We start from the raw sequence: 71,113 nt of genomic DNA, 5'->3' as shown, positions 1-71,113 counted from the left end.
TTCAGACCTCATGGTTGAATGTAACACTAGGATATCAGAAACATGTCTCAAACATTAGATGTTTAGATGAAGAGGAAAAAACCCCTCATGGACAGGGTGTGATGATAAGAAGACATGAAGTAAATGGGACCAGTTAAGCCTAGTTTCTCTCTATTTAAGTAGCATTTAAGTGGCAACAATTATAAACCAGTTATCATGCCAGGTTTATCACTGAGCAAAGGAAAAGTAAAAAAGAAATGGTAGAATCTTGGAGTGGCAAGAAACATTAGCAATCAAGCAGCCTCATGATACAGATGTGGAGACTCTCAGACAGGAGGCCTGACTCACAGGAAGTAACTTCATCGAGTTTTATATCAATATGTGTCCTAAATTCTAATGCAACCTTTCCACCACAAGAGAATTCATATATAGATTTCTTTCTATGAGTTCATTCTTTCCCCTTCCTCCACCAGGAAGTCAACACCCTGCGGAGCCAGCTGGGAGACCGCCTCAACGTGGAGGTGGACGCCGCCCCCACTGTGGACCTCAACCGTGTGCTCAACGAGACCAGGGCTCAGTACGAGGCCCTGGTGGAGACCAACCGCAGGGACGTGGAGGAATGGTACATCAGGCAGGTGAGCATCTCGGCACGTGGTCTCTCAGGACCCTCAGCCCCTTGGGGCCCTTCAGGTGGGGTCTGATTGTCTCTTCTGCCCTTTGGTGTTTCAGACTGAGGAGCTGAACAAGCAGGTGGTGTCCAGCTCAGAGCAGCTGCAGTCCTACCAGGCAGAGATCATCGAGCTGAGACGCACGGTCAACGCCCTGGAGGTGGAGCTTCAGGCCCAGCACAACCTGGTGGGTACTGATGAGACTCCTGGTGAGGAGGTGAGGTTGGGGAGTCAGGGGCACTGGGATGCCCTCCGGACCACCCTCTCCTGAACTCTTGGAGCTGGTGACTTGTTTGGAAGCGATGGAGAAGCCCCTGAAGGAGCAGCTCTGTGACCTTCCTCCCCTTCCCTCTGACAGAGAGACTCCCTGGAGAACACCCTGACGGAGACGGAGGCCCGCTACAGCTGCCAGCTGGCCCAGGTGCAGGGCCTGATCGGCAACGTGGAGTCACAGCTGGCGGAGATCAGGAGTGACCTGGAGCGGCAGAACCAGGAGTACCAGGTGCTGCTGGACGTGCGGGCCCGGCTGGAGTGTGAGATCAACACCTACCGTGGGCTGCTGGACAGCGAGGACTGCAAGTGAGTACTGAGCAGGTGGTACCCCTGGCATGGTACATGCACAGTCCTACCAAAAGACAAAACGGGGGCTTCCTGGGTCAAGTTTCTGATGCCAATATATCTGCAAAGACTAGAGTTTAATACTGCAGCAGTGGGAAGTGAAGGGTGTTTGCTGCTGTCAAGACCAGGCCTAAAGGTATTGTCTGCTCCAAAAGATACTCCTGAGCCTGACTGTTTCCTCTACTGGTGAGCTTTTGGAGGCTGATGGGTAAATAAAGCTTTGTACCTTCAGCAAAAGGGAAAACAAACCTGTAACCACCATCACATGTACTTGAATAATGCTTTTGGATTTAATCCCCAGTTTCACACCTATTGTTTCATGGACCCTGGCTGGGATTCCCCTGAGACAGGCAGAGTGGGGATCTGAGGATCTGGGGATCAGGGCAACCACGTTATGGATGAGCATTTGAGTATCAAAAAGGGGAGGTTACTCAAACACTTCTAGGGTCCAGCACTTTTTGACTGAGTATTTTCATGAACATGATCTGTGCGGTAGATAATATCAATCTATCTCACAGGTGAGGAGGGATGAAGGGCTTTCCCCACAACTTCAGGCTTATCGATCTGGTTCCATCTCAAGGCTTATTTAGGAGTGATCCGAATAAGACTTGGCTTCCTAAGAAGTCAGAAAATGGCTTCTATTTGTCCCCTGTCTCCTTGGGTTGAACTCGCTCCTTTATTTTTGTTATTATCCATCTTATGCTGATGAGCTAATGGTTCTGTGTCCCAGGCTGCCCTGCAACCCCTGCGCCACGACCAACGCATCATCAGTCGGGTCCTGTGTCACCAATCCCTGCACCCCCTGCGGCCCACGCTCCCGCTTTGGGCCTTGCAACACCTTTGGGTGCTAGACAGCCAGGGCCAGCAGGAGGACTGTGAAGACAGAGGACCATTGATGGACCAGCCCTGCTCTCTGACAGCCATCAGCCATTGGATAGTACCCCAGTCACCACCATAATTCACAGTTTGGAAAGAGAATGTCCAGGCCCACCTGATCCTCTTAATTCAAGGCCAGTTTCTTGTGACCTGATGGTCTGACAGGTTTGGGCTGGGGAGTTGTCACATGAGGAGTTTTGTGGTTCTCTCTGCTGCTTTGATTTGTCTTGCAGTTCCCCAAATCCCCTTGTTAACCTCCTAATAAACTTTCCTCTTGCAAAGCAGTGATGATTCTCATTTGTATTCATTCCTTTTAAAGTGTTCACTCTATGTGTTCATGCTTCATATAAAAGCCACTTGAAAGTGAAGGAGGACTTGTCGTTTAATCCTCTCCTTAAAGGTCTTTATTACCATTTGTTAACATTCACTAAACACAATGTGTCCCAGTAGAGACTCAGGCCAGCAGGGAACCAGTGGGACCACTAAGGCAAGAAGTCTCATCTGAATATGATAAACATGTTAGTTATGGGATCTTACTCAGTAAAGTCCAATGGCTAACATTTCTCAAACATTCCACCTTTCCTTTTCCAAAGGCCTACAAAAGGACAGGCACTAACATTTATTAAATGCCAACCAAGCACTAGAAACTGCATGACTAATTTTTTTCTCTTATGGTTATAGTAAGTAGCAATGTTAGGATCGAACCCAGAGCTTATTCTCTGAATGTCAGTTACATGTGAGGTGTGACTATGAGAGGGTAAAACTGATTTTGAATAAACATCCTTCATGATTTTTACCTGGGAAGGGAGGTTGCTATTAGTACCCCAAACACATCTGCAGAAGCTCTCCTTCAGCAAATACTGAAGAACTCATAACAGTAAAAAAGGGTGATCTCTGTTTCTCTTCTCTCTTGAAATCCACTGGATGGATGAATGGATAAAGATAAATATACATAATGGAAGGAAAACAAAGAAGAAAATCCTGACATTGAGACAACATGGATGAACTTGGAGGGCATTATGTCAGGTGAAATAAGCCAGACATAGAAAGACAAATACTCATGATCCTGCATATATGTGAAATCTGAGTCACATTCATAAAAGCGGAGTAGAATGGTGATTTCCAGGGGCTGAAGGATGGGAGAAATGGGAAGATATTGGCTAAAGGGTACAAAATTTCAGTTATGTAGGAGGAATAAGTTCTGGTGATCTAATGTACAACATTATGATGATAGTTAATAATACTGTGTTGTGTAGCTGAAATTGACTTCTGTTTGTTTCTAAGACAAGCCATTCAAATTCACAGTAATCCAAGTCTATGCCCCAACCACTAATGTCAAAGAAGCTGAAGTTGAACGGTTCTATGATGACCTATAAGACCTTTTAGAACTAACACCAAAAAAAAAAAAAAGATGTCCTTTCATCATAGGGGGCTGGAATGCAAAAGTACGAATTCAAGAGATACCTGGAGTAACAGGCAAGTTTGGCTTTGGAGTACAAAATGAAGCAGGGCAAAGGCTAACGAAGTTTCACCAAGAGAATATACTGGTCAGAGCAAACACATTCTTCCAACAACACAAGAGAAGATTCCACATGTGGACATCACCAGATGGTCAATAACAAAGTCAGATTGACTACATTCTTTGCAGCCAAAGATAGAGCAGCTCTGTACAGTCAGCAAAAAAATGACCAGGAGCTGACTGTGGTTCAAATTATGAACTCCTTATTGCTAAATTCACACTTAAATTGAGGAAAGTAGGGAAAACCACTAGACCATTCAGGTATGACCTAAATCAAATCCCTTATGATTATACAATTGAAGTGACAAATAGATTCAAGGGATAGATCTGATAGACAGAGTGCTTGAAGAACTAGGCACAGAGGTTCATGACATTGTACAGGAAGCAGAGATCAAGACTATCCCCAAGAAAAAGAAATGCAAAAGGCAAAATGGTTGTCTGGGGAGGCCTTACAAATAGCTGAGAAAAGAAGAGAAACTAAAGGCAAAAGAGAAAAGGAAAAATATATCCATCTCTACCTAAATGCAGAGTTCCAAAGGATAGCAAGGAGAGATAAGAAAGCCTTCCTCAGTGATCAATGCAAAGAAATAGAGGAAAACAACAGAGTGGGAAAGACTAGAGATCTCTTCAAGAAAATTAGAGATATCAAGGGAACATTTCATGCAAAGATGGGCACAATAAAGGACAGAAATGGTATGGACTTAACAGAAGCAGAAGATATTAAAAAGGGGTGGCAAGAATACACAGAAGAACTATACAAAAAAGATAGGAATGACCTAGATGTGTGTGATCACTCACCTAGAGTCAGACATTCTGGAATGCCAAGCCAAGTGGGCCTTATGAAGCATCACTATGAACAAAGCTAGTGGAGGTGATGGAATTCCAGTTGAGCTATTTCAAATCCTAAAAGATGATTCTGTAAGGTGCTGCACTCAGTATGCCAGCAAATTTGGAAAACTCAGCAGTGGCCACAGAACTGGACAAGGTCAGTTTTCATACCAATCCCAAAGAAAGGCCATGCCAAAAGAATGCTCAAATTACCACACAATTGCACTCATCTCACATGCTAGCAAAGTAATGCTCAAAATACTCCAAGCCAGGCTTCAATAGTACATAATCCAAGAACTTCTAGACATTCAAGCTGGCTTTAGAAAAGGCAGAGGAACCAGAGATCAAATTGCCAACATCTGTTGAATCATAGAAAAAGCAAGAGAATTCCAGAAAAACATCTACTTCTGCTATATTGACTATGCTAAAGCCTTTGACTGCGTGGATCACAACAAACTGGAAAATTCCTTAAGAGATGGGAATACGAGACCACCTGACCTGCCTCTTGAGAAACCTTTATTCAGGTCAAGAAGCAACATTTAGGACTGGACATGGAACAACAGACTGGTTCCAAATTGGGAAAGGAGTACGTCAAGGTTGGATATTGTCAACATGCTTATTTAACTTATATGCAGAGTATATCATGTGAAATGCTGGGCTGGATGAAGCACAAGCTGGAATCAAGATTGCTGGGAGAAATATCAATAGCTTCAGATATGCAGATGACACCACCCTTATGGCAGACAGAGAGGAAGGAACTAAAGAGCCTCCTGATGAAAGTGAAAGAGGAGAGTAAAAAAGCTGTCTTAAAACTCAGCATTCAAAAAACAAAGATCATGGCATCTGGTCCCATCACTTCATGTCAAATAGATGGTGAAACAATGGAAACAGTGACAGACTTTGTTTTTGGGGGCTCCAAAATCACTGCAGATGGTGACTGCAGCCATGAAATTGAAAGACATTTGCTCCTTGGAAGAAAAGCTGTGAGAAACCTATACAGTGTATTAAAAAGCAGAAACATTGCTTTGTGACAAAAGTCTGTCTAGTCAAAGTTATGGTTTTTCCAGTAGTCATGTATGCATGTGAGAGTTGGACCATAAAGAAGGCTGAGCACTGAAGAATTGATGTTTTTGAACTGTGGTGTTGGAGAAGACTCTTGAGAGTCCCTTGGACAGCAAGAAGATGAAACCACTCAATCCTAAAGGAAATCAGTTCTGAATACTCATTGGAAGGACTGACACTGAAGCTGAAGCTCCAATACTTTGGCCACCTGATGCAAGGAGCCAACTCACTGGAAAAGACCCTGATGCTGGGAAAGATTGAAGGCAGGAGGAGAAGAGGACAACAGAGGATGAGATGGTTGGATGGCATCACCAACTCAATGAAGATGAGTTTGAACAAACTCCTGGAGTTAGTGAAGGACGGGGAAGGCTGGCATGCTGCAGTCCATGGGGTCGCAGAGTCAGATCCAACTGAGCAACTGAACTGAACTTATACTTGAAGTTCTCTAAGAGGATATATCTTAAATATTCTTAAAACAGACACAGTCACATATAAAAGGGAACCATGTAGAGGTTGATAGATAAGTTATTTAGCCTGATCGTAATATTCTTTTCACAATCTATGCACAAAAGTAACAGCATTTAGTTATATATCCAGCAATACCTTAACAGCCCTCTGGGTGATTCTATTACATTCAAATTTCAAGAATGTTAACAGATTTAGCAAATATTGGCAATACATACGAGTATCATGGTATCCTGTTATTTTAAAATCCTGTTTTCTTATTCATAGAGAAAATAAGCATTTGAAATATTTTTTATTAGTCATTTGAGTTTCTTATCTGTAGGTTCAATTTAATTCCACTTGAAGTAATAGCACTTAAAATGTACCTACAACAGTGCCTGGAACTGTCTGAGGTGTCAGGACAAAAGTGAATGAAACTAAGACCAGATCTCAAGGCGGGGAGAGTTCCTTTCAACTGAGGGGAGATGGGCAGTAAAGAATCAAATAAACCTCATCAAGAAAAAAGGGGGTAAGAATCAAATCAACAAAATTAGAAATGAAAATGGAGAAATCACAACAGACAACACAGAAATACAAAAGATCATAAGAGACTACTATCAGCAACTATATGCCAATAAAATGGGCAACTTGGAAGAAATGGACAAATTCTTAGAAAAATATAACTTTCCAAAACTGAACCAGGAAATAGAAAATCTGAACAGACCCATAACAAGCACGGAAATAGAAAATGTAATAGGAAATCTTCCAGCAAACAAAAGCCCAGGACCAGACAGCTTCACAGCTGAATTCTACCAAAAATTTAGAGAAGAACTAACACATATCCTACTCAAACTCATCCAGAAAATTGCATAGGAAGGTAAACTTCCAAACTCATTCTATGAGGTCACCATCACTCTAATATCAGAGTGATATTTGATGCCACAAAAAAGGAAAACTACAGGCCAATATCACTGATGAACATAGATGCAAAAATCCTTAACAAAATTCTAGCAAACAGAATACAACAACATATTAAAAAGATCATACATCATGACCAAGTGGGCTTTATCCCAGGGATGCAAGGATTCTTTAATATCTGCAAATCAATCAATGTGATACACCACATTAACAAATTGAAAGATAAAAACCATATGATTATCTCAATAGATGCAGAGAAAGCCTTTGACAAAATTCAACATCCATTTATGATAAAACCCTCCAGAAAGCAGGCATAGAAGGAACATATACCAACATAATAAAAGCCATATATGATAAACCCACAGCAAACATTATCCTCAGTGGTGAAAAATTGAAAGCATTTCCCTTAAAGTCAGGAACAAGACAAGGGTGCCCATTCTCACCACTACTATTCAACATAGTTTTGGAAGTTTTAGCCACAGCAACCAGAGAAGAAAAAGAAATAAAAGTAATCCAGATTGGAAAAGAAGAAGTATTTTTTCAAACAGTCATCTCACCGTTTGCAGATGACATGATCCTCTACATAGAAAACCCTAAAGACTCCACCAGAAAATTACTAGAGCTAATCAATGAATATAGTAAAGTTGCAGGATATAAAATTAACACACAGAAATCCCCTGCATTCCTATACACTAACAATGTGAAAACAGAAAGTAGGGAAACAATTCCATTCACCATTGCAATGAAAAGAATAAAATACTTAGGAATAAATCTACCTAAAGAAACAAAAGACCTATATATAGAAAACTATAAAACCCTGATGAAAGAAATCAAAGATGACACAAATAGATGGAGAAATATACCATGTTCATAGATCAGAAGAATCAATATAGTGAAAATGAGTATACTACCCAAAGCAATCTATAGATTCAATGCAATCCCTATCAAGCTACCAAGAGTATTTTTCAGAGACCTAGAACAAATAATTTCACAATTTGTGTGGAAATACAAAAAACCTCGAATAGCCAAAGCAATCTTGAGAAAGAAGAATGGAACTGGAGGAATCAACCTGCCTGACTTCAGACTATACTACAAAGCTACAGTCATCAAGACAGTATTGTACTGGCACAAAGACAGAAATATAGATCAATGGAACAAAATAGAAAGCCCAGAGATAAATCCACGCACCTACGGACACCTTATCTTTGACAAAGGAGGCAAGAATATACAATAGAGAAAAGACAATCTCTTTAACAAGTGGTGCCAGGAAAACTGGTCAACCACTTGTAAAAGAATAAAACTAGAACACTTTCTAATACCATACACAAAAATAAACTCAAAATGGATTAAAGATCTAAATGTAAGACCAGAAACTACAAAACTCCCAGAGGAAAACATAGGCAAAACACTCTCTGACATAAATCACAGCAGGATCCTCTGTAAATAAAAGCAAAAATAAACAAATGCGACCTAATTAAACTTAAAAGCTTTTGCACAATGAAGGAAACTATAAGCAAGGTGAAAAGACAGCCTTCAGAATGGGAGAAAATAATAGCAAATGAAGCAACTGACAAAGAATTGACCTCAAAAATATACAAGCAACTCCTGCAGCTCAATTCCAGAAAAATAAACGAAAAAAAATTTAAAAATGGGCCAAAGAACTAAACAGACATTTCTCCAAAGAAGACACACTGATGGCTAAAAAACACATGAAAAGATGCTCAACGTCACTCATTATCAGAGAAATGCAAATCAAAACCACAATGAGGTACCATCTCATGCTGGTCAGAATGGCTGCTATCAAAAAGTCTACAAACAATAAATGCTGGAGAGGTTGTGAAAAAAAGGGAACCGTCTTACACTGTTGGTGGGAATGCAAACTAGTACAGCCACTATGGAGAACAGTGTGGAGATTCCTTAAAAAACTGGAAATAGAACTGCCATACGACCCAGCAATCCCACTGCTGGGCACACACACTGAGGAAACCAGAATTGAAAGAGACACGTGTACCCCAATATTCATTGCATCACTGTTTACAATAGCCAGGACATCGAAGCAACCTAGGTGTCCATCAGCAGATGAATGGATAAGGAAGTTATGGTATATATACACAATGGAATATTACTCAGCCATTAAAAAGAATACATTTGAATCAGTTCTAATGAGGTGGATGAAACTGGAGTCTATTATACAGAGTGAAGTAAGTCAGAAAGAAAAACACCAATACAGTATACTAACACATATATATGGAATTTAGAAAGATGGTAACGATGACCTTATATGCGAGACAGCAAAAGAAACACAAATGTAAATAACAGTTTTTTGGACTCTGTGGGAGAAGGTGAGGGTGGGATGATTTGAGAGAATAGCATTGAAACATGTATATTATCATATGTGAAACAGATCGCCAGTCCAGGTTCAATGCATGATACAGGGTGCTCAGGGCTGGTGCACTGGGATGACCCTGAGGGATGGGATGGGGAGGGAGGTGGGAGAGGGATTCTGGATGGGGAACACATGTACATCCATGGCTGATTTATGTCAGTGTATGGCAAAAACCACTACAATATTGTAAAGTAATTAGCCTCCAATTAAAATAAATTAATTAAAAAAGAGAATCAAATAAGCATAACTGTTTCAAGTGGTAAGTGCTATGAAGAACAATAAAACTAGTGCTATGGACCAAATGTTTTTGTGCCCCAAACTCATATGTTGAGATCCTAATCTCCAATGTGATAGTATCAGGAGGTGGAGCCTTAGGCAGCTGATCAGATACAGGGGTGACGCCTCATGAAAGTTAACCAGGAAGGCTTAATGTTGAATTCACATTTGATCTGCTCTGTGACTTTAACCCTTATCTTGTCACTTTTGTTATTATGTGCTCAGTCTCTTCAGTTGTGTCAGACCCTTTGTGACTCCATGGACTATAGCCCTCCAGGCTCCTCTGTCCATGGGATTTCCCAGGCAAGAATACTGGAGTGGGTTGCCATTTCCTCCTTCAGGGGATCTTCTCAACCCAGGGATCAAACCTGTGTCTCCTGTACTGTAGGTGGATTCTTTACCGCTGAGCCACCAGGGAGGCCCACTGCAGCATTTACTGTTGAATAAAATTCACATATAAGTGGATCCATGAAGTTCAAAGCCCTGTTTTTCAAGGGTCCACTGTATATATATAATTATTATACTATAAAGTTCACCTATATAAAGTATCTAATTCAATAATTTTTATATTTTATAACATTTCATCACCCATTAGTAGCTCTTCCCCATTTTCCCTACCCCCAGGCCTAGGCAATCATCGTTTCTATGGATTTGCCTATTCTAGATATTTGTTGTGAGTGGAATCACACAGTACGTGGTGTTTTGTGACTGACTGCCTTTATGTAGCATCACGTTTAAATTTAGAGCCCAGGAAGAGATAGCCCAGTTTTTTCTTTTTCTTTCTTTTTTTAAAAAAGTCTTCCTGTGGTAATGAACATCTCTTAAAGATTTCTAGGTCACCTTCTCACTAAGGGTGCAGTCTTTTGAGAGATGTTTCTTCATTGGTTTGAGTTCTGACTCTCTCATAAAGACCAAAGGACTTGACCCTGGTCTCTCATTTCTCGAATTTGATTTACTCTTTTTCAATCTAGGCTCTTTCACAGATTCTCTGTGTAAGCTTGAGCAAGTCATTTCCCTCTTTGGGTCAATGTTTTCCCATTTGTAAAACAATGAGTTGAATGAGATGACCACTTGGGCTGTTGGTAGCTCCAACATTCTAAGATTCTAAGCTTCCTCTGACTTAGACATTGTTTCCATAAAAGAATTTCCATCACCATCTATACGTGTGGGGGAAATCTGTTCTAAGAAAGTGGTTCATTTTCTTAGAATGGGCTTGCAGTACTTGGCAGTACATTTCCCTAAGGGTGATGCCTCTTTGCATTCTCTTGACATGAAGCTCAGATCTTGACATGACTTCCCTTGATGAAGCTCACATCAGTCAGTTCATGAGCTACAGGTTGTATGATCCCATAGCAAGCTTGTTTTCCCTTCATCACTTTTTAATAACTCACCTTTGGAATTGGCAAAGTCAGCAGTAATCACAAAGGTGTGAATGCCAATCATGACAGAGACTTTATTTCCAGAATAACAAGCTTGAGTGCGATTTACTGATCGTTTTGGACTAGGATCTTTACTTGTGTCCTTTAAGAACTTTTTATTTCTTTAGAGGACTTGTAAGAATTTCCTTTTGGGGTTTTTAATGTAAATTTTATTTCTTTTTCTTGTGAGGAAGTAATTAATATATACATTTTCAGAAAAATTTGGAGAGGACAAAAGTATAGAGAAGGAAAAGAAAAGCATTCATAATCTTACCATTTAAAAGCATCCAGTGTCATCACTGTAGTGTGGTTCTATTTATCTCTCAATTATCATTGTTAAAGTCATATTTTAAAGTTTGTTATGATGATATTTATTTGTGGTAAGTGTAAAGCTCTTGAGTAGGGTCACCATCATTTGAACAGTTGTGATTCTGAGTTCTTCCAAGTGACAGGATATACTTGTAGCTGAATTGCTCCAAACTGTTAGGATATAATAGTGTCATTGATGTAGAAATAATAGTTGGAATCAGGGAGACAACAAGGAACTTCAGTATTGCTGAATTCTACTTACTTCCACACTCATCCTTCATTCTTCTTCAACAGAGTCTATCTATGGATAACAAGATTTTGTTCGTTTTTATTTTTTCTCACTGACTTTGATTTCTGCCCTGAGGTAATGGCAGATCAGATTGTTGTGAAATTATTCAACATTTCTGCAGCATGGTTATTGGGGCTGGAAATACAGTGAGGATCAGCAGATTTGAGTTCTAACTATATTACCCTAAACAAGCCATTTCTCCATTCTGAACCTCAGTTTCTCCGTTTGTAAAATGAGAGGATTGGGTGAAATGAACATTAAGGTCCCTGACATTACTTGCTCCAAGTTTCCCCCTCTTTTCACTATTTTGGCATTTGGGATCTACCTTAGGAAGTGGAAGGGAAGAAGGGAAGAGCCAAGTGCAAAGCAGTCTTTGATCAGCAGCTGTAGCAGAGATGCTTGGACTCTGCTGCAAACATCCTTCTCCAAGTTCTGTTCTGTCCCTGGCTTGGATGACAATAAGGAGCCTCTTCTCTTCCTGGGCAATGTATATAGGCACACAACTGAATTCTTTCCTCATTGCCTCCCTTTAGGATATCAAATAAGTCTCATTTTATGCTTAGTGGCAAAATAGAAGTAGATGAAATAGAAGTAAAGTTATACACATGGGCAGTTCCAAGTGCTTATGCTTCCTGGGTAATTAGTCCCAAATCACTATTATGAATCATCAAATCCAAACAAGCTTGACATCTTTAAACTGCTTAACACACATTCTAATTATTGTAAAAACTCTATATTGGTAAGACTAAAGCTTTATAATCAGGCATACAAAGTGATTGTGGCAGCACTTTTCTAAATAATGAACATCTCAACTCTGGGTATTTAAGTGTCAGTTTACCAAGGCTCATTTTGGGTGTTAAACAACTTGGGTGCCATATTAGAGATGTCCTGGGGACATAATCAAGTCTCTGTCCATGGTTTCATCTTAGGAGGTCTCTTTACTGCCCTTGACAATTTTGACCTTCACCTTCATGTTGAAGCTCTCTCCTCCCTGACCTTCTGTGAGCCGGTCTGCTCTCCCAGCCTGATCTCTGGTTGGGAAATTCCCCCAAATTTGGTCCTCAGCCCCTTGTTGCTTTTTTCTTCATATACTCTCCTTTGGCTCTCTCTCCAACTGTCACATCTGTACTAGGTTCGTATCTGCCCTTTTCATCCCCAACTCATCTCATGAATTCTAGTCTAGCAACTCCAAGGACTTGTTGAAGATTTCCTGTATGAAAATATACAATGCTAATCAAAATTGCATACAATGCTTATCAGAAATAAACTACATCACTCCTCTCCTTAGAACCTTCAATGGCTCCCCATTTCCTTCCTTTGTCCTTTCCCCTTCATTTCTTCCTCCTTCCCTTCTTCCTTCCCTCCCTCCCCTTCCTTCTTTCTGTCATTGAAGTTAGTTTACCCAAAATATTGTGTTAGTTTCAGGTGTACAATATAGTGATCTGACAATCAAATACATTTCAAAATGATCTCCACAGGTCCGGTGACCATCATACAAAATCACTGCAGTATTCTTGACTCTATTCCACCATTACATCCTGTAACTTATTCAGTTTATAACTGGAAATATGTATCTCTTAATTACCTTCACCCATTTTACCCAACCTCCAAACCCCTCCCCTCTAGCAACCACCAGTTTGCTCTTTGTATCTGTGACTCTGTTTCTGTTGTTGGTTCATTATTTTGTTTGTTTCTTGTTTTTTTAGATTCCGATTATAAGTGGGATGGTAAAGTATTTGTCGTATTCTTTCTGACTTATTTCACTGAGCATGATAGCCTCTAGGTCTACCCAGTTGTTGCAAATGGAACATTTTCCTTTTTTTTTTTTTTATGGCTGAATAGTATCTTTCACACCTTCTTATCCACTCATCTATTGATGGGACATTTAAGTTTCTTCTGTATCTTGGATATTGTAATCAATGCTGCAGTGAACATAGGGGTGCATCTATCTTTTTGAATTAGTGTTTTTGTTTTCTTTGGGTAAATACCTAGCAGTGGAATTTCTGGATATTTTGGTAGTTCTATTTTAAATTTTGAGTGATTGCTATTCTGTTTTCAACAGTGGCTGCACCAATTTACATTCCCAACAACAGCATATGAGTATTCCCTTTTATCCACATTCTCACTGATACTTATTTGTTGTCTTTCTGATGGTAGTCATCCTGAGAGTGGTGAGGTGATATCTCATGGTAGTTTCTAAAAAAATTAATTTATTTGTTTATTTTAGTTTTGGCTCTGCTGGGTCTTTATTGCTGCACAGGCTTTTCTCTAGTTGCAGCGAGAGAGGGCTACTCTCTAGATGTGGTGTTTGGGCTTCTCATTGAGGTGGGTTCTCTTGTTTCAGAATACAGGTTCTAGGGCTTTACACTGTGGTGCACCGGCTTAGTTGCTCCAAGGCATGTGGGATCTTCCCAGATCAGGGATCAAACCCGTGTCTCCTGCATTGGCAGGCAGATTCTTTACCACTGAGGCACCAGGGAAGCCCTCTCGTTATAGTTTTGATTTACATTTCTCTAATAATTATCAATGGAAAGCATTTTTTCATATGCCTGTTGGCCATCTGTATGTCTTTGGAGAAACTTGTATTTAGGTCTTATGCCCATTTTTTGATTGGGTTGTTTGTTTTCTCATATTGGGTTGTATGAGCAGTTTATATATTTTAGAAATTAAGCCCTCATCAGTTGCATCATTTGAAAATACTTTCTTCCTGTCCATAGGTTGTCTTTTCATTTTGTTTATGGTTTCTTTTTCTGTGTAGATATTACATTTAATTATTGATTACATTTTGAGTTTATTTTTGGATATGGTGTAATAAAATGTTCCAGTTTCATTCTTTTGCATGTAGCTCCCTAGTTTTTCCAGCACCATGTATTAAAGAGGCTCTCTTTTCCTCACTGAAAATTTTTGCCTCATTTGTCAAAGATTGATGATATAAGTGTGAGCTTATTTCTGGGATTTCTCTTCTGTCCCATTGATCTATATTTCTGTTTGTGTGTGAGTACAATACTGTTTTAATTTCTCTAACTATGTAGTAAATTTTGAAGTCAAAAGGCATGATACTTTAGACTTTTTCTTTCTCAAGACGTCTTTGATTCTCAGGGTCTTTTGTAGCTCTATACAAATGTTAAGGTTATTTGTTCTAGTTCTGTGAAAAATTCTGTTGGTATTTTGATAGGGATTGCATTGAATCTGCATATCTTTGGGTAATACGAACATCTTTATAAAATTAATTCTCCTGGTCCATGAACACAGTATATCTTTCTCTTTATTTGTATATCTTCAATTTCTTTCATCAAAGTCTTACACAGGTCTTTCACCTCTCTGATAGATTTATTCCTAGATATTTTATTATTTTTGATACAATTATAAATGGAGTTGTTTTCTTAATTTCTCTTTCTGATAGATCATTTTTCATGTATAGAAACACTACAGATTTATATGTGTTAATTTGTATTTTGCAACTTCACTGTATTCGTTTATTCTATTTTTTGGTGGCATCTATAGGGTTTTCTGTGTGCTGTGTACTAAGTCGCTTCAGTTGTGTACAACTCTTTGCGACCCCATGGACTGTAGCCCACCAGGCTCCTCTGTCCATGGGATTCTCCAGGCAAGAATATTGGAGTGGGTTGCCATTTCTTCCTCCAGGGGAATCCTCCCAATCCAGGGATTGAACTCCCTTTCTTATGTCTCCTGTATTGGCAGGCAGGTTCATTACCACAACACCACCCGGGAAGCCCGTACAGTTTTCTATATATAGTATAAAGTCATATACAAGTTATGAAAGCTTTCTTTGTTCCTTTCCCATTTAGATTTCTTTTCTTTTTGTCTTATCTAATTGCTATGACTAAGACTTCCAATAATATGCTGAATAAAAGTGGCACAAAAGGCATCCTTGTCTTATTTCTGATCTTAGAAGAAATGTTCTTAGCTTTTCACCACTGAGTATGAGGTTAACAGTGGGTTTATCATATATGGGCTTTATTAAGTAGAAGTATATTCCCCTCTATGCCCACTTTGTTGAGATTTTGTATCATGAATAGATGTTGAATTTTGTCAAAAGCCATTTCTGCATCTATTGAGATGATACATGCTTTTTATTTTTCCTTTAGTTAATGTGGTATAACATATTGATTGATCTGGAGATACTGAACCATCTCTGAATCCCTGGGATAAACCCCACTTAATAATGGTGTGGATCCTTTTAATATATTGTTAAATTTAGTCTGCTAATATTTTGTTAAGAATTTTTACATCTGTGATCATCAACGATATTTACCTGTAACTTAATTTTTTGTAGTGCCTTTGTCTGATTTTGGGATCAGGGTAATTCTGGCCTAGTAGAAAGAATTGAGAAGCATTCCTTCCTCTTCAATATTTCATAATATTTTGAGAAGCAAGTACCAAATTTCTTTAAATGTTTGGTAGGATTGACCTATGAAGCCAACTGGCCCTGGACTTTTGTTTGTTGGGAGGGGTTTTTTTTTTTTTTTTTTTTTTTTGCTTTTTTCTGATTCAACTTTGTTACTTGTAATTGGTCTGTTCAGATTTTCCATTTCTTCAATCTGAGAAGTTTTATGTTTCTAGAAATTTATCCATTTCTTCTTGGCCATTTAATTTGTTGGTGTTTAATTTTAGTAAACTCATGATAATTTGTATTTCTGTGGTGTTAGTTGTAACTTCTCTTTCATTTCTGGGTTTTTGGGGCCTTCTCCTTTTCCTTGATGTGTTTAGTTAAAGTTTTATAGATTTTTAAAAAATATTAAAAAAACCTGCTTTTAATTTCATTAATCTTTTCAATTTTTTTTTTTTTTAGTTTCTATACCACTTATTTTCATTCTGATCTTTATTATTTTCTTCCTTCTAGTAACTCTGGACTTTATTCTTTTTCTAGTCCCTTTATGTAGAAGGTTATGTTGTTTATTTGAGATTTTTCCTATTTCCTGAGGTAGGGCTATATTGCAATACACTTCCCTCTTGGAACTGTTTGCTGTGTCCCATAAATTTTGGATTGTTGTGTTTCATTTTCACTTGTCATAGAGTACTTTTGGATTTCCTCTTTTACTTCTTCAGTAATACTTTGATTGTTGAGTAGCATGTTGTTTAGACTCCACATATCTATTTTTTTCAGTGTTCTTATAACTGATTTGTAGTCTCATATCATTATGGTCAGAAAAGATGCTTGACGTGATTTCCATTTTCTTTAATTTATTGAGACTGGTTTTGTGGCCTAACATATAATCTATTTTGGAAAATGCTCCATGTTGATGTGAAAAGAATATGAATCTGATGTTTTGGGGTGGCCTGTATACATCTATCAAGTCTATATAATCTAATATATCATTCAATGCCAATATTTCCTTATTAATATTTTGTTTAGGTGATCTATCTATTATATAAGTGGGGTAGTGAAGTGTCCTACTATTATTGTATTGTCGTCTATTTCTCTGTTTATGTCTGTTAGTATTTGCTTTATGTATTTAGGTGTTGCTAAGTTGGGAGCAGGTATTATATCTTCTTGCTGGATTCATCTCATTATTATTATATAATGTCCTTTGTCTCTTGTTACAGTCTTCATTTTAAAGTCTATTTTGTCTGATGTAAGTATTGCTACCCCAGCTTTCTTTTTATTTCCATTTGTGCAGAATACCTTTTCCCATCCCCTCTGTGTGTGTCTTTATATCAGAAGTGGATCTCTTGTAGACAGCAAGATTGTTTTTTTAAAAAAACCCATTCAGCTACATGTAAAATAATTGCTTGATTATTGGTTGTCCTGGATCTTTGTTGCTGCAGGCAGGCTTTCTTTAGATGCAGTGAACTGGTACTACTCTCTAGTCGTGGTGCTCAGGTGCTCAGGCTTCTCATTGCAGTGGATTCTCTTGCGGAGCATAGGCTCTAGAGTACAGGCTCGTTAGTTGTTGTGCATGGGCTTAATTGCTGTGTGGCATGTAGGGTCTTTCCAGATCAGGGATTGAACACTTGTCCCTTGCATTGGCAGGCAGATTTTTAACCACTGGACCATTAGAGAAGTCCCCCATTGAGCCAAGGAGTGATCAGTTCCTTTAGCATTGATCAGCTAGTCAACCCTAAAGGAAATCAGTCCTGAATTTTCATTGGAAGGACTGATGCTGAAGTTGAAGCTCAAATACTTTGGCCACCTGATGTGAAGAGCTAACTCATTGGAAAAGACTCTGATGCCAGGGAAGATTGAAGTCAACAGGAGAAGGGGGTGGCAGAGGATGAGATGGTTGAATAGCATCATCAACTCAATGGACATTAATTTGAGCAAAATTTGGGAGATAGTAGAGGATAGAAGAGCCTGGCATGCTGCATTCCATGAGATTGCAGAGTTGGCTACAACTTCACAACTGAATGACAACTGCTTTTGTGGACTGAAATACATGGAGAGATAAGCATATAAGTCATGCAGTGTTATGCTCAAAGTGAAATGAAAGCTAAGAGAAGAGGCAGAGATAACTTAGGGAAAGAGGTAGTTCATTTATTTAAGCAGCATGGTATGATGGAAAGAATAGAGATTTGTGTTGGAATCCTGGCTTCACAATATATTAATCCCTGTCCTGTATGTCTCCATTTGCCCATCTGTACAATGGGGATATAATCAGGTACCTTGAAGGGTCATGGTGAGATGTGAATAACAGCATGATTGTGAAGAGTGTCTAGTACCACTTTGGGCTAGTACAGGTATTCAACAAGTATGAGCTCCTTCTGACCACAGCCCTGGTCCTGTCTTCTGTTTCTCATAGTGCCCTGTATGAACTTTGACCCTGGTGACCATCTGCTATTTTATTGATTGACATGATTATGGATATGGTTCCTGATACGCCTATCATATCAGGAAACAAAACCACTAGGAACTATTTTAATGGTCTGAGAGGATCTTCCTTGGTGGCTCAGATGGTAAAGAATCCAACTGCAATGCAGGAGACCTGGATTCGATCCCTAGGTTGGGAAGATCCCCTGGAGGAGGGCATGGCAACCCACTCCAGTATTCTTGCTTGGAGAATCCCCATGGCCAGGGGAGCCTGGTGGGCTACAGTCCATGGGGTCACAAAGTCGGACACAACTGAGTGACTAAGCAAAGCACAGCACAGCACAGAAAGAATCTATTCCTCTTTCTAAAACCATGAATTTGGAATTTGACTTAGCGAATGATAAATGGGTAAGGGTTGTTTGTCCATCTCAGCAAGAAGAGCCAGAGACTTGCCACAGAGTCAGGGCTGTCAAGCCAGAAAGAGCAGAAGCAATAGTGTCCCTGGACAGACCACACCCCAGTAATGAAGGTCAGGGCTTTCATGAGTCCAGCCCTTTGAAGCCACACCATGAAGCTCTTATTTCACTGATGCCCAGCATGGAAGAGGAGTTCTGACTTAGCAAGAAGCCCAAGTAAAGTCTTTTATGAGTTGAGGGACTCTTCTGAGGAAACATAGCAAACCAAGGGGAGGGGCTTTTGACAACCAAATGAGTAAGAAAAGAAGGGTTGTCTTCCACATCCACACCCTCTGCAGAGGGGGTATAAATGCTCCCAAGAGGAAGGAGACTCACAACTCTGGCTTGGTGAACTTGGACTCTTGTGTTCAGTCGGGCACCTTGCTCCCTCCAGCACCATGTCTTACAGCTGCTGCCTGCCCAACCTGAGCTTCCGCTCCAGCTGCTCCTCCAGGCCCTGCGTGCCCTCCAGCTGCTGTGGCACCACCCTGCCCGGGGCCTGCAACATCCCCGCCAATGTGGGCAGCTGCAACTGGTTCTGCGAGGGCTCCTTCAATGGCAGCGAGAAGGAGACCATGCAGTTCCTGAACGACCGTCTGGCCAGCTACCTGGAGAAGGTGCGGCAGCTGGAGCGGGACAATGCAGAGCTGGAGAGCCGCATCCTGGAGCGGAGCCAGCAGCAGGAGCCCCTCGTGTGCCCCAACTACCAGTCCTACTTCCGGACCATCGAGGAGCTCCAGCAGAAGGTGAGGGGCTGGGCACTCCATTGCCTCCAGCAGGAAGTTGTAGGGAGGGAATCCGAGATGTGGTTAAGGAACAATATAAGCTATTCGATTGCCATTTTGCTTTTTCATTTTGTTTTCCTGAGGGTCCATTTTAGGACCAGGACTGTTAGATCTGAGTATTTGCATAGTGTTAGCCTTTGTGGAGGTAGCAGCACTTTGCATAAATAAGCTGTAATTAAAAGCTGCCTCTGAATGCTTCCATGTATTTGCCGACTCTGGAATTATTACCCTGAGGTGTGAGAAAAGACAGCCCAAGAAGGAAGCTGAGAAAGCGAGACTTTTTGTAAGAACTGGGCCAATTTCTTTCTCCCTTATCTGGGCTTTTGGCTGCTCTAACCACTTGTTGATGTCCTCTTCTGGGTACTTAATTATCCTGACTCCATCATCTTGATCTAGAAGCCTCTGGGCTTCTCCTGGTGCCCAGTGCCCAGTGAGGGCATAGAATAGTTGATTAGAACTTGAAAAAGTGTAAGCTCCCTAGGAGGACCCAGCTATCCAGGATGGCTGGGCGCACATGGCTCTGTCTCTGACTCAAGCCCCTCCAATTGCTAGCCGACATATTTATCTTCTCCATTGAATTGAAAGTTTCTGAGGGCAGGATTTAGTGCTTACTCACTTTTGTATCTTTAGCTCCTGCAACCATGCCAGACATAGAGTAGGTTTTTAAAGAGAAACAATGTTAGTTATTATTATTATCAGCTTCTCAATATTTCTTATTAGGAAAGAAAAGGAAAAACTGTGTATGTACTGATACTTTCCTGGCATATGTCTGCATTCTTCCTCCCTCAAGTTTGAGCTCTCTAATATTGAGCAAGTATTGCACATGGGCAGTAATCTTAATATAAGATCCACTGTGATTTCTCATTCTATTTCTTCCATGTAAGTGAATTAGTAGGGATGCTGTTAACTAAAGATAACCAAGCTCATTCTAGAATGTTTTGGGTCTTCTAGATCCTGTGCAGCAAGTCTGAGAATGCCAGGTTGGTGGTACAGATTGACAATGCCAAGCTGGCCTCAGATGACTTCAGGACCAAGTGAGTGGGAAAGGGGGCTGTTGTCTTGCCTCTTTGCTCTCCTTCCTCTTAACCTGTCTTCTATAACAACAAACATTGACAAAGTTTTGCTAACCAGAACTCGGAAACCCTTCTCCAGAGTCAGACTCCTTGCCTGCTTTTCTTTTCAGAGGACATCTTTGAATCCCATCCAGTGTAGAAGTCATGGTCCCCTGATGCTCCACTAAACACAGAATCCAATTAGGAGACTGGAGGAAGTATATTAATTTTGGAAATCTCATGGTTTATGGGTTTTTATCACATTAAATCCACTGTCTCTTCATTTATTAGAAAATACTTGTTGGTGTTCAGTCACTCAGTCATGTCCAGCTTTTTGTGACCCCAGGGACTGTAGCACGCCAGGCCTCCCTGTCCATCACCATCTCCTGGAGTTTGCCCAAGTTCATGTCCATTGCATTGGTGATGCCATCCAGCCATCAGTCCTTCCAATGAATCAGGTGATCAGAATACTGGAGCTTCAGCTTCAGCATCAGTCCTTTCAATGAGTCAGTTCAGTTGCTCAGTTATGTCTGACTCTTTGTGATCTCATGGACTGCAGCACACCATGCTTCCCTTTCTATCACTAACTCCCAGAGCTTGTTCAAACTCATGTCTGTTGAGGTGGTGATGCCATCCAGTCATCTCATCCTCTGACACCCTCTTCTCCTTCTGCCCTCAATCTTTCCTAGCATTAGGGACTTTTCCAATGAGTTGGCTGTTTGCATCAGGTGACCTAAATACTGGAGCTTCAGCTTCAGCATCAGTTCTTCCAATGAGTATTCAGGGTTGATTTCCTTTGGGATTGACTGGTTTGATCTCCTTGCTGTCCAAGGGACTCTCAAGAGTCTTCTCCAGCACCACAGTTCAAAGGCATCGATTCTTACCAGTGCCTTTTCCTCCAGGCACTTTGGCTCCATGTTGAAAACTTGAGTCAACGAGATGGCTGTAAAAACCACAAGCCCCAACTCCCAGATGTCTGACAAATCAAACCAAACTAGAGTCAAGGCCAGGCCTGACCCTGATTCTCTGCATCACAGGTACGAGACAGAGGTGTCCTTGAGGCAGCTGGTGGAGGCAGACCTGAATGGCCTGCGTAGGATCCTGGATGAGCTGACCCTGTGCAAGTCTGACCTGGAGGCCCGGGTGGAGTCCCTGAAGGAGGAGCTGATCTGCCTCAAGCAGAACCATGAGCAGGTGAAGCTCCCTAACAGGACCAAACTTGCTGAGGCCTGTTTCCAACCACAGTGGGGTGCGGGAGAGGCTCAACTAGCTGAGGAATCTGTTTTCCAAACAAAAAGGGATTTGTAGAGAATGAGTCATCTGATAGGAAGCAAGGGTTTTTCTGCTGGTGGCGAGAATGAGGGTGAAGGAAGTTGGCAAGCTCAGTAATAAGGAAAGGTCAACAGCCAGGCAGCACCCACAGCCTCTTCCATTCCCACGGTGGAGCACATGGGGCCACAGAAATCTTTTACCCCAATTCTTCAATTAGTCACTGGGGACACCAGCAAGACCACCCTGTAGAGAGGGCTGAGCTGGAAAAACAACCCCACTCTACTCATTCAGAGCTCCTTCTGTTATTCGAGGAAAAGCACTCACATCATTGCTTCATTAGTTGCATGATAAAGAAGACAGATATTTTGTGCAAATTTTAAAATCCAGAACAATGTAAATGGTGATAGTTAATATTAATTGAGTGCTTGTTGTGTGCCAAACACTGTGCTAAGTGCTTTAGAACTCCAGAGATAGTTCTCATCTTACAGATGAAGCACTTGAGGTTTCTAAAAGCTTCTAGTCTAGAAAGTGGTAGGCATGAGATCCAATTCATTAGCCTTGAAATGAGCAGATAACTATTTCCTTTATCAAAAGCTAAACTGGTGAAATCAAGAAATGACCAGTTAGGTCTATTCTCTGCCAGGATGGCAGATTATGAAGTACGCATTCTTTGCTTCCTCTTTAGCTGGGTTGTATCCTTTATTTTTTTTTAACTCACAGCTAAGATTCAAACCATAGGCTATATGGTATACTGGCAAGAACACTAGACTGGGTGTTTGGGCTTTTAAAATTATGGTCTAGTGCATCTCAACTCAGTCCAAACCACTGCACCTCCAAGTAAGAAGTGGTATACTGAGTACAAGGGTGGAAAGAGGCCATGGACTTGAAAGCACTCTGTAAAGTAGAAGACACAGGTTACTCACTGAATATAGAACCCAGTTAATGAGAGGATCAGAGGGAATGGGGCTTCTGAAAGCTTAAGAATAATCACCAATGGAATTGCACTCTCCCAGAAGAGAGCATCAGGATCTTCTGAGATACTTTGAATTGTCCCCTTCCTCCACCAGGAAGTCAACACCCTGCGGAGCCAGCTGGGAGACCGCCTCAACGTGGAGGTGGACGCCGCCCCCACTGTGGACCTCAACCGTGTGCTCAACGAGACCAGGGCTCAGTACGAGGCCTTGGTGGAGACCAACCGCAGGGACGTGGAGGAATGGTACATCAGGCAGGTGAGCATCTCGGCACGTGGTCTCTCAGGACCCTCAGCCCCTTGGGGCCCTTCAGGTGGGGTCTGATTGTCTCTTCTGCCCTTTGGTGTTTCAGACTGAGGAGCTGAACAAGCAGGTGGTGTCCAGCTCAGAGCAGCTGCAGTCCTACCAGGCAGAGATCATCGAGCTGAGACGCACGGTCAACGCCCTGGAGGTGGAGCTTCAGGCCCAGCACAACCTGGTGGGTATTGATGAGACTCCTGGTGAGGAGGTGAGGTTGGGGAGTCAGGGGTACTGGGTTGCCCTCCAGACCACCCTCTCCTGAACCCTTGGAGCTGGTGACTTGTTTGGAAGCGATGGAGAAGCCCCTGAAGGAGCAGCTCTGTGACTTTCCTCCCCTTCCCTCTGACAGAGAGACTCCCTGGAGAACACCCTGACGGAGACGGAGGCCCGCTACAGCTGCCAGCTGGCCCAGGTGCAGGGCCTGATCGGCAACGTGGAGTCACAGCTGGCGGAGATCAGGAGTGACCTGGAGCGGCAGAACCAGGAGTACCAGGTGCTGCTGGACGTGCGGGCCCGGCTGGAGTGTGAGATCAACACGTACCGGGGGCTGCTGGACAGTGAGGACTGCAAGTGAGTAGGAGGCTAGTAATGGTCTCCTTGGGGGCTCGTGAGGTGGCTATGAGGATGAAAGATCTTCTTGATGGAAATTAACTTATAGTTTCAAGCTTTTGACTGGAGGCACTCAGGACGTAGCAATACAATACTCTTATACAAAGTGTGTTTCATATCTTTCTAACTCTTCATTTCACTTTCCTGTAACATGCTGTAATGGTGTTCTGCCTTCAGGCTCCCCTGCAACCCATGTGCCACAACCAACGCTTGTGAAAGGCCCTGCATCTCCAATCCTTGTGTCTCACGTGCTCGGTGTGGACCTTGCAACACCTTTGTGCACTAGAGGCCTCAGTGCCAGCAGGAGGTCAAGGGCTCCAAAGTCACATCTCAGTTCCACTTCTGGGAGCAGCCTTCAACCAGCATCAGCTTCCACTGAATTCCCAGCTAGATCCTTTAACACAAGAGGCTGCAAAGTCCACCAATGGCTCAGTCTGTCTTCTGAGTCCCACGAAGAAATCTACAGCTGAATCAAGTAATGTCTATGCTTACAATGATATATTTGCTTAATGTGTTATGCTCTAGCAAATACTTATCTGTGATTTTAAATAATTACATTAAGTATGATTGAGCTGGTAGGCAAGCTGTGAAACTGAACATAATTGGAATAAATCTTCCTTGTCACTCTTTTGGTCTTTGGAGAAGTGATAAATATCCCTTGTTAATCTCTTAATAAATTCTTATTCTGGCACAAAAATAGTAATTGTCCTTTTCATTCATTCATTTCAAAATTGGGTGTCTTCTGTAGATAAAACAGAATCAGTGTTCTTCCCATCAGATGAAGGAGTCATCACCCCAATAGATGGTCTGTTGTTCAGTCACTAAGTTGTGTCTGACTCTTTGTGACCCCATGGACTGCAGAATGCCAGGCTTCCCTGTCCTTCACTATCTCTTGGAGTTTGTTCAAACTCATGCCCATTGAGTCCGTGATGCCATCCAACCATCCCATCCTTTGTCATCCCCTTCTCCTGCCTTCAATTTTTCCCAGCATCAAGGTCTTTTCCAATGAGTCAGCTCTTCACATCAGGTGACCAAAGTACTGGGGCTTCAGCTTCAGCATAAGTCCTTCCAATGAATATTCAGGGTTAGTTTCCTTTAGGATTGACTGGTTTAATCTCCTTACTGTCCAAACTACCCTCAAAGATATCTCCCTCTGCCATGGATTTTGTGTTTTGGAGGAAGATGATAGGAAAGGGATGACAAATCCACCAGAGAGTATCTGCAAGCATTTTCTGTCAAGTTCTTTAAAGGGAATCTGAGAGAACCACAGGAAGGGAACATCAGCATCAGGTACCACTCTGCCCTCAAGGAGCAGAGTCCTGTAGGACGGAGAACAGATGTTTCTAATCTACTCCAAGATTTGAGAATCAGCTCTTTTCAGCAGAGAGGATCACTGTCTGAAATATCGGCAGAGGACCACATGCACAAAACAATTCTTTAGAGTTTGGTAGAGAAGAATCAGTAGAAAATATTTAAAAAAATCAACTTCCAAAATGATTAACATGGATACAAGATAGGTCTCAAATCCACATAGAAAGTCACATCATCATTATTAATAAATGTTGCTTGTTTAGAATAAGAAGAGAAATAAATGGGTCTGAAACTCTCTAGTTCTAGTTAAAAAACTCTCTAGTTTTTTAAATTGTCTTTCAGCAGCAACAAAGAGGCAGGAAGAGAAAAAGAGAGCTCTCTCACAGGTAAGGTCCTTCCATTCAACTCTGGGCACTCCAGGCTTAAGATCAATTTCTTTCTTCCATGGGGGCCTCAGCCCACCATCACCAAGGTCGTCAGTTCCTAGACACAGTGCTGTCATAGCCCAGAAGCAAGAGTACTAGAACCTGGGAACTGCCTCCCAACCCCTCTCTTCCCTCCACGTGAAACATGCAACACAAGGCTGGGACGAGTCTTACTCACCAGATGACAGCGTCAGATGTTGTTTACTTCCTTAAATTTCAGCCTGTTCCTTTGAGAGAGCACCTGGGGCTGGTGTCTCATGCTATGATGATCCCTGTACTTGGAGGCGTGGCATACATACACATAATAAAAGAAAAAAAAGTCACCAGAGAAGCCCCGTACATGTAACAAGCCTTAGTATTATTGCCATTGACCCTTTTAACCTTGAATACTAATTCTTGGGCTCTGAGTCTAATTTTAAGATTGTATATTCCCAGCTTCCTCTTAGGTCCTCTTTCCCTCCCTTTAACTGGTGTAACCTGGACTCCTGTTTTTCAATGTGGAGCTGGGGGTCATACAAGACTAACCTCCCCTTCTGTAGAGATGACAAATCTCTCCCGTTATTCCTGGTGTCCCTCTTCCCTGCTTGCTCATGGAATTCTAGGACCCAGAGTAGCATGAGTTTGACATGAGAGGAGGAATCATAGAGACTGTAATGTGATGGGGAGCCTTGTGGTGAGCAATGAAAAGAATATTGTCTGTGGGGAAATGTGGGAAGATGTGGGGTGAGGAATGTGGGATGGTCTGCCACATCTCTCCTGGATGCCTGTTTTAACCTCTTGTCCCTTACAGGCACCTGCATTAGTTCCCTTTTGAGGGTAGCTATATATGGGTGGCTCTGAGAAGGAGTCACTCACAGGATGGATTATTAAGAGGCTCAAGGGAGGACCTTGAGCAGAAGCAACCTGGAAACACCTAGGACCTCCATTTGGCCAAGAAGATGTGGAATATCCACCTGTGGGGATTGCCGTTTGCTCTGGAAAATCCTATAGCTGCTAAGGTCCAGAAGTCTTGTTCCATTGTTCTGTTGAAGAAATTAACAGAATTGTTCTCAGTCAGTTCAGTCACTCAGTCATGTTCAACTTTTTGTGACCCCATGGACAGCAGCACACCAGGCTTCCCTGTCCATCACCAACTCCTGGAACCTGCTCAAACTCATGTCCATTGAGTCGGTGATGCCATCCAACCATCCCATCCTCTGTCATCCCCTTCTCTTGCCTTCAATCTTTCCCAATATCAGGGTCTTTCCCAACGAGTTAGGTCTTCGCACCAGGTGGCAAAAGTATTGGAGCTTCAGCTTCAGCATCAGTCCTTCCAAGGAATATTCAGGACTGATTTCCTTTAGGATGGACTGGTTGAATCTCCTTGCAGTCCAAGGGACTCTCCAGAGTCTTCTTCAACACCACAGTTCAAAAGCATCAATTCTTCGGTGCTCAGCTTTCTTTATGATCCAACTCTCACATCCATACATGACTACTGGAAAATCCATAGCTTTAACTAGACAGACTTTTGTTGTCAAAGTAATGTCTCTGCTTTTTAATATGCTGTCTAGGTTTGTCATAGCTTTTCTTCCAAGGAGCAAGTGTCTTTTAATTTCATGGCTACAGTTACCATCTGCAGTGATTTTGAAGCCCAGAAAATAAAGTCTGTCAGGAGCCTTCATTTCCTCTCAGGAGCCTTCATTTTTCATCCAAGTCCTTGACTTTTTCTAGAATAGTCAAATCATTTTCAAGAAGCCAATTTTGCATGGTTTTGGGTGCACCTTGGTGATGGACAGGGAGGCCTGGCGTGCTGCGATTCATGGGGTCACAAAGAGTCGGACACGACTGAGCGGCTGATCTGATCTGAAGGTGGGATCTACTCCATGAAGTCCTAGAATACAAAATACTGTTGATGTTGAAAAAGACTCAATCCCAACCCCTGCCTCAGGCCACTGTTTGTTACTCATCTGCCCATTTTGAGGATTTACCCCATGTCCATGCCTGGTGGGTGGGACAACCTTGATTATCCAACTTGCAGAAGAGGAACTTGCTCACGGGTGGGGTGGTCTGGTTCCAGAACACCTGCTCCCAGCTGCACTCCCAGCCTGTGGGTCTTGTGCTGGTGAGGGCCCAGAATAGCAGAACTGCTGTGGGTATTGGTACTTCCTTCTCAAATGTCCTCTTATCCACAGCCACATCTGGGCTTGTTCTATGTGCCAGCCCGGGATACATAGGCATCACTATCTCCATTAAAATAAAGCTTCATTGATGGATAACTGACATACAATAAACCTCACATATGTAAAGCATGGAGAAGGCAATGGCACCCCACTCCAGTACTCTTGCCTGGAAAATCCCATGGGTGGAGGAGCCTGGTGGACTGCAGTCCATGGGGTCGCTGAGAGTCGGACACGACTGAGTGACTTCACTTTCACTCTTCACTTTCATGCATTGGAGAAGGAAATGGCAACCCACTCCAGTGTTCTTGCCTGGAGAATCCCAGGGATGCGGGAGCCTGGTGGGCTGCTGTCTATGGGGTCGCACAGAGTCAGACAGGACTGAAGCGACTTAGCAGCAGCAGCAGTAGCATGTAAAGCATGCAGTTTGGTAAGTTTTGACAACTGTACACACCAGAGAAGCATCGCCACACATATCCACCATCCCCCAAAGTTTCCTTGTGCTGCTTTACAATCCTCCCACTCCCACTCCTTCACCAGCCCCTTCTCCATTCTACAAATAGGCAAATTGAGTTTTCTGAACATCTGGAGCAAGAACACAGACCGCCTGGCTCTTCCCTTCTTCCTGCATATGTGGCTCATAAGGTCAGCAAGGTGGCCAGTAGCAGCAGTATAGGGCTTCCAATGCTTGATAAGAGAGGAGCTTATATCTATTTACTGCCTACTTTTTGCTTTAAACCAGGGAGAACGGGGAATTATGGTCACTCCGTAGATGGAAAGCTGAGAGTAGATTAAGGAAACTTGGCCAAAACCTGCAGGTCAGCGGTGGAACCAGGTTCTCATCTTCCTATCCGTGAATCTGGCTTTTTCTCCCCATTCCAGCTTGGATCTGGTATGGTTGCCTTCACTTCCATGCATTCAATGGAGCTGTTTTTAAAAAATTGTTTATTTATTTGACTGTGTTGGGTCTTAGTGGCAGCACACAGGATCTTCACTGCATCATGAGGATATTTTGTTGCAGTCCATGGACTCTCTAGTTGTGGTGCCTGAGCTCCGCAGTTGTAGAGAGTGGGCTTAGTTGCTCCACAGCATGAGGGATCTTAGTTCCCTGACCAGGGATTGAACCCGCATCTCCAGCATTGCAAGGCAGATTCTTAACTACTGGACCACTAGGGAAGTCCCTCCAATGGTGCTTTGATTTCTCCCTCCATTCACAGGGGAGCTGAAATCATGATTTTTCCTAGACTGACACCTGTCCCACTGTGCCAGGCCTCTCAGGTATATGCATTTAAAGTACCCCTGCAACCTGAGTCTTCCTTCCTTTGAAACAGAATGCCAGATGACACTTTGGAGATGGTTGAGAGATTCTGGAACTTAGAGATGAATGAAATGGGAAATGGACTTCTTCTAGGCCAGGTTCATAGAAGAGACATATCTACATTACTTGGGCTTCCCTGGTGCCTTAACTGTAAGGAATCTGCTTGCTAATGCAGGAGATGTGGGTTTGATCTCTCTATCCACTCCAGTATTCTTGCCTGGGAAATCCCCATGGACAAAGGAGCCTAGTGGGCTACAATCCTGCTGCTGCTGCTGCTAAGTTGCATCAGTCGTGTCCAACTCTATGAGACCCCACAGATGGCAGCCCACAAGGCTCCCCTGTCCCTGGGATTCTCCAGGAAAGAACACTGGAGTGGGTTGCCATTTCCTTCTCCAATGCATGAAAGTGAAAAGTGAAAGTGAAGTCGCTCAGTCGTGTCCGATTCTTCACGACCCCATGGACTGCAGCCTTCCAGTCTCCTCCGTCCATGGGATTTTCCAGGCAAGAGTACTGGAATGGGGTGCCATTGCCTTCTCCAGGGCTACAGTCCATGGGGTTGCAAAAGGGTCAGACACAACTTAGAGACCAAACAACATCAACAACATTACTTAGAAGTTCAATCAGTGGGAGCACTGAGGAAGTTTGGATTCATTTGTTTGTTCAGTGAATGCTTATTAAGCACTTACCCTGGGCCTGTTGTTGTTCTCAGCACCAGAGTGTCTCAGTGGAGAAGATAGGAAGGATCATGCTCACTGAGAGTTCACAGAACAGTGGAGGACACAGGCAGTAAATAAGATGCACTGAGTAAACCAGTCCAGCAGGAAGAGGATTTTCTTTTCTTTATTTATTTAAGAAGAGGCTTTTAAACAATGGAAAGCACCAAGAAGAAAGGAAACCAAGGTGATGGATGGGGTCTGGGCAATAGTAGTTACCATGGTCAGGGCTGGGCTTTCCAAGAGGTGGTATCTGAGCTAACCCTGGAAAGTGAGAAGCTGGAGACCAGAGGAAAAGGGCATTCCAGACAGAAGGACATCAAGGGAGGAATGAGGCTGGTGCCTTTGAAGGAGGAAGGAGGGCCAGTGATGGAGTGACAAGCCAGGGAGGAGCCATAGGACCTGGGGCTAGCAGTAGCCTCCCCAGCTCTGGGAACATCTGATTGCATTTTTAAGTAAAGAGGAAAGCCTTAGAAAGGCTAAAATGGTGCTCCTAGCACCAGAGACTTGGCAATATAATGCTATTTTAAAATACTCATTTAGGTAAGAAGATTCTGCCTAAATCAAACATAGAGAAGATTCTTGGCTGAATTGAGAACTGTATTACCATTTAGAGATTGATTCCCAGTATTTACCTTCAATTGGCATCTTGGGGGCATTTATCTAGTTTGGACTTTCTTCTCATTTCAGCTCTTTATAAAGTGTTTACCTTCTCTGAAAAGAGTTTGGAGCCCAAATAATAATTTTTCACAGAGATATCCAGGAACTCTTGTAGTGGCTAAAGGAGTATCTGATCAAATGGAAAAGAAATAAAATGGTAAAATTATAACACTGAAAAATGTTTATTTTGGGGTTGTCTCAAGGAGGCTTCTGGGGGCTAATCACTAAGTCATCAGCCAGGGAAATGATCTAAGCTGAAGATACTCACTATTTTAATCCCCTGAGATCCACTGATGCTTAGAAACATTGATAAAAAGAATTACATATCTCTGATTTTTCACACAGAGCACAGGATAGGAATTGACTAAATAATGATCAAATTTTCACCCCCTTCCCTTGTAAAAATAAGACAATAATCTTTCAAATACAGTCCCATGTTTGGCAAGTGATTTCACAAGAAAACTTGGAAATCTGGGGGAAAAAACAGGCTAAAATGACGGATTTGATTGACATTGATGTTAAAAGGAGCAATTAGTGGCTGAGTGGGAAATAGATCAGCTGACACTAACATTTAAAACTAGAGGGTAGTGGATGACTTCCCAGGTGGCGCTGGTGGTTAAGAATCCACCTGCCAATGCAGGAGACTCAAGAAACATGGGTTCAATCCCTGGCTCAGGAAGATCTCCTGGAGTAGGAAATGGCAACCCACTCCAGTATTCTTGCCTGGAAAATTTCATGGACAGAGGAGCCTGGCAGGCTACATTTCCTGGGGCTGCAGAGAGTTGGACATGACTGAGCACAGAGCACAGCAGATGATGTGTGTGTGTGTGTGTGTGTGTGTGTGTAAGTTGCTTCAGTCATGTCCGACTCTTTGTGACCCTACAGACCGTAGACCACCAGGCTCCTCTATGGGATTCTCCAGGCAAGAATACTGGAGTGGGTTGCCAGGCCCTTCTCCAGGAGATCTTCCTCACCTAGGGATCAAAGCCACGTCTCATGTCTCCTGCCTTGGCAGGTGGATTCTTTACCGCCAGCACAGAGGATGGCAGTTCTAGTCAAATGCTTTGTTCTGTTTTGTTTTGTTTTGTTTCAAAGAGTGTCACTGCGCTTACAACATCTCACAGTCCTCATCCAAAACAGGAAAGTCAGATAAGAAGTGCCCAAAGTTAAAAGAACTGATAAAAAGAAGATGTGATCGTGATGAGACCTGTCCCTTGTTACTGTGAAACTCACAGACACCTTGATGAGGGTGTGTCCCAGGTAGAGAGATGGGCTCTTACCGGAGCCCATGGCAGGTGTGCTGGATGGTATTGGTCTCTTACTCTCACTTTTTGACGTGCAGGGACAAGCACGGGTCTGAAATTTAAGGGAAGTCAGGACAGATTTGCTGCTCTCTTGGTCAAAGACAGATTTATAAGACATTAAACCATGTGCTCAGCAGCGGCAAGAAATGTTGGCGTCTACATGAGATGATTTCATGTAGCAGCAGAAATGAAATTTGTGGTGGCCCTGATGAACTAAAGCTTGGAACATGACACGCTGGAGGGTGCATGTATTTAAAGTTTTTAAAATGGTTCAAAGACCAAAAGAGAGAGAATATGAAGCAAGTCCCAGAAAAATCTTGGCTTTGAAAAAGTTTACTTCTGTTTACCATCACACATTGAGGACTGAGATTCAGATAGAGGCTGCTGGATGAATCCCAATCTGGAATCAGGATTGCTGGGAGAAGTATCAACAACCTCAGATATGCAGATGATACTACTCTAATGGCAGAAAGTGAAGAGGAACTAAAGAGCCTCTTGATGAGGGTGAAAGAGGAGAGTGAAAAAGCTCACTTAAAATTCAACATTCAAAAAATTAAGATCATGGCATCCAGTCCTATCACTTCATGGAAAATAGATGGGGAAAAGTGGAAACAGTGACAGATTTTAGTTTCTTGGGCTCCAAAGTCACTGTGGATGATGACTACAGCCATAAAATTTAAAAGATGCTTGGTCCTTGGAAGGAAAGCTATGACAAACTTAGCATATTAAAGAGCAGAGACATCACTTTGCTAACAAAAGTCCATGTAATCAAAGCTCTGATTTTTCCAGTAGTCATATACAGATGAGACACAACTTAGTGACTGAACGACAACAGCAGCAGTTTTCTATCTGAATGGCAGCCTCTATCTGAACCTCAGCCCTCAGTGTGTGGCTTGACCTGTCTGAGCTTCAGACTCTTAATCTTTAAAGTGGGGAGAATAAGACCCACCTCAGAGCTTTTTAAATAAGGATGAGATGATGCTGGTAAAGGTGCTTAACCCAATGCCTGATACACAGTATGTGCTCAGTCGCTTCAGTCATTCCAACTCTTTGCAACCCTTTGGACTGTAGCCCATCAGGCTTCTTTGTCCACAGGATTCTCCAGGCAAGAATACTGGAGTGGATTGCCATGCCCTCCAACAGGGGATCTTCCTGACCCAGGGATAGAAATTCTCTTGTGTCTCCTGCATGGGCAGGCAGGTCTTTTACCACTAGTGCCACTTAGGAAGCCCCTGAAAGGGAGTAAATTCCTAGTAAACATTCATGTCCTTAGGGTCCTATCCCTGTGCTGTGATCCCCAGTTCTATTGACCAGGCCCAAGGCACAGCCTTGAAATTCAAAGGTTTTGCTGACTCAGATCCTTTGATGCCCAGGTTAGGAAGCTTGCTTTAAGTTCGCTCAAGTTCAGGGCTGTAGGAAACTGACAAGATGAGGGTAACAGGCTGAGGAATCTGAGCTGGAGAGCAGAGACTGAGAAATAAGTGAATTCAGGTGTGTGTGTGTGTGTGTGTGTGTGTGTGTGTGTGTGTGTGTGTGTGTAGTGTTGGGAGGGAAGAGGAGGATTAAAATATCAAACTAGTGGAACTTTCACCAATTCCGGCAATCAGGATTTCCAAACTGAAAGATAAAAATAAAGCAGACGTTTGGTGTCAAGGTCATGGTCATTTAAGTCATGCATGGAAATTGGTTTTCACTTATATCTATCTTCTACATACGGAAGCAACGTTTAAGTTTATTGTGAAAGACCTGGATAAAATTTAACATTTTAATAACAATTTCATACTGGCATATGCTACCTTTATCATTGTTTGTGGAGCCTGGCTGGCTGTTGACCATGGAGACAAGTTTGTGCAGAAATATTGATTATCAGCAACCTGGACACTGGGGGATGGAGCCATGTGTGGTCCATCCTGCAAGGGCACACTCGGGCCATGTGCAGTAAGTGCAAGTACACACCACCACGGAGATCGGGTCTGAGGAGGGTGTGCTCTGGGGGCGGGGAGAGAGCATTGGTGGGAGAGTTTCACGTCTGTTCTTGTTAGAGTCTTAATGAGGTCAGTTCTCCAAGGCAGTGTACCTTGTCCTGAGATGCAGAAGCACAGGTAGGCTGGTGGGAGGATGGGTGGGGAAGTCTCCAGAATCACACAACTGAGATATGGTGAGCCCCATGCTGGCAGGACTGGCTCCTGAGGCTTGACATTTGGACCTCAAGGATTTTAGAAAAAAGAATGTCTGTTTTGTTCCTCGTGTTTAACTGAGGGTTCACCTTTCTGCTCTGAGGCTGGTATTGAGAGAGAGAGAGAGACAGAGAAAGACGGAGAGACAGAGAGAGGAAGACAGAGTTAGAAAAAGAGAGAAGGAGAAGAAGAGGAAAGAGGAGGAGGAGGAGAGGGAGGAGGAAAGGAAGCAAGCAAAGGGCCAGGCAACCCGACTGACTCTACTACAGCATCTTAGCCCCTCTCAGCGTACTTCATCACTTTGGTCTTTGTGACCCTGTTTCTGCTCTATCTTGGCCTAATCTCCCAGTTCTAGTCTCAGGTTTGCCCTTTATTTGTTGTCATGTAGTCACTAAGTCATGTCCATGTCCGTCTCTTTGTGACCGCGTGAACTGCAGCACGCCAGGCTTCCCTGTCCTTCACTATCTCCTGGAGTTTGCTGAAACTCCTGCTGCCTTCGCCTCTTTGCCCTTTATATTTAATGGGAAATCCGGTTTTTCTAATCCTCAACTTTGGTGCCCAGGGACACTGTCTGCCCCCATCCTCCAGCTCACGCTGCTTTTGTCCTCCCCACTCAGGTCTACAATAACCCACGTGTGCCATTGGTGAAGTGGATAAAGGCTCTCTTTCTGGCTGGACACAGTCCACAGGTGTCTGGTTTGGCAAACAGGACATAAACTGGCCTTCAGGTTCTATGCAACCCCACAGTTGGGTGCTCTTGTGCCTGGCATGACTCTTACAACTGTGTGTGGCAACCATGAGATACAACTTGCTCCAAGTCCGACCCCTGGACTCCATACAGGGCTTTGTGTCTAAATAGGCCCTTGAGTCAGATAGCTTAAAAACTTTGAAGAATTTTCACATTTCCTAACTAATCCTCATGGTGCTTTGTATGGCAGACACATAGAAGACACACAACAGGTGCTCAGTAAGTAACAACCTGCCTGCCTGAAATTGCTAACTCATTTAGGGCAGATGAGGCAATGAGCCCAGAGAGGTTGCCTGAGCAATGTCACACAGCAAGAAAATACTTTTTACTCATTAAGAGGAGATGCTCTTGGGTATCTCTGAGAAGAACAAGAAACATGTAGGTACACGGTTATTTTTTTCTAATGAGAAGGGAGTAATTCCCGTTTCTTTTAACCTTGGCACTGTGTTCTTTGAAGGCGGTATGTCATTTCTACATTAACAAACACGACACTTATAGGATTAGACATGAAACTTCATTGTGAAAGAATTTTGATGACAAGAACGGGGTACAGAGAGTAATATTTGAAATAAGCCCAATATAAAAGAGACATCAAGTAAAGAACTAAAGTAGTTTGACTAAACAAAGATGGGATTAATGCCAAGAGTTTTTCTTGTTCTTCTTGGAGGTGCTTAAGTAGACCCAGAAAGTTATCTGTGATGCGCGTAACACAGTGCTGCCTGGTGAGCCAAGACTTGAAAGCTTTGGTTTCTCCCTGTTGCTTTTTTTACAGAGGGCAGGGCACATTCTGCTAAACAAAAAGCTGATCAACAGTGACAAAGAAAGGTACACATTCTAGAAAGGTTTGAATTTTAGTTGAGAGGGGCAGGGTGTGTCTAAAGAAACTTGTTTCTTCTTTAGTTAAGCTGTGACTGATAATTAAGGAAGACCTGGTGAAAAATGAACCTTTTGTTTGAAACAAAGAGTTCTTTCAAACTCACACTAATTGCATATCCAATTAACTAAGTTGACTGAAAAATGCTAGTTAATGTTTATGTCTGTAATTTAAAAATCTTGGACTTGTATATATCTTTATAAAAGCATGAAATGCTAGAAGGACATACAATTAAATTCATGATTGTGTTTGTCTCTGGGAAGAAGGGATTGGAATTCAAATGGCTATGAAAGTCAAAGAAGTTCTCTCTGTTATCTCTGATGCTGAATTTACTTGAATTCTTAACATAGAGCAAATAAGAAAAAAAAATATTGACACCTTACGATCAGTATCCTAAGTAGAGAAGCATAGACCTTAAGATAAATTTCCTCTGCTCTTTCCTTCTTCTTCTTTTTTTTGGTTTTAATGTCAGGGTCTTTAAGTTTTGTTGATGTTGTTGTTCAGTAACTAAGTCATGTCTGACTCATTGTGATCCCATGGACTGCAGCATGCCAGGCTTCCCTGTCCTTCACAATCTCCTGGAATTTGCTCAAACTCATGTCCATTGAGGCGGTGATACTATCCAACTGTCTCATCCTCTGTCATCTCTTTCTTCTGCCCTCAATCTTTCCCAGCATCAGGGTCTTTTCCAATGACCTTTTTAAAATTCTTGTCAAAACAAACCAGACACAGAACTGAGTAGAAAAGCAAGCCAGTCTCTTTATTTCAGCCAGTGCTGGCTGTGGTAATCCTGGGCATTAGACCTTCAAATCTTAATGGTGCAATTGTTTACCTGATGGAAACTTTTGGTAGAATAAGCTGAGTAACCAAGGGGATACACATTCTTGTGCTAGGTCCTGGACTCCCAACAGCCACAAAGTAATGGCAAATGACATTTGGCCAGATCCTTGCAATTAGGTAGTCCTGTAAAGATATCTATGATTTTCATTCTTATTATAATAAGGGTAAAGGAGGGTAAGTGAGATAAAGGCCTCATTATAAAAGATCTAGCTGTTTTATGCTTTTAATCTAACTGCTTTTTCTTTATGTGCAATATTGGAAGTATTTAATATCTCAAAGTTTATTGAAATTAGAGAAATGTGAGGAGCAGAAAAGATAGTCCATGGTGAATTGTTGAATCTCCATTCTCAAGAAGTCTGGGGTTCTCCTGGAAGCACTGTAAAGTTTGTACATAATGAGCATCCCTCGCTCCATGATAGACTGGGAAACACCATATTCAAGATGAATATGGAAATGTTCTCAAGCAAAGAAGCATCAGTAAATAAATGTATGGTTACCAAAGGTGACTACATGTGGGCAATCAAGTTTCTCTAAGACATCTGTCTTGTGGACTCATTATCCTTCTTGTTCAGATCAGAGAAAATTTTTTGTTCAGAATGAGTTTCCTTTTTCAAATACAATTCCCTGATTTTTACTAAAAATATCTTCCAACAGTATGCTTCTTTGTGAGAATTTTTACAACAGATGATTAATGTTATGTATCAACTTGATTGGGCAAAGGGATGACCAGATAGCTGGTATACATGATTTCTGGGTGTGTCTGAGAGGATGTTTCTGGAAGAGATTAGCATTTCAGGCAGTAGTCTGAGTAAAGATCACCCTCCCCAATGGAGGTGAGCATTAGCTGATCCATTGAGGGTTTGAATAGAACAAAAAGGTAGAGGATGAGTGAGTTTGCTCTCACTGCCTCCGCTGGGAGATCCATCCCCTCTCCCCCTTGGACACTGGCACTCCTGATTCTTAGAATTTCAGACTCTGACTGATCACTGCTTCCACTGGGAGATCCATCCCCTCTCCCCCTTGGACACTGGCACTCCTGATTCTTAGAATTTCAGACTCTGACTGATCACTGCCTCCGCTGGGAGATCCATCCCCTCTCCCCCTTGGACACTGGCACTCCTGATTCTTAGAATTTCAGACTCTGACTGATCACTGCCTCCGCTGGGAGATCCATCCCCTCTCCCCCTTGGACACTGGCACTCCTGATTCTTAGAATTTCAGACTCTGACTGATCACTGCCTCCGCTGGGAGATCCATCCTCTCTCCCCCTTGGACACTGGCACTCCTGATTCTTAGAATTTCAGACTCGGACTGAAGTTACCCCCCCAGGTCTCCTGGGTCTCTGGCTTGCAGATCACAGATCATGGGACTCAGCTTCCATAATCACGTGAGCTAATTTCTATAATAAATTCCCACTTATACTTATATCTATCCTTTTAGTTCTGTTTCTCTGAAGATCCCTGACTAATACATGGAGGCAGGGTTCCAAGATGGAAGGTACTAAAGTTTGTGGTGGCATGAATATGCCCCAAACACAAAGCACAGGATTGGGAAGCTTTTCCTGGGAATAGGAGACTGGGAATGGAGATGCATGTGCATTCAACATCAACCATCTTTTGTGATCCTCAGAGTTCTCTGACATTGGTGAGCACGTAGATATTGAATTTGCCTTCAGAGCTGGATGAAAGGGGTTCTCTTCCTTTTTTTTTTTTTTTCCCAATGTCCTTCCCATAATTTCTTGCTAATGGAGGGAGAGAGAGAAGAAATAGACTGAGATGCGAAGTATGGTTCTGTTAAAGAGTTATTAGCCAAGCTGAAGAAATGGCTAGTATCAGACACCTTTGGCTTTGGTTTTGTTTTGGGGGAGAAAAAGGGAGAACAAGCAAAAAATAATGACAGTAGGTCATTAGCATTCGACAGGTGGTTGGGGAGAGGATTGCTTGGGAGGGGAGAGAGACTGTATGAGGAGAGAACCACAACAATGTCTCTTATCCCCTGTCTTCTTACAGCAGACTTTGCTGGTTTTCCTGTTGACATAAACCCTCTCTACAAATCAAGGTGAGTTTCTGACTGTAGAGGAAGTGACACTATGTGACTTTTTTTGATAAAATATGAACCATTTATTTGTTAAAGGTAAAGCAAGAAAATGCTACTTCAATAAAATTTTTAAAAAATGCAAGCCATTAGGTTAAATATTAATTTCAATGTCTACAATAATGGTTACCTCTGCTATTTAAGGAAGACATTATTCTACTGTGTAGTCGACAAGCACATTTTTTAAAAAAGTATTTATTTTAATTGGAGGATAATTACTCTATAATATTGTGACAGCCTCTGCCATACATCAACATTAATCAGCCATAAGCATACATGTCGGAGAAGGCAATGGCACCCCACTCCAGTACTCTTGCCTGGAAAATCCCATGGACATAGGAGCCTGGTAGGCTGCAGTCCATGGGGTCGATAAGAGTCGGACATGACTGAGCGACTTCACTTTCACTCTTCACTTTCATGCATTGGAGAAGGAAATGGCAACCCACTCCAGTGTTCTTGCCTAGAGAATCCCAGGGACGGCAGAGCCTGGTGGGCTGCCGTCTATGGGGTTGCACAGAGTCGGACACCACTAAAGTGACTTTGCAGCAGCAGCAGGCATATGTGTATCCTCTTTCTTCTGAACCCCCTCCCACCTCCCTCCCAAAAGGGCAATTCAGCTTCCACCTGGTTCTCCTGGACTGCTATGAGGAGACCCAAGCAGCATTCAAGTAATCCCCAGCTTAAAATCTTTCCAAGTAAGGCTCCAGACATCATGGAGCAGAGACAAGCCATCCTACTGTGGCTTTTCAGAGTTCCTGGCCCATAGAATCCATGAGCATGATAAAATGTTTGTTGATTTATATCACTCTTTTTGAATTGTGTATTTTGCAGCAGTAGAGATTGGAACAAAGACTTTCTCTAGAGCTTCTGGTCTGTCTTCACTTTAAGAGGGAACCAAAAGAAAGCATCAGTTACATCATGACTTCCCAAGAAATTCTAGGGGCTGGCTTTCTTTTGTCAGTTGTATTTCCAAAGACCATGCTGCTGCTGCTGCTAAGTCACTTCAGTCATGTCCGACTCTGTGCGACCCCATAGATGGCAGCCCACCAGGCTCCACCATCCCTGGGATTCTCCAGGCAAGAACACTGGAGTGGGTTGCCATTTCCTTCTCCAATGCATGAAAAGTGAAAGTGATGTCGTTCAGTCGTGTCTGACTCCTAGTGACTCCATGGACTGCAGCCTACCAGGCTCCTATGTCCATGGGATTTTCCAGACAAGAGTACTGGAGTGGGGTGCCATTGCCTTCTCCTCCAAAGACCATACCTGTGCCTGTAGGTATTTTCTAGCTTGTCTTTTCTTTCTTTAAAGATAGCACTGTACTTGATTATAATTTGTGTTTGATCATCTCAGTGTCTGAACCGTAGTCTATTTATGATCTATCGCTGCTACTGGTTCTCACTCATGGTGTGCTTAGTCATATGTTTGACTGTGAGCTGGTCACAGTCTTGTATCTGTGAGAGTAGGCTACATTGCAGTTATTGCAGTAATAAACAACTCTCAAATTTCCCAAATCTTATCACAATGAGAGCTTATTTCGTGCTCATGCTCCATGTCCAACACAAGCGATTAGGAGGCTCTACTTACTCAAGAACTCAGACTGACAGTAGCTCCAATTCTAGATATGCTTCCACAGATCAGCCTGAGAGGCTGAAGAAAAAGTGGCAAATTGCATACCTGCTTCATAAACACATTTACACATTATTAGACAGAGCAAGTCCCTTAGTCATGCCTAACTTCCAAGGAGACAGAGAAGTGCATTACTGCAATGATCCTGAAAGGCAGAGAGAGAGGAAAATACTTGGTGATAGAAATAATGATTGCCACATTAATTTTCTCTGGAACATCATTTGTGGGACTTTATTGAGGTAGGAGGATGGTATGTTCCTCCAGAAAAGATTTGCTTTTGTTTCTGCCAGTGCACTGGGACACTATCAGCCAAAGCCTTCTTTCAGTTCATGGCCTGAAGTTTTTATAATCATCCAGGTAATATATAAGACAAATTTCCTTAAGTGCCTTGGTGGTAGGAGTGTGTGGGTGGAGCCTGTGTCTGGGTTGAGCCTGTGTCTGGGTCACCATTGCACCAAGGGTGTGGCCCTTTGAGGGTCCCAGCTTTATGGAGGAGAGGTTCTCCTAGAGGCATCTCCACCTTGGGTAGATTCTGGATCTTCTGTTTCTGTCTGAGAGGTCATGAAAATTGCAGTTCAAGTTTTCCAACTTTAGCAAAGTTTTTGAGAGAGAAGCATTTTTAGTGCTCAATTCACCTCTCTGAGTACCTGCTTTACTTGTTCTTTGATAATCACTTGGCACTTTGTACTATCTTGTCAGAACTTGATGCTTTTAAGAAGACTCAAACCTAAAAAAATATGGCATGTTTAGTTGTTTTCATGATGCAGGTTAATCCAAGTAACCTAACCTGACATACCATCTGAAACAGACCCTTTGGGGCTTTACTGTGTAATATAGAAGCCACTGGCACATGCAATTATTTCAATATAAATGTATTAGCAATAGATAATATTAAAAATTCAGTTTCTCCATCACAAAAGCCACAGTTCAAGTGCTCAGTGGCTGTAAGTGTCCAGTGGTGTTCCATATTGGACAAAGGAGATGGGCATTTCTATTATTACAGAGAGTTCAGTACTGTTTCTGGATCCAGGATTGAGTGAAGCATTGATTGAAAATGATGAAAGGCGAGTGAGATCCCATTTGTTTATTTCCACTCCTGTTGCCCTTGCCTGAGAGACAGATTCAAAAAAGTATTCCTAAGACTGATATCAAAAAGTTTGTTGCTTATTTTTTTTCTTAGCAATTTTATGATTTCAGGTCCTACATTTAGGTCTTTAGTCTATTTTGAATTTATTTTCATGTATTATGTGGGAAAATGTTCTAGTTTGTTTCATTTACATTTTCTTGTTGTTGTTCAGTTGCTCAGTTGTGTCCAACTCTCTGTGATCCCATGGACTGCAGCACACCAGGCTTCCCTGTCCTTATCATCTGTCGGAGCTTGCTCAAGCTCATGTCCATTGAGTCAGTGATGCCATCCAACCATCTCATCCTCTGTTGTCTCCTTCTTCTCCAGCCTTCAATCTTTCCCAGCGTCAGAGTCTTTTCTAATGAGTTGGCTTTTCACACCAGGTGGCCAAAGTACTGGAGCTTCAGCTTCAGCATCCGTCCTTCCAAAGCATATTCAGGATTGATTTCCTTTAGGATTGATCTCTTTGCAGTCCAAGGGACTCTCAAGAGTCTTCCCCAATGTCACAGTTCAAAAGCATCAACTCTTCAGCCTTCCTTATGGTCCAACTCTCATATCCATGCATGATTACTGGAAAAACCATAGTTTTGACTGTATAGACCATTGTTGGCAAGGTAATGTTTCTGCTTTTTAATATACTGTCTAGGTTTTCCAAAGCTTTTCTTCCAAGGAGCAAGCGTCTTTTAAGTTCATGGCTGTCTTTATAATTATTAAGGTAATATATAAGACAAATTTTATAATATTTGAAATTAAACCCTAACCTAACCCTAACCCATCTGCAGTGATTCTGGAGCCCAAGAAAACAAAGCCTGTCACTGTTTCCATTGTTTCCTCATCTATTTGCCATGATGAGATGGGACCAGATGCCATGATCTTAGATTTTTGAATGTTGAATTTTAAGCCAGTCTTTTCACTTTTACATTTATTCATCCAACTTTTCCAATACCACTTATTGAAGAGACAGTCTTTTCCTCCATTGGATACTCTTGCTAACTTTGCTGTAGATTAATTGACTTTATGTGTTTGGTTTTATTTCCGGGCTCTCTATTCTGTTCTACTCATCTATGTCTCCAGTCTTGTGCCACTACCATACTGTTTTGATTACTATAGCATTGTAGTATACTTTGAAGTCAGGGAGTGTGATACCTCCAGCTTTGTTCTTCTTTCTCAAGATTGCTCTAACTCTTTGGGGTCTTTGGTGGCTCCATGCAAATTTTAGGTTATTTGTTCTAGTTCTGTGAAAAATGCCATGAGTATTTTGATAGAGATTGCATTGAATCTGTAGATATCTTAGGGTAGTATGGACATTTTAACAATATTAATTCCCACAGGATATGTTTTCATTTTTTGTGTTTTCAATTTTTCACCAATGTCTTATTTTCAGACTACTGGTCTTTCCCCTTCTTGGTTAAATTTATTCCCTGGTATTTTATTCTTTTTCATTTGACTGTAAATGGAATTGTTTTCTTGATTTCTATTTGTAATAGTTCATTATTAGTATATAGAAAAACAACAGATTTATGTATATAATTCTGTATTCTGCACCTGAATTCATTCATTAGTTCTAAGAGCTGTTTGGTGGAGTCTTTAAGCTTTTCTATATGTAGTGTCATAGCACCTGCAAATAGTGAGAATTTTACTTCTTCCCTTCCAATTTGGCCTTTTACAAGTCTTTTATTTGTCTGATTGCTGTGGCTAGGAAGTTTTTGCACAGTGAAGGAAACCAATGAGACAAAAGGCAGACAACCCACTGAATGGGAGAAGATATTTGCAAACAGAATGCCCAAAAAGAAGTTAATATCCAAAACATACAAGGAATGTATACAACTCAAAAAAAAAAAAAAAAAAAAAAAAGGCCAGATTTCAAAACAGGTAGAGGACCTAAATAGGCATTTTCCCAAAAAAGACATGCAGGTGGCCACATGCAAGAAGCAGGTGGAAAGACACTCTACACCACTAATCATCAGGGAAAAGCAAGTCAAAAACCACAATGTGATATCACCTCACAACTGTCAGAATGGCTATCATCAAAAAGATAACAAACAGCAAGTGTTGGTGAGATGTGGAGGAAATGGAACCCTAGTATACTCTTGGTGGAAACAAATTTATGCAGCCTCTATGGAAAATAGAATGGAGGTTCCTCAAAAAATAAAACATAGAACTGCTTTATAATCCAGCCATTCCACTCCTGGGCATTTATCCAAAGAAAATAAAAACATGAATTCAAAAGATATATGCACCCCCAAAATTCATTGCAGCATTAATTACAATAGCCAAGATATGGAAGTAACCTGTGTCCATCAACAGATGAATTAATACATAAAGAAAATGTAGTATATCTATCTATACACAAACACGATAGAATATCAGTCTTACTTAAAGGAGAATGAACTTTTGCCTATTGCAGCAACACGAATGGACCTGGAGGGTAAGCTCAATGAACTAAGTCAGACAAAGGCAAATAGTGTGCATATTTCACTTATATGTGGAATCTTAAAAAAAAAAAAAAAGGAAATGAATAAACAGAAACAGATTCACAGATACAAAGAACAAACTAGTGCTTACAACAGCAGAGAGGGTTGGGAGAGGAGCAAAATAGATGAAGGAGATTAAGAGGTACAAACTAGCAGTTATAAAATAAATAAGTCACAGGTATATAACACACAGGCCTGGTATATGTGGGGTCGCAAAGAGTTGGACACGACTGAGCAACTGAACTAAACAAGGGACATAGTCAATGTTTTATAATAATTTTGTATAATGCATAATGTATAAAATATTGAATCACATTGTACACTAGAAACTAATACGATATTATAAGTCAACTATACTTCAGTTAAAGAAAAGATGAGTGAAGAAAGGTGACAGAGACCTCATTCTCTTCTAGTTGAATGCTTTGATTGTATCGCACTGCAGGGAGTGATCTCACATTCATTTATGATCTCATTTAATTCTTTAAGGAATATTGTACACGCTCACCATAGAGTAGCCACTGGATGTAAACTGGTGCATAAAGCTATAATCTCTGTGGTTGTGCAGCTTACAGTTACTTTAAGATATTCTTACTTGAGACTTACCTTAAGACAAAGAGGCAATTTTCTGTGGTATCTATAAGAAAGCCTGACATAGAAGAGGGGATGGACTTCAGAAGCAGACAGATCTGGGTTCAAATTCAAGCCCTGCATCTTCCAGTGAAAGTTTTTGACTTTCACAAGCCTCAGTTTCCTCATGTACAAAATAAAGATAATACTACTTATTGTATATGGTTATCTTGAGTTAAGGGGCATCTCCCGTGGCTCAGTCAGTAAAGAATTGCTTGCAATGCAAGAGACGCAGGAGATGCAGTTTGATCCCCCTGTTAGGAAGATTTCCTGGAGGAGGGCATGGCAACCCACTGCAGTATTCTTGTCAGGAAAGTCCCATGGGCAGAGGAGCCTGGTGGGCTACAGTCCATGGGGTCACAAAGAGTTGGACATGACTGAAGTGACTAAGCACACATCTTGAATTAACCAAGAAAACACATATAAAGTGTATAGTGCAGTACATGGCACATAGGGGAAGGGCTGATAATGTGCCAGTGATGGCTAATTGGACACATGATTTAAATAAGTGCTATGTAATCAGCACCCCACTCCAGTTCTCTTGCCTGAAAAATCCCATGGATGGAGGAGCCTGGTAGGCTGCAGTCCATGGGGTCGCTAAGAGTCGGACACGACTGAATGACTTCACTTTCACTTTTCACTTTCATGCATTGGAGAAGGAAATGGCAACCCACTCCAGTGTTCTTGCCTGGAGAATCCCAGGGACAGAGGAGCCTGATGGGCTGCCGTCTGTGGGGTCACACAGAGTCGGACATGACTGAAGTGACTTAGCAGTAGCAGTAATCAGCTTCTACATCAAACCATGTTTCTGTTGAGTTGCTACTGGTGAGGTCAGAATTGGAGCATAGCTTGTGTTTGTCTGTAAAAGAAACACCAGAAGCTGCATGTGTAATGTCACTTGGCAAACACTAGAGGCCAGCAGAAGAGACACCATGCACAGGTTTTTAATAACTCCTGCTGCAACTCTCCCTTCCTGGATCACAGCCTTGTGGTGATTACGCAAGGGGCTTGCATAACTCAGTGAAGCTATGAGCCATGCTGTGCAGGGCCACCCAAGATGGGCAGGTCATAACGAAGAGTTCTGACAAAATGTGGCCCATTGGAAGAGGAAATGGCAACCCATTCCAGTATTCTTGCCCGGAGAACCCCATGGACAGCATGAAAAGGCAAAAAGATAGGACACTGGAAGATGAGACCCCCAGGTTGGAAGGTGTCCGATATGCTACTGGGGAAGGGTGGAGGGTAATTCCTAACACCTCCAGAAAAAAATGAAGCAGCTCCGCCAAAGTGGAAATGATGCTCAGTTGTGGACGTGTCTAGTGGTGAAAGTAAAGCCCAGTGCTACAAAGAACAATGTTGCATAGGAACCTGGAACGTTAGGTCCATGAATCAAGGTAAATTGGACATGGTCAAGCAAGAGATGGCAAGATGAACATCAACGTCTTGGGAATCAGTAAACTAAAATGGATGAATTTAATTCAGATGACCATTATATCTACTAATGTGGGCAAGAATCCCTCAGAAGAAATGGAGTAGCTCTCATAGTCAACAAAAGAGTCTGAAATGCAGTACTTGGGTGCAATCTCAAAAGCAATAGAATGATCTCAGTTTATTTCCAAGGCAAACCATTCAACATCATAGTAAACCAAGTATATGCCCCAGCCACTGATGCCTAAGAAGTTGAAGTCGACTGGTTCTATGAAGACCTATAACACCTTCTAGAACTAACACCAAAAAAACATCCTTTTCATCATAGAGTATTGAAACGCAAAAGTAGGAAGTCAAGAGATACCCAGAATAAGAAGCAGGTTTGGCCTTGGAGTATAAAATGAAGAAGGGCAAAGCGTTTTGTCAAGAGAACATGCTGGTCATAGCAAGCATGCTTTTCCAACAACCCAAGAGACGACTCTACACACAGACATCACCAATGTGATGGTTGGTTAGTACCAAAATCAGATCGATTATGTTCTTTGCAGCCAAAGATGGAGAAGTTCTATACAGTCAGCAAAAACAAGAAACTGACTGTGGCTCAGATCATGAGCTCCTTATTGCAAAATTCAGGCTCAAACTGAAGAAAGTAGAGAAAACCACTAGGCCATTCAGGTATGACCTAAATAAAATCTCTTATGATTATACAGTGGAGGTGATGAATAGATTCAAGGGATTAGATCTGGTAGACAGAGTGCCTGAAGAACTATGGACAGAGATTCGTAACATTGTACAGGAGGCAGCGACCAAAACCATACCAAAGAAAAGGAAAGGCCCATTCATTGGGAGGACTGATGCTGAAGCTGAAACTCCACACTTAGGCCACCTGGTGTGAAGAGCCAACTCACTGGAAAAGACCCTGATGCCAGGAAAGATTGAAGGCAAAAGGAGAAGGGGGTGGCAGAGGATGGGATGGTTAGATAGCATCACTGACCCAACGGACATGAATTTGAGCAAACTCAGGGAGATAGTGAAGGACAGGGAAACCTGGCATGCTGTAGTCCACGGGGTTGCAGAGTCAGACACAACTGAGTGGATAACATATACACACATTAAAAAAAAAACTATGAAAACTAGGAGAAAATAAAGTTAATAATTGTATACTTTGGAGATAAGGAAGAACTTTCAAAGCCATAAAAGCAGTAGAAAAGATTGACAGTGTGCCTATGTAAAAAGAAAATCTGGTGCATAAAAGAACCATAGAATTAAAAGGAAATGATGGCCTTGGTCTAATTTTACAACATGTGTGAGTGACAGAAAGGAAAATTGTATACTTAGCATAAAACAAGCTCTTATAAGTTTGTTAGGAAAGATTATAGCTTAATCGGAAAATTGGCATGAGCAAATAATTTCTTAAAGAAGAAAAAGTGATCTATTAAATAAACTCAGTGACAATAAGTACAAAAATATAGCAATGAGATGTCATGATTGGTCTATCAAATTGTCAGAGACTAAAAAAATAGCTGGCATTGGTGAATGCACTGTGAAATGGGTGCAAATGGAGATAATTTTTCAGAAAATAAATAATTTTTAATATATATTAATAGCCTTCATATTATTAACATGCTGAAGATTTAGTAATTTTATTTCTAGTAATTTACTATAGAAAGATAATAGGAAAATGCATAAAGACTCACATTTAAAGAAATTCACCTCAGTGTTCTGCTTTTAACATTGGAAAGTTGTAAATAGTTTAGATATTCAACAATAGGGAAGGTTTACATCAACCTGAAGATGTAAATTTTCAAATTTTCATAATACTTAATAATTTACATATTCATGAGCATTTTCACAGGTTAAGCACAATATTTAGTATAAAAATCAATTTACACAGTATGAGTTCAATTTTAAAAAAATATGTGTTAGGAGGAAACCTTGAGGTATTCACTGGTCTTATCTTTCTTCTGCAATTTCTTTCAACACTGCTCGTTCCTCTTCACTTGGGCATTAGTGGAGCAGGGTTCTTACTGTGCGAAGGCAGAGAGAATGACTCAAGTCAATGCTTAGCCTATGCAATTCAAGATAGACTTTTGGAGGTGGAGTAAATTGGGTGGTCTTCAGACAGAGAAGATCTTGGGCCTCCTGAAAGGGGTGGTGGGTGCAGAATTCATGCAGAACAGGGAGAACTCAAATATTTCAGCTGTGCCATCAGAGGGAGGATTGTGGCTGAGAATAAGAGAGGACCACGTGCCTTTCTGAGGATGCCCACCGTGAACCAGTTGCCACACAGAATCTTCAGGCACCAGACTGTCTTTATCATTCCCAGAGGATGACAAGGAACCAAAGCCCAAGACAGGAATTTCGACTCATCTCAGAATTTAACACATGGACCAGAATCCTCTGTGGATTCTAGTTGCTTTCTAAAGGAATTTTATTGCCTGGGATGATACTCTTGATGTTTTGTGTGCTAATCCCTCATTCTGCCAGATGGTTGATAAAGTTGGTGCTCTTAAGTGTGCAACACTTGAATTTTAATGGAATGTTTTGGATATTCAATGAGCTGCTTCCTTTTCCCCTCCTTCCTCTTTCCCTGCCTCCCTCCCTCCTTCCTTTCCTTCCTTCCTCCCTTCCTCTTTCTCCCCACCTCTTCCTCCTCCTCCATCTTCACCACCACCACCTGCTTCTATCAAGGAAAGGGCTGGAGCAGGAGGGCTGCAGGCTCTGATCACTGCTCTTCCAGCCCATTTAGAGAGAAGTGTGAATGTTCAGTTCAGAGAGAATGTGGCTCCCAACCTCTTACAGTTTTATCATGAGTGTCTCTCCGTTTGATAGGGAAGTCATGACTGGTGATTGATGCTCACTCACCAAGCCCAAACAAATCTGTGGCACATGCCACATACCACACGCAGACACAAATATTTGCCTTGGTCACAGGGACCAGGATGAGGATGCCCTTTGTACCTGCGAGGAGCCACATGACAGACCACCCTATCAGCCTCTGCCTACAGCAGAAGGCAGAGGACATAGAACTTTTAGTTCTGGTTTTCCAGGACCGGCATCCATGACAAGAAGGTTCACTGCCAACTTGCCTCTAGAGCCAATGTGGAAGGGTAACACGCGTTCCAGAACGAGAGTCTGGAGCCGGCTTCCCCTCCTCTCTCCAACCTGGGCTAATGACAGCTGGCCCCTGCTTTGGCATGATCACAGGTCTTTTCCAAGATGTATTTTTACCCTTTGGACAAACAGCAGTTGGGACGAGTGGGGCTATTTTATGAGTTGAGGCACTCGGGGCTGGAAAATAAACAGGCAGCTAATGAGACGTTCTTATGAGAACTGGCATAAATAATAACAAAGACAACATCCTGTCCCTCCTGCCAACACCCTCCAGGAGGGGATATAAAAGCTGCTCTCGGGGTGGTGACCATCATACTTGGGGAACTCTGGTCGCGTTCCTGACCTGCGACCTGACCGGCGGGGACCATGGGGTGCTGCCCAGGGGACTGCTTCGGCTGCTGTGGTGAAGAGCAAGACTGCTGTGAAGTGTGTTGCTGCCAGCCCTCCTGCTGCGGCTGCTGCGGTTCCTGCTGCGGTTCCTGCTGTGGCTGTGGCTCGGGTTGCGGAGGCTGCGGGGGCAGCTGCTGCGGGTCCTCCTGCTGCGGATCTGGCTGCGGGGGCGGCGGGGGCTGCGGGGGCTGCGGGGGCTGCGGAAGTTGCGGGAGCTGCTGCGGGAGCTGCTGTGGATCCGGTTGCTGCGGCTCCTCTGGGTGCTGCGGCCCCGTGTGCTGCCAGCCCACGCCTGTCTGCGAGACCAAATGAAGACCTTTCCTCCCGCCACTGAGGCAGCGCAGTGGAGAACCTCCACCTGCTCCAGGTGGAGACCCCCTTGTGTCCAGGACCTTCCCACCCACCAAAACGGTGTCCTGCCTCTCCTGTTAACCTGTAGCTGAAGGCTTGTTCTCCAAAGCCTGCCCTGGCTTTTCAAGGCACTGAGAACAAGAGCCACATGCTGATGAGAAGTGAAACCCGGGTCCCACCTACAGTGGTACCCGAAGCTCAGAGGGTGAAGCCCTATCTATGACTTTTTTTTTCATGAAGTTGAAAGAGCATCTTATTCAAGGTGGCTTTGGGACTGACCCCTCCTCCTCGGCTGGCTTTTCTGCTGCTGTGAGGTGCGAAAACTTCTCTTCAGTTAACTTAATAAATTCAAGAGCGCTGGCATAACCAAAGTAGTTCTCCCGCCTCTTCCTTGGCTCCCTCTTGGGCACTGGGCCAGGAAAATTTACTCTGGCATCCACAATCAGTGTTTTGAAATGTGGCTTCTAGACCACCTGCATCAGAATCACCTGGGGGCTAGTTAAAAATGGAGATTCTGGAGCTCTTTGAGACAAGCAGGATTAGAATCCACAGGGGTGTCGTCTGGCAATCTGTTTTTAACAAAACCCCAGATATATATTAAAGCTTCTTGGTACTGCGTGAGATTCACCTGGGAAGGATTTAAAAATTTGGGCCAGACATTTGATCCTTTAGCTCTAGAGTGGGGGCCCTGGGACCTGCATTTTAAAAGCTCGCAGATAACTGCTGATACTGGTCAAGTTTAATCTTGAGGGAGGGCACGTCTTCCTTCTGCAATATAGCTCTGCAGGTAGGCTTCTGGATTGGTTAGAACTTTCTTGCAAAGTCGGGAGAGGAGGCTTGGTAAAACAAGCTTGGTTCTGAGTGGAAGGGATTCCTGTGGCAAAATCTTATGAGCACAGTTTCTAAGGATGTTCTGGGAAGTCCAGTTTCTTCCTCCAGCCTCATGATTTGGCGAAGTCTCCCTTTTCTGGGTTAGTTTTTCACGCCCAGGATAGTGCTGTAATTCTTCTGCTCCAGTCCCAGGGATAGAAGGGTGAGCGTACATCTGCTAGGTAGAGCCAGACTCAGGTGTGTGAGAGTCCATTTGGAAGATTAAAATTCAGAGGATAGTTAATTCAACTCTTTTCTGCTGAACATGATCTTAAACTGCATGCGGAATAAAACTAATTCAGCTCTTGCCCTGGGAGAACATTTATTTTCAATCCCACAAGGCAGTTTCATTCAACAAACAATTTTCTGAATATATGCAAAGCGATGATCCTTAAAAATATGAAAAAATGCAGAAAAATATGAAGAAAGGATAATAGCTACCTGAATTATCACCATTTAGAGTTTATTACTGATATGTATCTTTCCCGGAGAAGGCGATGGCATTCCACTCCAGTACTCTTGCCTGGAAAATCCCATGGATGGAGAAACCTGGTAGGCTGCAGTCCATGGGGTCGTGAAGAGTCAGACACGACTGAGCGACTTCACTTTCACTTTTCACTTTCATGCATTGGAGAAGGAAATGGCAACCCACTCCAGTGTTCTTGCCTGGAGAATCCCAGGGACAGGGGAGCCTGGTGGGCTGCCATCTATGGGGTCACACAGAGTCAGACACAACTGAAGTGACTTAGCAGCAGCAGCAGCATGTATCTTTCCAGACTCCTTCTAAGCATGTTTAAAAATAAAACTTGGATTATGCTGTTTTTACTTAAAAATTTTTTCTTTCATATTTATAAGCCAACTTTATTGATGTATAATATACATATTAATATAATAAAGGACTCCCTTTTTCAATGTACTGTTCAGTGAGATTTGACAATCATGTATACTTAAATAACCACCACAGGATTCAAGATACAGAACTTTCCATCAACCCTCAAATTTCATAGTGCCCCTTTGCAGGGAATACTCCTCACTACCCACCTCAGCCTTAGGCAACCATCAGTCTGCTTTATAGCACAATAAGCTTTGTATTTCTATGTGTGTCTACTTGTTGCTCAGTTATATCCAAATCTTTGTGACCTCATGGACTGTAGCCCACCAGGCTCCTCTGTCCATGGGATTTCCCAGGAAAGAATATTGGAGTGGGTTGCCATTTCCTTTTCCAGGAGATCTTCCTGACCCAGGGATTGAACCCATGGCTCCTGCATTGCAGGCGGATTTTTTTTTTTTTTTTTTTACCACTGAGCCACCAGGGAAGCTCAAACTAAATTAAAAATATTCATCTACTGATGGGCATTTGAGTTGTTACCTGTTTTTTTTTTTTTTTTTGCTATTATGAATAAAACTTCAGGGAACATTCATGTACACATTTTGATGTGAACATACATTTTCATTTATTTTGCATAAATACCAGGGAGTTGGACTGCTGAATAAACACTAAGAAAATGTTTAACATTATAAGAAACTGCCAAACTATTTTTGCAAAGTGGCTATACCATTTTGTATTCCCACCAACAATGTCTAGAAGATCCAGTTGCTTTATGTCTTTGCTAAAATTTGATATTGTCATTAAAAAAATTGTTTTTAGCCATTGTAGCAAGTGTATGGTGGAAACTCATTATGTTTCTTTCCTTTAAAGTTTCACTCAAAAACCCAGCTGGATTAGTAGCATCTTGCATTTGGAGAGAATTTGAGATTTGGCTCTTCTCTAGTTGAGTTTCAGGCTTTATTATTCAGGTCATTTTGGATCTGGCTGGAATCAGCAACCTAAAAACTGGCTCTTTAACCTCCAAAACAGAGTCACAGCCAGAGGAGTGGGTTAATGGGACCAAGTTGCCAAGAGTTCACTGAGTCTGCGCTGAGTGTTGAGTGGCTGATTGTTCCCTTGTTCATGGCCATGGTCTCCCAGATGGGTGAGTAGAGGGTAGTAATTTCTTTGAGTTACTGATAATTGCCCTTTATAGCTGTTCACAGAGGTCTTCATTCATTCATTCAATAAATATTAATTGTGACCCTCCTATGTATCAAACACTGCTCTGGGTGCTGGATGCATGTGTGCTCGGTTGCTTCAGTCATGTCCGACTGTTTGCAACCCTATGACTGTAGCCCACCAGCCTCCTCTGTCTATGGGATTATCCAGGCAAGAATACTGGAATGGGTTTCCATGCCCTCCTTCAGGGGATCTTCCCGACCCAGGTATCGAACCTGTGTCTGCCTGCATCTCTTTCTTTGCAAGTGGATTCTTTACCCACTGAGCCACCTGGGAAGCCCAGGTGCTGGATATATATTAGCAAATAAACAAAATCATTGACATTTTCGTGCTTGGAAAACATCAAAGGGGAAAAGAGCTATTAAAAATGACAAAGTAGAAATGTGCTAGATAGTTAAAAGAGTGGTTTATATCATTTAGCAGGGAAAAATTCCTTCAGTTCAGTTCAGTTCAGTCACCCAGTCGTGTTCGACTCTTTGCGACCCCATGAATCGCAGCACGCCAGGCCTCCCTGTCCATCACCAACTCCCGGAGTTCACTCAAACTCACGTCCATCAAGTCAGTGATGCCATCCAGCCATCTCATCCTTTATCATCCCCTTCTTCTCCTGCCCCCAATCCCTCCCAGCATCAGAGTCTTTTCCAATGAGTCAACTCTTCACATGAGGCGCCGGGCCGAGAGGAGCTACTCCATGTTCAAGGTCAGGAGGGGCGGCAGTGAGGAGATACCCCTCATCCAAGGTAAGGAGCAGTGGCTGCACTTTGCTGGAGCAGCCGTGAAGAGATACCCCACATCCAAGGTAAGAGAAACCCAAGTAAGACAGTAGGTGTTGCGAGAGGGCATCAGAGGGCAGACACACTGAAACCATAATCACAGAACACTAGTCAATCTAATCACATAGACCACAGCCTTGTCTAACTCGATGAAACTAAGCCATGCCATGTGGGGCCACCCAAGACGGGTGGGTCATGGTGGAGAGGTCTGACAGAATGTGGTCCACTGGAGAAGGGAATGGCAAACCACTTCAGTATTCTTGCCTTGAGAACCCCATGCTGCTGCTGCTGCTGCTGCTAAGTCACTTCAATTGTGTCCGACTCTGTGTGACCCCATAGATGGCAGCCCACCAGGCTTCCCTGTCCCTGGGATTCTCCAGGCAAGAACACTGGAGTGGGTTGCCATTTCCTTCTCCAATGCATGAAAGTGAAAAGTGAAAGTGAAGTCGCTCAGTCGTGTCCGACTCTACTCGATCCCATGGACTGCAGCCTACCAGGCTCCTCCATCCATGGTATTTTCCAGGCAAGAGTACTGGAGTGGGGTGCCATTGCCTTCTCCATGAGAACCCCATGGACAATATGAAAAGGCAAAGCGGTAGGATACTGAAAGAGGAACTCCCCAAGTCGGTAGGTGCCCAATATGCTACTGGAGATCTGTGGAGAAATAACTCCAGGAAGAATGAAGGGATGGAGCCAAAGCAAAAACAATACCCAGTTGTGGATGTGACTGGTTATACCCCATGGACTGCAGCCTACCAGGCTCCTCCATCCATGGGATTTTCTAGGCAAAATTCTGGAGTGGGGTGCCATTGCCTTCTCTGAAAATAGAGTGGAATGGGTGAATTTAACTCAGATGACTATTATATCTACTACTGTGGGCAGGAATCCCTCAGAAGAAATGGAATAGCCATCATGGTCAACAAAAGAGTCTGAAATGTAGTACCTGGATGCAATCTCAAAAATGACAGAATGATCTCTGTTCCTTTCCAAGGCAAAAATTCCTTAGAGAGATGATATTCTGGCCAAACAGATGATGCTATATGTTTCTCTGCTAAGAGAGTCTATAAAGGATTTGTTGGGAGCAGGGCCATTTCCATTTGGATTTTCATTGCTGACTTAGCTGAGGAGAATGTGCATGGAGAGAACTAGAAAGGTGGGGACCAGGATCTTGGGAATGTCTCTTCTGCCTTACCTTCTGCAAAGCTGTCCCAAAGTCTTCTTTCCTTACTGCCTGAGAGCCACATCTCAAAGGATGGCAGTTCATATTTCTACTCTTCCATTTTCAACCACTAAGTTCTGTAGATTCTTCCTCTTATTACTGTAGTCCCAAGGCACTGTTCAGTTCAGGTTGATAACATGAAACTTTAGGGTAATTGCCCCAGATCCACGGAATTCCCTAGTAGCTTGGTTGGTAAAGAATCTGCCTTCAGTGCAGGAGACCTGGGTTTGATCTCTGGGTTGGGATGATGCCCTAGAGAAGGAAATGGAAACCCACTTCCATTCTTGCCTGGAAAATCCCATGGACAGAGGAGCCTGATGGGCTACAGTCCATGGGGTTGCAAGAGTTGGACACGACTTAGCGACTAAAACACTCCAGACCCATCCATAATGATCTCCTTACCTTCAGACTTGCCTTCCTTCACCAATCCTTTCTCCAGGGGCAGAGAGACCTTCTGAAGGTCAAACCTGGTCAAGTTACTCTGTTGCTTCAAATTCCCAAGTGTCAGTATAAAACCCAAGTTCTGATTATGGTCCACAAGGTCTCTCATGAATGCCTAGTAACCACTCTAGTCTGGTCGCTGTCCTATTCTGTCCCCGTGTACTTTTCATCCTGGCTATAGAACCATTTGTTGCTCCCAAATGTATCATGCTCTTGCCTTTGTTTTCCAGAGCAGATTCTTTCTCTACCTTTCCCATCCCTTTTTTAGCCTTATTCCTTGAGGATTCAATTTGGTCATCCTATTACTTGAGAAATCTTCCCTAACTTCTCCCCAAAAGCATGTTTGTATTTCTCCTGGGTGCCCCCTGTAACTCTTAGTGCACCCATGTACTGTCGCACTTATACATGTATTGTCCCATAATTACTTATGTATGTATCTGTCTTTCTTCTAAACTTGGACTCCTTGTGGAGGAATTGAAAGTCATTTTTTTTTGTATGCCTCATACAGAACCCAGTGATGACTGAGTTGAATGGATGAATAAAAGAGAAATTTGCAGTCTGAATGGCTACATTAATTAATGAATGAAGGAAGGGATGATGAATAGTTGCCATAATAGTCCAACTTTTCCAAAGGAGAGCCTGCCTTACACTGATATTGAAAGCATGTGGTGGGAACAATGCAGGTCCTTCATTCAGCAAGGGTGTCAGGCCTTGGTGTTTAGAAGCCTAGGCTTCATTTTTTACCTGGTGTCCGTCTCAAGTGGTAGCACTGACAAAATGCTTTGAGAAAGCATTTGTGTTCTTTGTTTTTGTTCACAATGTCTTCTCAAAAGACCTCTTGCCTTTCCTCTTTACATCTTAGAGGAGTTGTTTTAGTAGCTGCTAAAATCACCAAAGGCAAGAAGATTCTGGAGGTCTACCGAATGCTTGAGGTGGGGGCGGGTGGAAGGAAAGGAGGGAGGAGAAGCAGAGAGGCTAGGTCAAGTGCTTTCCAAGGGTAGGGCGAGCCAGTGTTCTAGGAGAGAGCTGCTCAAAAAACAGGATGGAGGACAGCGTCGTGGGCTGAGGCTCCTGAGAAAGGTCTGTCCAGACAGGATGGTGAAGGGGAAGAAGAGTAGCCCTAGATTAGTGGGCAAACTGTGTGTGATCTTTAGCAAGTGACAAACCTTCTGATTCTAACTCCCTTTCTTTTCCTTCACCTATAATCAGGGGGATGAGGATGGAGGTGAATCCTTGCCTCATGGGATTTCTGATGATTTTAAATGAGATCTTCGTTGTGAAGTGCAGCATTTAAAAGTGCAGCTCAGATATTCCCTCTCCCACAGAGCTCACCGCTGCTCTTCTCTGCTAATCCCTTTATGTCTATTGGTGAGTTTATTGTTGCATTGTAGTGAGTTTACTTGTATGCTTGCCCATCAGACAGTGAGATCCATGACAGTGGGTGAGTAGGTCTTATTCATGTGGACACCCTCTGTGTTCTGCCCAGGGCCTGTGCAAAGGACTAGAAGATGGTTAAATTATAAGTTCCTTTCTTCTTCCTTTGTTCATGATGCTCAGAAATGCAGATCATTCAGCTTGGAGGCGATGATGCTTATTTCAAGATGACCCGTAGCTCCAAGGATTCCAAAGTTAGCAAGTCAATAAACAAATAGCTTCTTTATGGGTAGGTAAACAGCTTCCAGATCAACAAACCGTGGCATAATAAGATGTTTCTCTGAAAACTGGCCCAAACAGCAACGAGGAAAAGATGTGGGGGCTCAAAACAGCACGTGCCAGGGTTGGGGGTATAAAAGTGAGGGCTCTGGAGAGCTGCCCCAGTCAGGCAGCAACCTCTCAGCACTGGCAAGGGAGCAGAGGCAACTCCACCATGTCTGGAAACTGCTGCTCTAGGAAATGCCCCTCGGTGCCAGCCATCTCCCTTTGCTCCACTGAGGTGAGCTACAGAGGGCCTGTTTGCTTGCCCAGTTCCTGCCGGAGCCAGACGTGGCAACTGGTGACTTGTCAAGATAGCTGCGGATCATCCAGCTGTGACCCACAATGCTGTCAGCCCTCCTGTTCTGCGAGCAGCTGTGCCCAGCCTGTGAGCTGTGAAGCCACCATCTGTGAGCCTGCCTGTCCCGTAGTCAGCTGTGCCCAGCCTGTGAGCTGTGAGGCCACCATCTGTGAGCCTGTCTGTCCCGTAATCGGCTGTGCCCAGCCTGTGTGCTATGAGACCACCATCTGTGAGCCTGCCTGTCCGGTAAGCAGCTGTGCCCAGCCTGTGTACTGTGAGGCCACCATCTGTGAGCCTGCCTGTCCCGTAATCAGCTGTGCCCAGCCTGTGTGCTACAAGGCCACCATCTGCGAGCCCTCTTGCCCCGTGAGCAGCTGTGCCAACCCCGTGAGCTGTGAGGCCACCATCTGTGAGCCTGCCTGTCCTGTGAGCAGCTGTGCCCAGCCTGTGTGCTGTGAGGCCACCATCTGTGAGCCCTCTTGCTCTGTGAGCAGCTGTGCCCAGCCTGTGTACTACAAGGCCACCATCTGTGAACCTGCCTGTCCCGTGAGCAGCTGTGCCAAGCCCGTGAGCTGTGAGGCCACCATCTGTGAGCCTGCCTGTCCTGTGAGCAGGTGTACCCAGCCTGTGAGCTGTGAAGCCACCATCTGTGAGCCCTCTTGCTCTGTGAGCAGCTGTGCCCAGCCTGTGTACTACAAGGCCACCATCTGTGAACCTGCCTGTCCCGTGAGCAGCTGTGCCAAGCCCGTGAGCTGTGAGGCCACCATCTGTGAGCCTGCCTGTCCTGTGAGCAGCTGTGCCCAGCCTGTGAGCTGTGAAGCCACCATCTGTGAGCCCTCTTGCTCTGTGAGCAGCTGTGCCCAGCCTGTGTACTACAAGGCCACCATTTGTGAGCCTGCCTGTCCCGTGAGCAGCTGTGCCAAGCCCGTGAGCTGTGAGGCCACCATCTGTGAGCCTGCCTGTCCTGTGAGCAGGTGTACCCAGCCTGTGAGCTGTGAAGCCACCATCTGTGAGCCCTCTTGCTCTGTGAGCAGCTGTGCCCAGCCTGTGTGCTGTGAGGTCCCTCCTGGCCAACGAGTCTTCTGCATACCCACTTCCTGCCAGCCCATCCTCTGCAAACCCAGCTGCTGCCAGCCAGTGGTCTGTGAGCCCAGTTGCTATCAGCCTGTGTCCTCTGGTGTCAGATGCTGTCCATCTATCTGCTCTGTGGCCAATAGCTGCCAGTCTGCCTGCTGTGACTCCAGTCCTTGTGAACCATCTTGCTCAGAGCCCAGCATCTGCCAGTCAGCCACACGTGTGTCTCTGGTCTGTGAGCCCATCTGTGTCCGTCCGGTCTGCTGTGTTTCAAGCCCTTGTGAGCCACCTTGTGTCTCCAGCACTTGCCAAGAGCCCTCTTGCTGTGTCTCCAGCATCTGCCAACCCATCTGCTCTGAGCCCAGCCCCTGCTTACCAAGTGTCTGTGTGCCCAGGCCATGTCAACCTACCTGCTACGTAGTCAAGCGCAGTCGGTCCATCTCCTGTGAGCCTCCGTCCTGCCGACCTCTCTCCTGCCGCCCGGGGTCTTCTGCATCTGCCGTCTGCCAGCCAACTTGCTCGCGAACTTTCTACATACCCAGCTCTTGCAAACAACCCTGTACTACTTCAATCTCCTACCGCCCGATTTGCCGCCCAATCTGCTCTGGACCCATCACCTATAGGCAGCCATATTTGACATCCATCTCCTACCGCCCGGCCTGCTACCGCCCATATTGCTCCATCCTGCGCCGTCCAGCCTGCATCACTTCTGTCCCTTACCGCTCGGTCTGCTCCCGCTTGCCTTATGCTGACTCCTGCAAACGGGATTGCAAAAAGTCCACTTCCAGCCAACCGGATTGTGCTGACTCAACTCCCTGCAAGACGGAGGTCTCAGAGGCCAGTCCCTGCCAGCCCACTGAGGCCAAGCCCACCAGCCCCACCACCCACGAGGCTGCAGTCAGCCAGCCTGCTGCCACCAAGCCTACCAACTGCTGAACCAGCCCTGGCCAACCAGTTCCTGCAACGCATGCCTCCGGCTAGATAGAAAATTTGTCTGCTTTCCCCAAAGCTCATTCTAACTTAAAATCTTTTTCTTTCTGCACCATCACTTGCCATTTGCTTATGCTTCAAAGAACTCATCAGAAATGTCAGTCTCCTAATGGCCCAAATGGCGATTCCTGGGCACGAGATGGGGACATTCTGGGTCCCTTTCTGCTACTGCCATTGAGCTGAGAAAGTCTTCTTTGCTGTATCATCTCAAGTCTCTTTCCTGGAATAAATATTTTTCTGTCCTCATGCATGTGCTCCCTTGCTGTGTGGGCTCCTCTTCCTTGGAGACATTTTCCATGATGTAAAGATATTTAACTGTCCAATAAACATGGTTAAAGTTGAAGTAACAGACACTTCTCATTTATGTCTTGTTCATGTCATATTCTCATCAGCTGACTTGCTTCATTTTTGAGAGCAGCTTTATTCATCTATTCATCCGTCTGTCCATCCATCCATCCATCCATCCCCCACTCCCTCCATCCAAGAAGCTTTGCTAGATAGCTGTTAGGTGCCAGGGACTGAGATGAGTTCTGGGAATGAAAAGATAGACACTTCAGTCCACTCTCAGGAAGCTTGTTCTCTGATGGGGAGATAGGCAGAGAGGCAATTACTTCGTCCACTGTGCTAAGTCCTGGGGTAGAGGCAAGCATACGGTACTGTGAACTCGGCAGGGCATGGAGAGAAACAGGGAATTACTCTTGGGAGAGATAATACTGAATGAAGCTGAATCTTTTAGCACAAGTAGGAATTAACCAGTTAGAACCTAGGAAGGAAGAGCTTCCTAGGCAGAGGAAACATATACAACTGGATGGAGCTTGTAAGCACACTACTCATTAAGCAAAGTGTGGGCAGAGGTGTGCTTAGAAGAGCAGTGAACTCTGAGGTCAGATAAGTAAACAGTGGCCTGCCCTCATCAGCCTTGTGTGCTAGACAGAGTCGTCTGAGTTTGGTGCAGGGCTGATGAGAAGGTATTGAGGGATCATATGCAGGGCAGTGACATGAAGACTACTGGGTTTTGGAATGTCCCTCTGGCCTCGGTGTGGAGACCCGAATGGTGAAACATGGACTTGGATATAGGGAAAACGAGGGGGAAACCAAGGGCTTTGGGGTCCACAATAGGATGAAAACAAGTGGGGAGGTCATACTTACAATAAAGAAAGGAACCTAGATTTCTTATACAAGAGCTTTGATATGTTATCTCAGTCTCTATAGGACACACTCTTTATGTAGACTCCATATGTTTCTTTCAATCTGCAGGGACAGAGTCTATTTAAAGTAGTCTCTTTAAACCCCTTGTACTTAGTGCATGGGTCAAAGGTCTATCCCTTGTCCTCAAGGTGCAGCTTGGGCTATCCTAATTACAAGAGGAAATAGCTCAGGGCTTCTCAACTTTGGTACCATTTACATTTTGGGCTGGATAATTCTTTGTTGTGGAGACTGTTTTTTGTTTCGTAAGATATTAAGCGGTATCCCTGGCTTCACCAACAAGATGCTAGTAACATCCTCTGAGTGTGGTGACTGAAAATGGCTCCAGACATTGGCAAAAACTGCCCACCTCCAGAGGGGAGGGGCAAAAATCATCCCTGTTTGAGAGCCATTGGGTTAGACAAGGACAGAGGGAGAAACTCAAAAGTGAAACTTGTCCTGCACTTTGGGATTCAAGTTACTGTCTCATTCAGCCATTGGGATCTATCTTTATCTCCTTCCAGAGTCAAGAGATGAGTTGTCCAGATTTTTAAATCTCTCTGCCTAACATAGACCCAGTGTTTCATGTAAATCATAGAAATTCTGTGAGGTAAGATTTCTTTTCCCCTATTTTACAGGTGAAGAATATGAAGGACAAGCAATCCAAATGCCTGTTAACACAGATAAGAAAATTGTGGTATATTCATTCACACAATAGAATATCATGCTGTAGTGAGAACAGCTGGACAAAGGCTACGTGCCACAAAATGAGTGAACCTTAGCACTGCAATGTTGACTGATAGAAAAAGCTCCAGAGGCCATGCTGTGTGCTGTGCTTAGTCACTCAGTCATGTCCAACTCTTTGCGACCCCATAGACTGTAGCTCACCAGGCTTCTCTGTCCATGGGGTTTCTCCAGGAAAGAATACTGGAGTGGGTTGCCATTCCCTCTTCCAAGGGATCTTCCCAACCCAGGGATCAAACCCAGGTCTCCCACATCACAGGCAGACCCTTTACTGTCTGAGCCACCAGTGAACCCTAAGAATACTAGGGTGGGTAGCCTATCCCTTCTCCAGGGGAACTTCCCAACCCAGGAATCAAACCAGGATCTTCTGCATTGCAGGTGGATTCTTTACCACCTGAGCTACTTGGGAAGCCCCTGCAGAGGCCATATGTATATTTAAAGTTCAATAACAATATACCGACAAATACATATATGTATATACACATGTATATACATATATTTACAAAAATATATATTATAAAATATATTACATATCTATATATACAATTTTATCTCAATCTATCTATTCACAAGGAAATGACAAACACAAAATTCAGAATATTCACAGCTGGTAAGTAACATAAATGATTAAAATCCAGTTCTGTCCAAGCTTGTGTTTTTAATGCATCAGCATATTTCTTGATGTGACCACAACAGTCCTTCGTTATAGATGTCTTTAGTGCCTTGAACCATAGCAAAACCAAAGTTGTTTCTATTGAGAGCTTTTTTTTTTCCCTTCAGTTTATTCACAAAGAACTGACAAAATTTTGAGATAATTTAAAGTGTACACTGTGGTGATCTGATATACATATATATTGTGGAAGGATTCCTCCCATCTAGCTAACACATTCATCACCTCACATATTTACCTTTTTTTTTTTGGTGAGAACACTTAAGTTCTTTTGGCAAATTTCTATTATATGATGCAGAGTTATCAACTATAGTCTCCATGCTTTCCATTAGATCTTCAGACTTTATTCATTTTAGAGCTGAAAGTTTGTGCCCTTTTTTGAACCTATTGAGATGTTTCTTTACCAAGAAGGGAGGTAAGAGCAGAATCAGAGAAAAATTGATGTAAAAATGGATTACTTTGAAACAGTAAACGTGGTATATATGGGTATAGGGTATTACAGTTTTTCAGATTGAAATTTTCATGCTTTCTCAAATATGTTCATGTTCTCATTTTGATTGACCTGTTTGGTAAGACCAAAAGTAGTTCTCCTTGACAGATGAGAGTTTTGGGATGTAGACTTTCAGAAATAAAACATAGGGCAGTGATCTCTGAAGTCTGCAAGATGCTAAAATGAGTAGAAATGAGATGGAGGGCAAAAGAAGTGACTGATGCCATAGCATGAAAAGCAATTGTTGAAGAAACACATTTTTACGACAAGGGTGAGGATTTTTCAGGCATAGTGATCAGAAAAATTTCTCATTGTTTTAAAGCAAGAATGAAGAGAAGCCATTTTGTAATGGGTACTTTGAAAATTGTGAGGCAGACTATAATAATAAAAATAACCTGAGCAGTAGCCATGCAGTTGATTAACTCTCAGTACTTTGAACTCATGGGTAATGAGCTAACATGTCCAGCAGACTGAGTTTGCAGCAGAGCCAGAAATCAAGACAAGCCCAATCTGCACCCCAAACCCACGATCTCTATCCCATCTTGTATCTTCAGTGTGAACCAGGGCAGGACTTGGATGAGTGTGGGATGCTGAAGTTGGTCAGTGATGCAGAGCCTGGACCAGCCCAAAGGAGAAGGGGAAAGTCACTCATGAATCTCTTTTGGATAAGGTCGATTTAACACAAAAGCCTCTTTGCAGAGATGTCCTTATATAACTTCTAGTTATTGTGTTTCATATTTATAGAATTGACATGCTGTTGACTCCATAGTATGAGTTTAATCTTTCTTAATGAAACATTTTGTAGTTTTAAATTTACAGATTAAAAGATTGTCTTTGGGCATATTGATACCCGTTTGATCTAGCTGATGGTTACAGTCACTGGAGTGGGCAGAGGATCCCCAGCATGGGACCTAGACCACCTGTGCTTGAACCAGCGCAGCTGGTCAGCCTTCAGTCATTGTTTTAGAGTCTTCCTCGCCACCTCCAAAGTTGGGAGGTCTAAACAGGTGGTTAAGATAAAAGGTTTGGGGATCAGCCCAACCTAGGTTTGAATCTAGGGGTTTCTGCCGCTTATTACTGGCATAAGTTTGGGAACATGATTTAAACTCTCTGAGTTAGTTTTGCTACCTCTAACATAATGGTGACAATCGTATCTGCTAAGTAGGATCACTGCAAAGATTCAATGAAAAATGCAGCCAAGAGCTTGGTACATAGTAAGTATGCTATTATGAATAAAAAATATTGCCTGCCATGTCAATAAACAAAGGATGTTGCAGCCATCAGACCACCACATTACAGCTGCCCTGATATGCTGCCGCCAGCCTTAACAGTGCATCCTGAGGAGACACAGGCTAAGGAAAACACAGGGTACCGGCCCCAGATAGCTGGGGTGCATTTCAAAGGAATGATTTCAGTAAGTCCAGACTTTGCGTCTTCCCATATATAGAAAAGCTCTAATTTCATTAATCTGATATGTCTGTTTTTTTTTTTAATTAACAATAACGATCTCACGTTCTGACTATCTGGCCTTTTGTTGCAAAAGCTGCTATGTATCTCGACTCCTCCCTCGCCTCTTCGGAACAGTTGTTCAGTGTTGTCTGAGATGCCGTGTCCCAGGTGTGAAGTCTTCAGAATGCTCACCAAATAAAACATGACTCTTAACTTTTAGGTTGTGCGTTTATTTTTTCGGTCAACACTATAAATGGAAGCCAGCACTAGTGTTCTGATTATTAGTGGTACCAGTAAAGCCGAGTTTCAGGAAACCAAACAGGAAGATTCTAGAAAGAGGTGGAGACACTGAAGTATCGCTTGGGAGGCACCCCTTGATTTTCTGTTTGCCATCTCTACTATCATCCCTCAACTGGGTCAGGGCTTCACTTCCTGATCGTCTAAATGGTGTGGAACTGCATTGCTGGTGGAAGAGTGGGCTGTGGCCTCTTGATGAGAGGTTAACCCGGGAAGAGTTCTGCTTCAGAGAGGCTGGAGAACAAGCTATAAAAGAGACAGCTTAGCTCAGAGCAGCAGACACAGTGGCAAGGAACCCAAACTCGGCTGTGAAAACCCCCCAACTCAACAGATGAGTTTTTTTTTTTTTAATTATAGTATAGTTGCTTTACAATGTTGTGTTAGTTTCTGCTGTACAGCAAAGTAAATCAGCCACAGGTATATATATATGTAGCCCCTCTTCCTTGGATTTCCTTCCCATTTGGTCACCACAGAGCATTGAGTACAGTTCCCAGTGCTATATAGTTAGGTTCTCATTAGTTATCTATTTAAATGTGAAGTGAAGTGAAATCTCTCAGTAATGTCCGACTCTTTGCGACCCCATGGACTGTATGTAGCCTACCGGGCTTCTCCATCCACAGGATTTTCTGGACAAAGGTACTGGAGTGGGTTGCCGTTTCCTTCTCCAGAGGGTCTTCCTGACCCGGGGATCAAACCCAGGTCTACCTGCACTGCAGGCAGACGCTTTACCCTCTGAGCCACTAGAGAAGCTCATTTTATATGTAGTACTGCATATATATCAATCCCAGTCTCTCAATGCATCCCACCTACTCCTTTCCCTTTGGTATCCATATGTTTATTTTCTACGTCTGTGTCTCTATTTCTGCTTTGCAAATAAATTCACCTATACCATTTTCTGGCCTTCCCTCGTGGCTCAGGTGGTAAAGAAGCTGCCTGCAATGCGGGAGACCTGGGTTTGATCCCTGGGTTGGGAAGATCCCCTGGAGGAGGGCACGGCAACCCACTCCAGTATTCTTGCCTGGAGAGTCTCTATGGTCAGAGGAGCCTGGCGGGCTACAGTCCATGGAGTCACAGAGTCAGACATGACTGAACGACTAAGTACATATCATTTTCTAGATTCAACATATATGTGTTAATATACAATATTTTTCTCTTTCTGACTTACTTCACTCTATAATGACAGTCTCTAAGTCCATCTACATCTCTGCAAGTGGCACAATTTCATTCCTTTTATGGCTGAGCAGTATTCCACTGTATATATGTACATCTTCTCTATCCATTCCTCTACTGATGGACATTTAGACTGCTTCCATGACCTGGCTATTGTAAATAGTGCTGCAATGAACACTGGGGTGCATGTTTCTTTTTGAATTATGGGTTTTTTCTCTGAACAGATGAATTCTTAAACTGGGAACGATGTCTCCCAGGCTCCTGAAGCCTGCTAATCAGATGTTTATATGCAAATGGGTGGAAACAATAACAAGGAAAGATGCTCTGCTGTGCCAACACCCCTAGCAAAGGACTATAAAAGCCCTTATGTATTAGATGTTTTTCAAACTCAGGTATACTGAGGTTGCAGCCTCCTGAGAAGGTTAGCACTGGCACCATGGGGGACAGCTGTTGCCTTGGAGACGCCACTGCCATCCCAGCTGTGCCTGCCACCTCCGTATGCTCCAGTCGTGGCAGTTTCCAACATGGTATCCATTTGCCTAGTTCCTGTCGGAGCAGAACATGGCAGCTGGTTACATGCCAAGAAAACTGTCAGCCATATGGCAGTGCCCCAAGTGGCTGTGAACCTGCTTCTTGCCAACCTACCTGCCTTCCAGCAACTTCTTGTGTGGGTTTTGTTTGCCAACCCATTTGCTCCTACACAGCCTGCTATGAAACTGGCACTGGTCAGTCTCCTGGTCCAGTTAGCTCATGCCAGCCCTCCTGTTTGGAATCCACCGGCAGTTCGGTAAAGTGCTGTGAACCCGGCCCCTGCCAACAAAGCTCCTGCCAGGAATGTGTCTACACATCTGAGTCGTGCCAGGCAGCTTGTGACCAATCAGTCTGCTGTGATGCTGGGTCCTGTCAGCCAGCCTCCCCTGAAGTCACTTCCTGTCCTGAAACTTCTTGCCTACCAACTGTCTGTGCCGCTAATCTGTGCCAGCCAACTTGCTGCCATGGGGGTTCATGTCAGCCCATTCATGGTGAAGATCAGCCCTGCAAATCATTTTGTTACCAACCGATCTGCTACATTTTGAAGCCTTGCCAAACGGTTCCCTGTATACCGGTTCCCTGCCAGCTATCTACTTGTGTGTTCCGTTCTTGCAGTCCTGCATGCTGTGTGACCTTCCCTTGCCAGACACTTCACTACCAATCTGCACTATGCACATCCTTCATCTGCCAGCCAGCTGCTAACAGACAGCCTCCTTGTTCTGTAAACAACTCTTGTGAACCAGATTGCTGTGGCACCGTGCTTTCTGGCCAACCAACTGGTGGTGAACTCACTTTCTGCAATCAAAGTGGCTGCCAATCCCCTTCCTGCCAGCCAGCTTGCTGTGTGACGGGTTTCAGCAAATCAGCCAGTGGTGGCTCCAGTTGCTTCCGACCAAATACCCCAAGTGTCTGCAAAGCTGGCACCTACTTGCCGACTTCCTTCCAACCCAGTTATGAGTCCAGCTTCTGCAAGGCAACATTTCATTGAGGGAGCACCTCCTCTAAAGTCTGCTGCTTTCTACAAATGCATAGCCGTGGTGCCTGACTCTGGCTGAGCACAAACACTGCTGGCTTGCTAACTTTTCTGAGTCCAGTCCCACATTTCCTCCAGGTATTGGTGAGGAAATTTATCCTGAGGTCCTTTCTCATAGAGGATAACCTTTCAGCCAGCATGGCCCATGCTGTAGCTTGCCTTTCCTGGTGTTATCATTTCATTTCACTTCAGCAAAGCCTTTCCTCCCAGTTCTTTTCCCCCGCTTTGGATGCTGCCAAGTCTTTAAGGAGACTCTTTTGCTGACAACTGCTAATAAAAATGTGTCTGGTTAAGCATAACGAGTAAGACTCTCATATGCTTTTATTCCTTTCAATATATTATATGTAGATTTCCTTCAGGTCCCATTTGAACACAATGACTTTGGGCCCCCCAAATCACTGTGTCTGCCTTGGTCTGCAAGGGTTGTTTGTGTCTAGGATTATAGATGCTCAAGCTGGAAAGGAGCAAGGATATACAACCTTGACACCACCAAGAGCTCTTCTGAGTTGGGTCACCTCAGTTTCCCCACAGTGAATAGATTGGGGAAGGCAAAGACAGAAATGGTCCAAGGAAGCCATAGATTAAAATAAATATGAGGTTTCAGCTATGGAAAATAATTAAGGGTTAAGTCACTTAAAACTGGTTTTAGCCATTAGTACACCTAATGCAAATTTAAATGAAATTTAAAACTGCTTAGAAAATTTTAGCAGATATTTGCTATGTTTTTGACATTTTAAGAGACAGTTTTAAAGACAATTAGTCTAAGGGAAATTTTGACTGAGTTTTGTTATTTCTAGCATGTAATTACTGAATTCAAATACTCGTTCTTTGGGTTGGTTTTCTTTGGGGGAAAGTTTAGAGGAAGATTCACAGTGCATACTTGTAGCAGTGGAACAGAGTCCTTCCTGAAGAGGATCTGACCTCCCCTTTAAACAAGTGGCTCTGGGTGTGCAAAGCATTTTAAGAACCAACCCCCCCAAACTCTTACACAGAATCATAAAGGGACATATAGGAGAATGTTCACTGTGGCATTTCTGTGATGACATAAATTTTAAAGGAGAACAAAGAGTGGGTAGGCAACATGTGGTGATTCCTTCCATGCAGTATTGTGTTAGGCTGGTTCTCCAGAAAAACAGACCCAGTAGAAGATATATATATACACATACACACACACACACACACATACATATACTTATTAAAAGGGATTAACTCATACAATTAAGGAGGAGGGCAAGCCCAAATCTGTAGTGTGAGCCTGAAATGTGGACTGACAGGCAGAGATCAAGGAGAGCTCATGGTGAAGATGAAGTCTGAAGGCTGTCTGCTGGGGAATATGCATTAAACAGAATAAGATAGCTATCTATTGGAAGAGAATGAGGCATAAGGAAAGCAGGAATTAAATTAACTGATATATAAGTATATAGAGAAAAAATTAAGAAGGAACTTGCAAGGACAAAAGTGATAATATGCCTCATAAGGAATACAAATAATTCAATTATTTGCAACTGAAATTCAAACAGAAAATTAAAAAAGAAGAAAAAACGGGCGAGAGGGACCTTGATAGAGCAAAATAATTACCATGGATGGAATGTCTTTTAGAAATGAAATATTGATGGATGCTCTATCTAAAGCCTCTCTCCCACATCGTCCATGTAAATTCCTCGGTCATGCTGGAGGAGGGATGAGGTAAGTGGAATGCATCTTAGCTCAGTCCTGAACAGAGTTTTCAACAATGTTTCTTACACTGTAAGTTTAAGGAATCACATCTCCTTAAATAATTTGAGTATTAATACCAGAATCCTTGACATATCCAAAATTTCAAATTTTATCTTGCAATGGTTTTCTGACCCATCTAAGTCTATCTTATTCTAAGACTTTCCTGTTATGAATTTCTGTTGTACAAGTAAGTGTTTTTCGCTGGCCACTTGCCAACATACAAAACTGCGTGTTTTAAACATGTCAAGGGTAAAAGGTGTGTTGGGAAGCCTTGTATCTCCTATGGCTGGCAACAGTTTAAATATCAAGGCATTTATTAGCTCCTTTTAGGTTTGCTGGAACTTGTTCCTTAAACATACAAACCTCCAATTATAAATATTGCTCTACTGAGCCTGCTGAGCCATGCTTACAACTAAATCTTTATTTACATTTATGTCCTGGGTAGGAGAGCAGTTTTAAAAATATAGGGACGTTTTGAGAAAGACAGGCATACCTTGTTTTTTTATTGTGCTTTGCAAATATATTTTTTGTAAAAGCTGAAGGTTTGTGGCAACCCTGTGTCGAGCAAGTCAAAAAGGTGCCATTTTGCCAACAGCATTTGCTCACTTTGTGTCTCTGTGTCACATTCTGTAATTCTTGCAATATTTCAAACTTGTTCATTAATGTTGTATTTGTTGTGGTGATCTGTGATCAGTGATTTTTGATACTATTGTAATTGTTTCAGTGCACCATCAACCTCTCCCATATAAGATGGTGAACTTAAGATGTGTGTGTTCTAATGAATGGATAAAGAAGATGTGGTATATATACATACTCAATCATAAAAAGAAATGAAACAATGACTTTCGTAGCAACATAGATAGATCTAGAGATTGTCATACTAAGTGAAATAAGTCAGGAAGAGAAAGATAAATATCTTGTGATATATCTTATATATGGGATCTAGAATACGACACAAATGAACTTACAAAACAGACACAGACTCATGGGCATAGAAAACAAATATGTGGTTCCCAAAGGAGAAAGAGAGGGCGGGGATAAATTAGGAGTTTTGGATTAGCAGATACAAAGTACTAATTATAAAATACATACCTATCAAGATACCAATGGTATTTTTCAGAGACCTAGAACAAATAATTTCACAATTTGTATGGAAATACAAAAAACCTCGAATAGCCAAAGCAGTCTTGAGAAAGAAGAATGGACCTGGAGGAATCAACCTGCCTGACTTCAGGCTCTACTACAAAGCCACAGTCATCAAGACAGTATGGTACTGGCACAAAGACAGAAATATAGATCAATGGAACAGAATAGAAAGCCCAGAGATAAATCCACGCATCTATGGACACTTTATCTTTGACAAAGGAGGCAAGAATATAAAATGGAGAAAAGACAATCTTTTTAACAAGTGGTGCCGGGAAAACTGGTCAACCACTTATAACAGAATGAAACTAGAACACTTTCTAACACCATGCTGCTGCTGCTGCTAAGTTGCTTCAGTCGTGTCCGACTCTGTGTGACCCCATAGACGGCAGCCCACCAGGCTCCGCCGTCCCTGAGATTCTCCAGGCAAGAACACTGGAGTGGGTTGCCATTTCCTTCTCCAATGCATGAAAGTGAAAAGTGAAAGTGAAGTCGCTTAGTCGTGCCCGACTCTTAGCGACCCCATGGACTGCAGCCCACCAGGCTCCTCCGTCCATGGGATTTTCCAGGCAAGAGCACTGGAGTGGGGTGCCATTGCCTTCTAACACCATACACAAAAATAAACTCAAAATGGGTTAAAGATCTAAACCTAAGACCAGAAGCTACAAAACTCCTAGAGGAAAACATAGGCAAAACACTCTCTGACATAAATCACAGCACGATCCTCTGTGACCCACCTCCTAGAGTAATGGAAATAAAAGCAAAAATAAACAAATGGGACCTAATTAAAATTAAATGCTTCTGCACAACAAAGGAAACTATAAGAAAGGTGAAAAGACAGCCTTCAGAATGGGAGAAAATAATAGCAAATGAAGCAACGGACAAAGAATTAATCTCAAAAATATACAAGCAACTCCTACAGCTCAATTCCAGGAAAATAAATGACCCAATCAAAAAATGGGCCAAAGAACTAAACAGCCATTTCTCCAAAGAAGATATACAGATGGCTAACAAACACGAAGAGATGCTCAACATCACTCATTATCAGAGAAATGCAAATCAAAACCACAATGAGGTACCATTTCACTCCAGTCAGAATGGCCGCTATCCAAAAGTCTACAAGCGATAGATGCTGGAGAGGGTGTGGAGAAAAGGGAACCCTCTTACACTGTTGGTGGGAATGCAAACTAGTACAGCCACTATGGAGAACAGTGTAGAGATTCCTTAAAAAACTGAAAATAGAACTGCCATATGACCCAGCAATCCCACTGCTGGGCATACACACCAAGGAAACCAGAATTGAAAGAGACACATGTACCCCAATGTTCATCGCAGCACTGTTTATAATAGCCAGGACATGGAAGCAACCTAGATGTCCATCAGCAGACGAATGGATAAGAAAGCTGTGGTACATATACACAATGGAGTATTACTCAGCCATTAAAAAGAATACATTTGAATCAGTTCTAATGAGGTGGATGAAACTGGAGCCTATTATACAGAGTGAAGTAATCCAGAAAGAAAAACATCAATACAGTATACTAATGCATATATATGGAATTTAGAAAGATGGTAATGATAACCCTGTATGGGAGACAGCAAAAGAGACACAGATGTATGAAACAGTCTTCTGGACTCTGTGAGAGAGGGTGATGGTGGGATGATGTGGAAGAATGGCATTGAAACATGTATATTATCATATGTGAAACGAATCGC

At 42.9% G+C, this 71,113-nt stretch overlaps 5 protein-coding genes across 5 annotated transcripts in view; all 5 read left to right on the top strand.

Annotated features, from left to right (window-relative positions):
* LOC109574523 (keratin, type I microfibrillar 48 kDa, component 8C-1-like) overlaps positions 1–2,374 on the top strand; it is a 6,440-nt gene extending 4,066 nt beyond the window's left edge. The window contains exons 4-7 of the mRNA XM_019982582.2: positions 453–614; positions 709–834; positions 1,006–1,226; positions 1,996–2,374. Coding sequence (XP_019838141.1) covers positions 453–614; positions 709–834; positions 1,006–1,226; positions 1,996–2,116 — 630 coding nt within the window. The 3' untranslated portion in view covers positions 2,117–2,374. The remainder of the gene's footprint in view (positions 1–452; positions 615–708; positions 835–1,005; positions 1,227–1,995) is intronic.
* A 16,768-nt stretch (positions 2,375–19,142) lies between these two features.
* Positions 19,143–24,519, top strand: LOC109573419 (keratin, type I microfibrillar, 47.6 kDa). The gene is made up of 7 exons (XM_019980639.2): positions 19,143–19,560; positions 20,551–20,633; positions 21,689–21,845; positions 22,991–23,152; positions 23,247–23,372; positions 23,544–23,764; positions 23,981–24,519. Exons 1-7 carry the CDS (start codon positions 19,213–19,215, stop codon positions 24,087–24,089), a joined length of 1,206 nt encoding a protein of 401 aa, XP_019836198.2. The 5' UTR covers positions 19,143–19,212; the 3' UTR covers positions 24,090–24,519.
* A 24,665-nt stretch (positions 24,520–49,184) lies between these two features.
* Positions 49,185–49,520, top strand: KRTAP17-1 (keratin associated protein 17-1). Its single transcript, XM_019981175.1, has one exon. It carries the CDS (start codon positions 49,185–49,187, stop codon positions 49,518–49,520), a length of 336 nt encoding a protein of 111 aa, XP_019836734.1.
* A 7,259-nt stretch (positions 49,521–56,779) lies between these two features.
* Positions 56,780–58,915, top strand: KRTAP16-1 (keratin associated protein 16-1). Its single transcript, XM_070774426.1, has 3 exons — positions 56,780–57,004; positions 57,125–57,451; positions 57,890–58,915. Exons 1-3 carry the CDS (start codon positions 56,780–56,782, stop codon positions 58,913–58,915), a joined length of 1,578 nt encoding a protein of 525 aa, XP_070630527.1.
* A 6,495-nt stretch (positions 58,916–65,410) lies between these two features.
* Positions 65,411–66,493, top strand: KRTAP29-1 (keratin associated like protein 29-1). The gene has a single exon (XM_019980458.1). It carries the CDS (start codon positions 65,411–65,413, stop codon positions 66,491–66,493), a length of 1,083 nt encoding a protein of 360 aa, XP_019836017.1.
* Positions 66,494–71,113: the final 4,620 nt, after the last annotated feature.

Source organism: Bos indicus, chromosome 19 (assembly GCF_029378745.1).
Source record: "Bos indicus isolate NIAB-ARS_2022 breed Sahiwal x Tharparkar chromosome 19, NIAB-ARS_B.indTharparkar_mat_pri_1.0, whole genome shotgun sequence".
In the NCBI taxonomy this organism is placed as follows: Eukaryota; Metazoa; Chordata; class Mammalia; order Artiodactyla; family Bovidae; genus Bos; species Bos indicus.
Note: the sequence above shows the minus strand (reverse complement) of the source record. Positions and strands in the feature narration are given on the sequence as shown.

Coding starts and splice junctions, on each gene's coding strand:
- KRTAP16-1 (XM_070774426.1), top strand. CDS start 56,780: ATGTCTGGAAACTGCTGCTCTAGGAAATGCCCCTCGGTGCCAGCCATC. Junction 57,005..57,124: donor CCCAGCCTGTGAGCTGTGAA/GCCACCATCTGT, acceptor GTGTGCTATGAG/ACCACCATCTGTGAGCCTGC. Junction 57,452..57,889: donor TCTGTGAACCTGCCTGTCCC/GTGAGCAGCTGT, acceptor AGGTGTACCCAG/CCTGTGAGCTGTGAAGCCAC.
- KRTAP17-1 (XM_019981175.1), top strand. CDS start 49,185: ATGGGGTGCTGCCCAGGGGACTGCTTCGGCTGCTGTGGTGAAGAGCAA.
- KRTAP29-1 (XM_019980458.1), top strand. CDS start 65,411: ATGGGGGACAGCTGTTGCCTTGGAGACGCCACTGCCATCCCAGCTGTG.
- LOC109573419 (XM_019980639.2), top strand. CDS start 19,213: ATGTCTTACAGCTGCTGCCTGCCCAACCTGAGCTTCCGCTCCAGCTGC. Junction 20,634..21,688: donor TCAGATGACTTCAGGACCAA/GTGAGTGGGAAA, acceptor TCTGCATCACAG/GTACGAGACAGAGGTGTCCT. Junction 23,373..23,543: donor TTCAGGCCCAGCACAACCTG/GTGGGTATTGAT, acceptor TCCCTCTGACAG/AGAGACTCCCTGGAGAACAC.